The following is a 72089-nucleotide window of genomic DNA, read 5'->3' as shown; positions in this document are numbered from 1 at the left end:
TGTTTTGTTTTTGTTTTGGAGGGTCTCAGTATGTAAGGATGGCATCTTCCTGTCGTTGTAAGCATGATACAGACAGTTTTTGCTATGTGTCTGGCATCTTCCTTAGTTCAAAGGCACTAAACCATAGGATAAAGGAGGGCAACAACTTCTGCTCAGCGTTCAAATCTTATTTCGGTATGTATGTGGGAGACCAAGACAAAAAATGGTCACATGTTGTGTGGAGGTGCTGTAGATCCACTCTCAAAGCCTGGTCGAGAGGAGAAAACAGGAAAATGAAATTTGGCGTAAACCTACGGATCACCTATCCAACTACTATTTCTATGTTGTAGACTTGTCCCATCACAAGAGGGGTAAGAAAACCTGCGTTTTTGAATATCCTAACCTGCCATCATCTCTCCGTCACATTCCACACAGTGAGGAGCTTCCTGTTCCTTCTTGTCCCCCAGTATGGGATGAACGTGTAGATACCAGTATTGAATCGGATACAGACATCTACCACGAAGAAGGCCTCTCAGGGGATGCAAATGATACACCTCACTTCCCCACGCAAACTGAGTTAAATGACTTAATCAAGGATCTAGGACTAACAAAATCCAATGCAGAAATTTTAACATCGCGATTAAAGCAGTGGAACCTATTGGATAAAACCTGCAAGATATCCCTCCAGAGGAAGCATCATGAAACTTTCTCACAATACTTCACTCTCACAGAAACAATATGCTATTGCCACAGTGTGGATGGCCTTTTCAAAGAAATAGGGTTTGAATATAACCCAAGGGACTGGCGGCTCTTCATTGATAGCTCCTGCAAGAGTTTTAAAGGTGTCCTCCTTCACAATGGAAATGAGTGATCATTAATTCCAATCGCTCATTTGACTCATCTAAAGGAAGATTACTCCAGTATTCAACATCTTCTGCAGGTGGTAAGTCAGTGGGAGGTAATCGGTGACTTTAAAATTATTGCATTTTTGATGGTCTTACAAGGGGTAAACACAAAGTATCCTTGTTTTCTTTACCTTTGGGATAGCAAGGATACAGGTAGACATTTTGAGATTGTTGAGTAGCCATTAAGGATGGAGTTAGAGATTGGACAGAAAACCATGAAGTGGGAACCTCTTCTCAAGCAGGAAAAGATCCTAATGCCTCCCCTGCATATTAAGCTTGGTCTCATCAAGCAATTTGTGAAAAGATTATTACATACAAATGTGGAAGTTTTCAAGTACCTCCAGACTATTTTCCCCAAACTATCCGAGGCTAAGATAAAGGGTGGAATTTTTGTGAGCCCTCAAGTGAAGAAACTTCTTAACACTGACGACTTCATCTGAAAGCTTCGGCCTGTTGAAAGAAATGCCTGGAATAGCTTCAGGGACATAGTGATTAGTTTCCTGGATAGTACAGGGTCTTCTGAATAACTACAAAGCAATGGGATGCAGGATGTCTCTAAAGGTGCATGTACTCCACTCACATCTAGATGCACCATATGGGTGCATACTCAGAGGAACAGGGAGAAAATGTTCCATTAAGACTTACAATTGTTTGAAAGAAGGTACCAGAGACAGTATAATGAGCGGATGCTAGGCGATTAAATCTGGGGACTGATCAGAGAAGCTGATGGACATCTAAATAGGAAAAGTAGGAAAACAACACATTTTTAGAGACCTTATTATCTTTACATGGAATGTACAGGTCTTCATGTACTGTAGCCCTTTCTTTACATTTCTTCACTTCATTTGGACATGTGTTCAAACTTGTTTATCAATGTAAACCAGCTCTCATTGTCCCAAATACATGTATTTACTAAAAAATCAGAAAATCGTTGTCATTTCATTAAAAACAATTTCCCACATGTAAAATTGTGTTTTTCTAGTGTTTTGTAGTAAACGGCATCAGAAACAGGAAAAAATTTCACTTACACAAATTTTTGTTACATGGTGTTATCGTTTGGATGTTTACCGCATTACACATGGTTCCCATGTTGAATCTTTGTAATGTGACTAAAACTTCCAGTGTTTCTTCATGTTGATGTCTTGTCTGATTTTCTATCATAAATAATGTCATAATAACTGTGTAAAGTTGCACCGTTGCACCATTCATTTTGAATTACCCTGTATTCCACATACCTTACAGAGGATAAGGTAAAGAATAGCTGGAGTACGAAAATCATGCATTTTTAGAGAAAATCAAGCCATCTCGGTTCCGAAGCTCAAATCCCGCTGCACCATTGCAATAAAGGCTGCTGGGAACTCTGCAGCCTCTCATAAAAATCTCTGCCTATTAGCTGCAATCGTATGCCAGATAGGAGCGTCCACTTCATTTCATTTCTTACTCCAGTTATTCAATACCAGGGAATGGATTTATATGTAGTAACAGTGTTAGATATGTAAATAATACTAGTTATTTTATTCAAAATATGGAATTAAATATGGACTTACAATTGTGAAAAAGAGTAATTTTCATTTAGCAAGCGGCTCCCCTAGCATAAAAGGCATTAGGCTTACATGACATTAATTCTAATGCAAAATTTCAGTACATAATGTTTTATTTTTTAGAACCAAACTTTCTTTTACTGCTGATACATAAATGTCCTGTTGTTCAGGAAGTAATGGGAGGATATTTTGCAAAAAATCAATGGATTTCACCTTAAATGCTTGAGCTTGCATTCTCCATTGTTGACAAAATGTTAGAATGACATTTGCATTGTCAAGATTTAAAACAAACAAAGATTACTAATGAACAGAATGCAGGTAAATGGAAAACTTTTGGTATTTGAAACAAGAATGGAAAATGTACTAAGGGCATGAACACAGTTGCCCGGGCCCCCCTTTTTTATTGTAGGAAGGTGGAAATTAAGGGAACAAGGGGAGACAGTTGGGGAGAGGGGTGGCAGAGTGAAAAGTAGGGGAGGCACCAAAAATCCTCCTCGCCCAGGTGAAAATTTTATCTGAAGCCACCGTGAGCATGAATATTGAATACATGTCCAAAAATATGGAAATTATATGTAAAAATAACTAAAATATGTGCTAAAGTCAATATATGTAAAAATATGGAAAATAAAAATAGTATTTTTCAAGATTATCAAAGATAATACAAATAAACATTGATTTTGGCAATGTATTTACATATAAATTTGTTCTCTGTTCATTATCTTAACCCCTGTAAAATATGTGTAATATATCGAAAATATGATACTCACATTGATGCTTGATACACAAAACAGCTTTGCTCCATAACTGCTTTCATAATTTTAAAAGCTGCGTATTACAATGGAAAACCCAACGCCTTGTGACAAATTTGATGGACTCCATCATGCTCAGTTGTCTCCTCGTGACTCGACACTAATTTGGGTAATTAATACATGAACAATTCAAAGTGTGAAATGTTCTACTGTGTTCAACAAGGGATAAACGTTTGAATCTTCATGTTGTACACCTGGGATTTCAGATACCCCCAGAATGTAAAGTTCAATCAATTCAAATCAGGCATGTGTAGAGTTCAATCAACAAATCCTCTTCTAACCAATCCACTGTTCTAAAAGAATGTCCCCCAGATAGTCTTGTATAGGGCTGGCATGGTGTGGCAGGGCACGTCTAGCATGAGCCCTGCATGATTTTTCATCCTGCAGTCAGGATCACATTGTTGTTATTATTTTTAGTCATGGAAAATGTTGACGTTTCTGGGCTAACATGTGCAAAAGTGAACCAGCACCGTGGTCATGAAGTCTAAGGTGTCATGTTGATGGCTACGGGACGTGCGCAGGTTCGAGTCTCCTGGGGGAAGCGTAACAACGTTTCTTGTTCAATTCCTCCCAGTGTATGGGACTGGTGGCCACCTACTATCATGAGCAGTGTAACCATGTCAAGAAAACCTACAACCACTGGGGGTTCATAGTTTCGACCACACATCACTCCATAACTGGTTGGATGATTGCCCACCTGGGCAGGTGGGAACAAGGCTGGCAGTCGGTAGGTAGGCTGAAGCACTCACAGGCTGTCGCACTATGGCTTATTATTATTTTTATGTGCAAAAGTGGCAGTCATGAAGCACAAAGTTTCTTCATGCCCAGTCATGTCTGGTAGTCACTTCAGTTCGGCATCCACTAGGTTTGACCATGTTTAAACTGACAAAGTCATGAGTGAACAGTGTTAGATGAAATAGAACATTCCTCAAAAACAGGACATAGCTTATATTAGATTAATAATAGCACAAACTTCTCCTCTGTCCATTTTTTTTATTTTGAACAGCCAAATAAAAACTACACATCACAGAGCAAACATGACAAGATCTTCTGAAAGTGAAGCAAAATGGCAGCAGAATGTTTTCAAGTAAAGTGCTGCCATCTATTTGTCACCTTAGTTATCTAACAACCCTCGCACAATATTTTCATTTTTTCTTTTCAGGATCTGCAGGCAAAACTTAATTGAAACAAGTATATTATTTCCTTAAAAATTATTATTAATATATCGTTTCTTTACACAAGAACAAAATTCATATTATTGAGCTTTCTACATTATGTTCATTGTAAAGGCAACCAATTCCTTGCCCTTCTCGTTCACAAATGCAGGAAACTAAATCAGCAACGTATGTTCACAATGTGAGCGATGAGTGTTACTCTAGTCATGGAAGAAATGCAACATGCACTAGAAGGACACCCACCACCCACAGAGTGCTACCTCTGTTCGTCAAGTGTCCACACTGAACTACGCATCCTACACATAAACTACTAATAAACACAGATTAAACTGGATTCTCCTACTCTTCTTCTCCTATTATTCCAGTCTCCTTTCCTTGGATTATCCACAAGAAAATGCTGATGCAGTAACAAAGTAATTTGCTTATCATCGATGCAAAAGAAAAAATGCATTGCATGCTTCACAAGCATTGGTTTATCTGCACAAAAATCTTACAACATGAAAGGAATTCTTAACAACTGTTCTTCTAACCCAAAACAGTGAAGTTACAATGCAAATATTTTGGTCCTCATTATTAGTAAAAGGTGACCAGATTTTTTTAAAACAACGAAATGGGACATTTTTATATTTTCCTTAAGGAAAAATGTACACATTTGAACATAAAAACTGTTTTGCCATGAATACTTAGGTTTCGAAACTAATTAAATAAATAAACATCTAACATAAACCGCATTGTAGTCAGATGGGTCATTCCATGTGACTCGCGGTACAGTTAGAAGCATGATATTCTTAAAATTAAAATTAGTCTAGCACTCACATAAAAGTTATGAAACTCTTTCTTCCTTATAGGTTGTTACTCCCTTAAGGCTACGTAACCTGAGTACAATAGAATGCAGAAAATATGGCTTTAAAATTTAGTATGATTTTTTAAATTGTTGTGACATGTGTTACATTAAAATGGACATCCGAATTGTCAACATCTACATTTTACTAGAATTCTGCTCTTCTATTATAACTAGGAATTTTTTTTATATATAACATACAACAAACATCAATGTCTGTTACCATACAAACACATAAATAATAGATGCAAAAATAGGCCTTTCATGATAATAAATGTGATGTGACGCACGTTACAAAAAAATGTGACTTGTGTTACATTTAGGTCTGAAATTAGAAACGTTAAGTATAACTACTCATATATATACCTTGGTACAATAGAACTCCCAAAAATGTAGATTTTATATTTATTGTGATGTTAGATTAAAATAGACACCCGATTTGTCAACATCTACATTTCACTGGAAGTATGCTCTTCTACTAGAGTATGCAATAAACATCAATCACACAAATAAATATAAGTTTCAAGTTTCAGTTTGTCTAGTCCACTCAACAACATAATTACAGGGTAGTAGAGTTACTCTCTCACAAGTTACAAGAGTAGCAAGTCACATAGTAACAGTAATGAAATTATACTTATTTCAACAAGTGAGCAAAATTGAGAATTGCAATTTATATAATTAAAAAAGGAAAACGTTGCAAGATACTTCACAAAATACAAGAATGAAAGTAAAGAATTACAATTTATGCAATGAAAAGAAATATTTTGAATTACAGTAACAATACTGATAAGAATTATTTTCCTGTAGTTTACGGTTATTACAAGCATAAGAAAACAGTTTTTTCTTTGTGACGTTTCAGGAGAACACACGCTCCTTTCATCAGACATTTATTTTCATTTTGGGAAGCCTCGTTCATTGCAGAAGAACACTGGAATAAATTAAATAATGAAAATGGTAACATAGATCCAGTGTGGAGTTTTCTTTTTCACAAATGGAGTAAGCCACCATCTTTAAAATTTAATGTAACAGAAAACATCAAGAGACTTTGTGAAAACAATGATGAATTTGAATTACCTGATGATATTTGGGATTCATAATTTAAAAAAATAGACTGCTTTTTTCACAGTTAAGTTGCTATATTACAACAATGTAACATTGACAACATCCATTATATAACAGATTCTTTTTGTTTAAAAATTACTAACCATTGTTATAACTGTATCTTTAGTCAAAATGAAAATAAATGTCTGATGAAAGGAGCGTGTGTTCTCCTGAAACGTCACAAAGAAAAAACTGTTTTCTTATGCTTGTAATAACCGTAAACTACAGGAAAATAATTCTATCATGCAAGCAATGCGTACATACAAGAAAAACAATAATACTGATAAGAACATTAATTTCAAAGTACAGGAATCAAAACAAGTGCAACACGAATTATACAGTATAGGTGGTGAATGTTTGGTAAACCTAGACTAGTCAACCTTATAATGGCCAAGTGCATTGACAAGGGTGGGAATGTTTATCTTCTTTATGAGCTGTGAACGTGTAAAATATTTCGTCTGGTGAAGATGGCCAACAGAGTGTAATTTACACAAATTACTCAGTATTAGCTAACAAAAATAGTTGTTCTGTGAGTCATAAATGAGGGATGTAACAGTAATATTCCTTTTTGAAGCAGAAAGGCATGTCTTTGTGGATATTTTAGCCAACCTCATACACATCATGACTCGCGTTACAACTTCTCTTGCTGTATATTAAGCAATTCCAACAAAAGAAGAAAAACACATTGCTCTTTTTTCATTGTGGTACTGTTACAGAAACAAGTAAACTGTATATTTTGCAACAGAAGTAATTTGTTTTATAAATGCTAGAAAAAAATGTGTGTTTTTGTGCCTCGCGTTACCACTACGCACGTGTTTTAAAATATCATTTTCAAAGCTATAAAAGTTAATGCATTTAAATTGGTGCTCCTGAAAAATTAGTACCTGATTTAGTTCTTTCCAATGTTGCAAAAGTAGATAGTGTAGCAACTGAAATATACTTGTCATAAACTGCAATAATCACAAATTTCCTCCCTTGTTTTTCACCTAATTTTTATCGAACTTCACAAGGCAGTAGAATCAAAACTTGCAATTTATATTGATTTCTAACACTGAAATGTGATATTTTGGTCCTTTACAAACATGCCTGCAAAAAATCATGCCAAAATGAACAGTTTTCATTTTTCATTGCTATGTCCCACTTTTCATGGAATCACCCAGATGTGAATGACTGAATGGTACAGTGGGATCCATGAGTAGTACCGTGCAAATTGTCCATCACCATGTTCGAACACTTTATTTGATCCCATAAGAGCTTCAATAATTAAAAGGAAACTCAAAACAAGCAGTTGACAACTTCTGCACCAACATACATAAAAATCCATGGCTTAAAAACACATAGGATATAAGATAAAAATTAATGAAAATAGTCATGGACAATTTGCACGGTAATACTCATGGATCCCACTGTACAGTGGGATCCATGAGTATTACCGTGCAAATTGTCCATGACTATTTTCATTATTATTTTTTTTAAAACCTGTGTGTTTTTAAGCAATGGATTTTTATGTATGCTGGTGCAGAAGTTGTCAACAGCTTGTTTTGAGTTTTCTTTTAATTCTTGAAGCTGTTTTTGGGTCAAATAAAGTGCACGAACATGGTGATGGACAATTTGCAAGGTAATACTCATTGATCCCACTGTACCATACCATAGTTCATAGTAATAGGTGATAAAGTGTATTGTTGCAGTAAAACTATGCCAATAAGTCATTGTCAAAAACAAGTACATTTTGGCATACCATTTTATGTTCCAAAAAAATAGGGACAGAGAATAAAAAAAAAAAAGAGGACTGTCCAAGCTCGTACAGGACATCTGGTCACCTTATGTATCTTACATATGTAATACTATCATAATGCATATTTACATGTAACTAGGACATCTCGGACACAAAGCCCATTAAATATAGGCCTACACAATATTACACTTTGTCTAGAACCCAAAAAAGGTAATTTTAAAGTGCTTTTTTTTTTTGCCAGTTTTAGGTTTTTCCCAGATTTTTGTCATTTTTCCGCAATATTCAGTGTATTGTTTTGTCACTTCTTTCATTTTGGTAATATTCTTGAGTCTTTTCACCAAGGTGAACATAGGCCTATATAGCCTATATCTTGCAGGATTGCAATTTACGAGCAAAAGAAATGCTGAACTGGTGACAGTCTTTGTTGTGTCGGGGGAAACCACCAGGTGCCCGTCTGGGGCAAACTCAGATTTAAGACTAGATAAGTAGAGGCTGGAAATATGCAGGCCAGACAGTAAAAAAAAAATATTCAGTTGTTTCCATTGGAAATCCTTGTTGCATATTTCAATTGAATGTGCATGTCGTATCATTTGGTGACTTTTCTTGAAAGCAACATTGCATTTTGTTTAATTTCCTTTTCATTTCAATTTTTAACCTGAAACTAACAAATTTAATGGTCATTTTTTACGTAATTTTTTCCATTTTTTTGGGACATTCTATATGTCATATACCTATATTTTTTAGGTCATGAACTTCCGCTCCCTACATATAACATTTGAAATTTACAGGGTATCCCAACACACTATTACACTTCAGATTGGTGAAAAGGAACTTTTTGGTGTAATGGTTGCCAGCAATTAGCAAATGTCATGCTCCATTCTTAAGAGTTAAAATAAAAAGCAAAGTTTTAATTTTTTTATACTCAGGAAGAGTCAGAATGCCAAAACTGTGTTATGAACACCCAAAGATTACCACATTTATTACCTTACAGCATGCAAATCTGTTGCCGAAATCACAGAATCCAGAATAAATTATTTTTGGCCGTTGTTATCACCCGACTTCTGCTCAACTGTCAATAATTTTAATAATCACAATTATGCTAAAAGGGCAGAAAGGTGACAGAAAATAAACAAAATACAATACAGACGAAAGCTCGGCCACAGAAGAAATTACCAAGACGACCCAAGATCCTACATCAAATAGATTAAAGAAAATGTGGAAATTTTCTGCCATTATTAGAACCAAATTAAAAATTATATTTGTTAAATTATGTTTTATTCTATCAAAACATGCAATTTTACTTTTAATTTTGTGTTCAGTACGGGCAGTATAGCATTTATTGAGTGACAGTAATGTCCTATTGTAATTTTTGTACAAATAAAAATTCTCTGGGTCGCAGAGTTTAACTAATAAAAAAGGCAAGACACCGACTGCAGGTTAATAAAAATAATGTTGGTGAAAATAGTTCATTAGCTGAAACAGAATAAATTACAAATGTTTAATTCTGAACTAATCATGGTACACATGCATTTCTTACATTGTTTGATCTCTACTTATGCCTGTCAACACGTGTCGCAGTCTTAGTGATTACTTACCTTGTGTTTTCTGGAGATCGATTTTCCCTTCCATATACTGCTATATGATTCTTAGTTTGCGAGCAGCCATTCATTTCTTGGATGTGAACTGCTTCTATATATGCATCTCGTGTTACGAGGTATTACGTCCATAAATGCTTTCGTTGTTAGATTAGGCTTAACGTAAAGTTCCCCGTACATATAGCACCAGCCCCTTTGCATTAATGTAACAGTCCTAAATGCCTTTGATGTTAGGTGGATCAGGTTCTGGATTTAGCACTAAAATAATGTTCACCTTTTTTCCAACACCTGATCACATAGTACCTGGTCTCAACATTAAACTTGCACAAAAATATGCTGGAACTGCATGCCTGAGATGATCTTAATAATAATACTGTGTGAAGCTTCTAACTTTGCTAATTTATTTCTCAAAACTTCAAGCTTACTTTCACAATTGTTTCCAGGGGCCAATTACCTTGGTTTTATTGAGATTTCATCATTCTACAAATGCAATATTAACATGGTTCGATTTACTTCTGTTAATACATACTGGGGAGTTTTAGCAATTACTTAAGATTTTGTTCAATATTTGCTTTCGTAGTTCGGTTAGGCAGGCCAGGTTTGCTTCTCTTAGCATTAAAATAAGGCTGCGACTATTTTCACCAGGTGGTGACAATAGCATATGTGGGTATTTTCACCAGCATCACATCATCCATAACATTGTATTTTATCTTAATTATTATATTAATTGACAGTGTTACTGAATGTACTGCTAATAAGTTATTTTAAATTAAAAATTAGTATGACTCCTACCATCACCAGGTAGTGACAACAGAAAGTGCTAGACCTGAAACTACATCATCAGGTGTTTGGAACTATTGGCTAGACTGCTGTCTTTAATTTTACGCATTAGACGAGGAAGGTCTATGTGGTTAGGTTAAGTTATGTCAGGTTAGGTTCCAATAGCATAAATACACTAAAAATTTACTATTCATTTTAAGTAAACTAAAGTTTCCAACAATTTATAACATGTATTCCTTGTAGAGGGGTCTTGTTGGAAAGTCTTACCGAACTATTTGCCAAAGTAATTTTTATGCTAATAGACATAAACCTGACCTGCCAAACCTAACAATAAGGAAAATAATACTCCATCATACTTATGTCATGTGGCTTATTGGCAGCACCAGTCCATATCAGAACATCTTGCAGTATTTTTCAAAGCTGTGAGAGAAAAAGTACTAGTCTCCTGCACGAAAATATATGCACCCCTATAGGGCCATAGGCAGGATTTTATTTCAGGAGGAGCTCAGCCCTTGTAAAGAACGCAAACGGGCATCTAAGTGGGGTTGTGGGTTGAACTCTAATGAATTTCTCAGTAATTACAAATTAGGTTAAGACTTTCCAACAAGCACTTCCTACAAGGAATACATGTTATAAGTCATTGGAAAGCTTAGTATTCTTAAAATGGATAATACATTTTCAATGTAGTTATTCTATTAGAACCTAACCTAACCGGGCCTCCCTGATGGTACAGTGGTAACGTCGTCACCTTGTAATCAAGGGGTCCTGGGTTTGATACCCGGTGGAGGCACATAGTGGTTAGGATCCCACTTTAAACTGTAGGTCCAGTCCCGATTAGCCTTACCGTGCATAAAGTGGACTTCAAACATCGATACTACTTTCGTATAGCTGAAACACATATAAATCATTTATTTCACACTTTTTTACATTGCTTACATTGCTAACGTACTATTCTGCAGTGCGGAACATTTCTTTAGGTGTAATAATGAATTTCTAACGAAAATAAAGTCTATTTCTTACATTTGCGAGAACTTACTGTTCTTCGTTATTTTGATTCTGTAACACACATTATGGCGATAGAGTACCGGTTCATGCACGTTGTGCGAGCGTTTTGTCGATTTATGCAGTGTTGCAACCTTGTTCACCGAAATATACCTACTTTCGTGCCCGGATTTGACATTATGCTAATACCTCGCAAACTATTAACGTTAGCCCCACAAACCATTTCCCGTAAGGTTAGGCAAATATAGTTTAAAAAAATTTTAAAAATACTCAACACGTCATGTTATAGTGAAAACACGGCGAGTTTTGAAACACAGATAAACACATGATTTCGCTTTAAAATGGATCAAAACTACATTCCCGAACATCAACAACGCTAAAGAAAATAGTTTTTCTTGTATGTACGCATTGCTTGCATGATAGAATTATTTTCCTGTAGTTTACGGTTATTACAAGCATAAGAAAACAGTTTTTTCTTTGTGACGTTTCAGGAGAACACACGCTCCTTTCATCAGACATTTATTTTCATTTTGACTAAAGATACAGTTATAACAATGGTTAGTAATTTTTAAACAAAAAGAATCTGTTATATAATGGATGTTGTCAATGTTACATTGTTGTAATATAGCAACTTAACTGTGAAAAAAGCAGTCTATTTTATTTTTATTTTAGAATTTTTTAAATTATGAATCCCAAATATCATCAGGTAATTCAAATTCATCATTGTTTTCACAAAGTCTCTTGATGTTTTCTGTTACATTAAATTTTAAAGATGGTGGCTTACTCCATTTGTGAAAAAGAAAACTCCACACTGGATCTATGTTACCATTTTCATTATTTAATTTATTCCAGTGTTCTTCTGCAATGAAGGAGGCTTCCCAGACATTCAACTCTGTGTTTCCCGTTAATCTTTTTAAAACCCTTCTCTTTTTAATCAAATGCTTCTGTTAATGTTAATGTAACAGAAAACATCAAGAGACTTTGTGAAAACAATGATGAATTTGAATTACCTGATGATATTTGGGATTCATAATTTAAAAAATTCTAAAATAAAAATAAAATAGACTGCTTTTTTCACAGTTAAGCTGCTATATTACAACAATGTAACATTGACAACATCCATTATATAACAGATTCTTTTTGTTTAAAAATTACTAACCATTGTTATAACTGTATCTTTAGTCAAAATGAAAATAAATGTCTGATGAAAGGAGCGTGTGTTCTCCTGAAACGTCACAAAGAAAAAACTGTTTTCTTATGCTTGTAATAACCGTAAACTACAGGAAAATAAAGCTAAAGAAAATGATTTGCGTAAGTACTTTCTTATGTAAAAAGTAAGAAATCAGTTTCCGCTATACGAAAGTGCCACCCAACCATCACATCAACCAACCTAACCACATAGGCATTCATATCATCCAACATGTAAAATTCAAAACAACAGGTCTTGTTGCACTTCTAGCACGGCATTCCTCGCCTAATATGTGAAATTAAAAACAGCAGGACTATTTTTAAAGTTTGGGGATTTAGCCCCCTTAGCACTCCACCTGGTTACGAGCACATCAACTACTAAAGAATACACTGATTCATGTAGAAAGCCAGGCAGGTGTAAATTATGCACATGCAGTTTAAAATTTGGTGAAAATAGCTCAAATGCTAGATTCACCACCTGGTGAAAATAGTCACTCCATTAAGTCCCTAAATGTATTATAATAAGGTTGATTTACTTCTACACTAATTCCAACGGTAACAGTTTGTTATATCGGAGAGACATTTCTTCATTTTTACACAAGAAACTACTTACGGAAATGAGTTTCTCTAAGGTTCCTAACGTTCGTCGATGTATTTTCTTTCATCGTGGAATCTATTTGACAGGGAAATCATTCTTTTGCAAGAGAAATATCTAACCGATGCACAATTGCCATTGCTTTCCTACGTGAACCGGATGCTCCATACATTTGATGACGTAACCCCCTGTCAGTGTTTCCAACCCCCCTTTTTTTAACTAAGCTTGCCTAACCTTATTGGAAATGGTTCATGGGGCTATCAGTCAGCTACCCATGCATAATGTGCAATTTGCACACGTGACGAACACAATAGTAGGTATTTTTTGGTGAATAAGGTTGGAAACACTGCATACCGACAACGGTAGTCCATGTGGGTAAAAGTTTACTATCCGTTGGACACCTATAACTTCTGAGATTCGGCAATTTTTGACATTCGTACTTATCTATCTGTTTCGCGGAACATTCCGTTTGGGGGCTATCCATCCTGGAATCGGTGCAAAATTTAAACAAAAAAAATATTTTAGTTTGAAATTTTTGACTCAAATTTACCACCGATTCCGGGCTTCGCTCCTGGGGTAATTGACTTAGCGCCCCCAACCGCTAACGCGGCCCCGCCTCCGCTCCGGCTTTTTCTATAGACTCCCTGTTAAAGGCATGTTAGAAATTGGCCGGAGTCAGCTGCCCCCAACTTTTAAATTTGAAGAAATCAGTTTCCAGGATACGGAAAACTTACCTGAATTTCACACAAAACACCTTCCCGATGTTAGACAATACTACAGGAACTTATTACGGTAAGTAGTTTCGGTAAATGTCTGTTATATCGGAGACACTTTCCTTCAAATTTACAGGAGAAACTACTAACGCAAATGAGTCTCTGTTACATTTATCAAACTTCGTGGAGGTATTTTGTCACTATGGAATGCTGCACAACAGAAAATAAGCACTTTTGATGTATAAAAGTAGCCCTTTGTGCGAAGCGACAACATTATGCCATTGTTTCCATTATGAACCAGCAGATGGCACGAGTGTTGAAAGTCACGCGGTCTCGCGAGAGGAAGAAGTGTTTCCAAACGTGCCATTTTTTTACCAGAATTTTTTTTATTTTTATTTTTTTAACTATGCTTACCTTACCTAACCTAACCTTGCCGGAAATGGTTCGTGGGGCTAACGTGAATGGTTTTTGGGGCTATCGTGAATGGTTTTTGGGGTTATCGTGAATGGTTTTTGGGGCTATCCGTCAATGGTTTTTGGGGCTATCGTTAATGGTTTCTGGGGCTATCAGGAATGGTTTTTGGAGCTATCCGTCAATGGTTTGTGATGACATAATGAACACGAAAGTAGGTATTTTTCGGTTAAGAAGGTTGCAACACTGCATGCCCACTCCAAATCGACAAAACACAAGCACGACGCGTGATGATCCACAGCTGTGCGCGAAATATTCTATGCTCCGCAACGGAAGAAAGATCCCAAAAGAATTACTCGTAATGTGAAAAATCGAAGTTATTTTCATGTAAAAAGCATAATGGCACCTTCAACTATGTTCCGCAATACACAATTGGTAAGTACGAACCATTTAAAACTGAAAATTTCCGATAGAAATGTGTCTCCGATATAACAGACATTTACCGTTGTTTCTTCTGTAGGTAACAGTTTCATGCATCGGAAACACATTTCTTCAATTTTACACAAGAAACTACTTACGGAAATGAGTTTCTCCAAGGTTTATAACGTCCGTCGATATATATTCTTCCTAAAACTTCATCCTACAATGCAGCAGAACAATAAATAATCACTTTTCATGTAATAATATTGCGCATTTTGTGAAAATCGACAACATTATGCCGTTGTTTCCAAGATGTACCTGCAGATGGCTCTAGCGTCGGAAGTCACGCGATCTCGCTAGTGGAATCAGGGTTTCCAAACGCGCGATTTTTTTAGAGAAACGCGAGTTTTTTTTCCTTCGAGAAACGCGCGGTTTTTTGTCGAGAAAGGAAAATGGTTTTTCGATGAATTTAGGGGTGAAATGGGTGCTAATGGAACCTAACCTAACAGGCCTAACCTAACCTCGTGTGAATGGTTCGTGGGGCTACCCATGGATGGTTTTTGGGGCTAACGTCAATGGTTTGTGGGGCTACCCGTGGATGGTTTGTGGGGCTACCCGTGGATGGTTTGTGGGGCTACCCGTGGATGGTTTTTGGGGCTACCCGTGCATGGTTTGTGGGGCTACCCGTGGATGGTTTTTGGGGCTTTTTTACAACTTTCATGCACAATAGAGTTGGAAACATTGATATTCGAAAACAAAAGAAGCGTTACAATTCGCAAAGCAAGCGATATCGCACCGTGACGTGCTTTCCGTAGCATTAAGGAAAATGGTTTATTTTAGCAGAAAAAGTGTTTGTTTTCGTGCAAAAAGCATATTGGCACCTTCCACTATGTTCCGCAATACATAATTGGTAAGTACAAACCACGAGAAAGATAAAATATCGGATTTAAATGTGTCTCCGATGCATGAAACTGTTAATGAAGAAAATCTGCCCGACTGATAGTAAACAAGTACCGATATATGGTTACAGGAATGACAATTTACATGCATACTTTCGAATTCACTTTTTCGTACATAGCTACATGGTTTTCTTTACATTTGTAGCGGTAAACGAGTCTTCAATAAATGCCTCAATGCAATGAATGAAGAAAGTGTAGTTCAAGTAATAACTGAAGGCCACAAATAGGAAATAAACCAACTCAATACAATGTAATATAATCCTAGACGTGGGTGAAATAATATGGATTTCTGATTTACAGTAAACCAAGTAAAATGAGTTAAAAAGATATGAATCAAACAACTAACTGGGCAACGTGTCGCTATTTGTTCTGCTGGTTTCATTTATGTTCCACATTGCACGAACTTTGCACCGGCACTGCATCCTGGTAACTATGTAACAATTTTCTTTGTCTTCACCAAAAACACGCTTAGCAAAAAGGACAAAGAGTTAAATGAAAAATAAAAAACAAGCCCAACATTCCCGCGAAAACATCACGCATGGAATTCATCACAGATTATGGATGAAATAAGTTAATTAATCACGCACACAGATTATTGCAAGAGTGCCCATGCTTTGTGTTCTTTCCTCTTCTTGCTCCTGAGAGGGGAGCGGAGGGAATCTACTATTTCCAGAAATTTTTTTTTTAAAAAAAAACTTCAGGAAGAAATGGTCTGTATAATTCGATGTTTTCACAGTACCAGCAAACCCTGATTTTTTTTCCGTTCCCAAAATTTCATGTTTTGTAAGGGAAAGGCGAACACTTCTGGTTCTGAAGATCGGTTGTTGTTTCCATCTCCAATTCCGCCCCTGTGAACCCCTGGAAAAAGTCAATGCCATCCTAATATGGAGTCAAATAACTTTGCGCAGGCTGGCTACCAATGAACTCACTAATTCTGCCAGTGGCGTACCCAAAAAGGGGTTGGTGGAATTTTTAAAAGCCCCTTTGGCCAGGTTTTGTTTTTTTAAAAAAATGATACATAACCCCATCATTGATCATTCAGCAAACCAGAAGTTTCTCTTTATGGAAAAGAAAAAAAACTACATCGAAATTTGTTTTCTGTCCTACAATTGAAACCAACACTTAATGTATTTTAAACTTTACTATTAATAATTTTCTCATAAAAACTAAAATGGAAAATGAACGAAAAATTAATGTATCACAGCAGAGGGTCAGTATAAACAGTAAACAATCAGATCTCCTAAATATTGAAAGCGGAGTTCCCCAAGGTTCTGTTCTCGGTCTTTTTTTTTTTTTTTTTTTTAACATTCACAGTATGTAACATTGATATTCGTACACATAGAATTTCCGAGGAAAAAATGTCATATCTACAAGTAAATATAATATTTTAATATGTGCCTGGAAATTAATGTTAATGAAGGTTTCACCAACAAATGTCAATAAAAATGTATGTTCAAAGTGTATAAACAGACCATACAATTTGTGTGAAAAGAGAAAAACAGGCTGTTTCATGCAACATTGTTATTCGTACAGGCAAGAGTTTCAATCATCCTCGCATACAGCGCCACCGCTATTCGGGCGATTTCGTGCAGTTTGCAACTTCCTAACAAGTTTGAACATGCAGGCGCGCTCCCCATCAAGTGGCATGCTGGCGTATATGTATTGTTGTAGACCTATCGTCTATCTATCAGCGTGTTCGAAATGGGCAAGGTGAAGGAATTTAGTTCCAATCTGAAGAATGTTATTATAAATTTGGCCCTTAGAGGTTATTCGTTAAGAAAAATTGGAAAAACAATCAATAAATCACACTCCACAGTTCAATACATAGTAAACAAATTTAGAGTGGAAGGTTCAACACAGAATGTGCTGAGAAAACCAAAAGAGAGACGGTTGAATAAACGTGATGAACGCTTTATTTTAAAAAGAGTCCGAGAAAACCCTCGACTAAGTGTTCCTCAGTTACGACCGTTAGTAGGAAATGTTGCTGGCAAGATGATGTCCGATCAAACTGTCCGACGTGCCTTGTGGAAGCATGGATATCATGGTAGAAAACCACGAAAGAGGCCATATGTAAATAAGGTGAATCACAGGAATAGACTTTCATTCGCGAAAGAGTACATCCACAAGGACCAGGAATTTTGGAATAGTGTCATATGGTCCAAGATTAATATACACGGGTCAGTTGGGATAAATAGGGTCTGGAGAAAATCTATAAAGATAATGATCACATTAACACAGTTCCAACAGTTAAGCACGGTGGTGGGTCATTAATGATTTGGGGCTGTATGTCGTCCAAAGGTGTTGGTACTGTACCATCCAGTTTATTGATGGTATCATGGATGCATATGTCTATTTGAACATATTGAAGAACAATGTAAAGCAGAGTGCCCAAAAAATGGACATGCCACCTATCTACAGATTCCACAAGACAATGACAGTAAGCATAAGGCGCGAGTTAACATGAATTGGCTAATATGGAATGTGCCCAAGCTACTACAAACACCATCTCAAAATCCAGACTTAAATAACATTGAGCTTTATGGTCAATTTTGAAGAGGCAAGGAGTCCATAAAGCAGGCGTCAAGTCCAAACAGGAGTTGAAAACTGTTGTGCAAGCCGAGTGGAATAAAATAAGCTCTGAAACATGTCCAAAACTGGTTAATTCTATGAAAAACAGATGTCAAGCAGTAAGTAATTAAAGCCAGAGGATACGCATCAAAGTATTAGAACTGTCAGTGCGAGTTAACATGAATTGGCTAATATGGAATGTGCCCAAGCTACTACAAACACCATCTCAAAATCCAGACTTAAATAACATTGAGCTTTATTGTCAATTTTGAAGAGGCAAGGAGTCCATAAAGCAGGCGTCAAGTCCAAACAGGAGTTGAAAACTGTTGTGCAAGCCGAGTGGAATAAAATAAGCTCTGAAACATGTCCAAAACTGGTTAATTCTATGAAAAACAGATGTCAAGCAGTAAGTAATTAAAGCCAGAGGATACGCATCAAAGTATTAGAACTGTCAGTCAATTTGCTCTGAATATACTTTTTTTCTTTTATATTATTAAGTAGTTATGCTGTCTGATGTGTTTGTGTTCGGCTTGTGTAGTAATTGTGCTGTCTAATATGTTTGTGTTTGTCTTGTGTAGTAGTTCCTCCATTCATATTGGGGGTTAGGCGTAGAGCTGACAACTCTGCACTGTAAAAAGACATGTCAAGAATCAGCAATATAAGGCCATGGATGTTCCCAAGGTAAAATATTCCGGAGGTAAAATAGTCCCCCGTTCGGATCTCCGGGTGGGGACTACTTTGGGAGGTCCCTGGACTAAGGATAAGATCTTCATTAGGAATAAGGATATTAAATTAGGCACCTGGAATGTTCTGAGCCTTTACCGGCCTGGGGCATTTCAGTGTACAGTTAATGAGATAGTGAAGTACCTAAAGGAAATCGGTAGGGATGGAAAAGAGTATATAGAACTTGCTCAAGATAGGAACAGATGGAAGGCCTGTGTTGCTGCAGCCATGAACCTTCGGGTTTAAGAAGGCTAGAGAGAGAGAGAGAGAGAAGTATACGAATAGAAAAGTTGTACAAAAAATTGCATGTTTCTCTTTCAGTTTCATTTAATTTATTATTGTCATTGATTATAAAGAATTGGGTAAGATTTTATGTTCCTAATGATATTAGTTATTGAATTGTAAAGAAACAATTTCAAAAGAGTGTATTTCCTTTCAGATATTAAAGCATTTTCTTTGAAAATCCGTGTGTACGAATAAGAATGTTACATACTGTATGTAAATGATCTACTCAGCTTCATACCCCATAAAACAGTTTTGTATGCAGACGATACTACTTTCCTCACAATTGGTAATAATAAATGCATACCTGAAGAACTGGACAAAGAAGTAGAAGAGAAGTCCACTTTCTGGTTTGAAACTAATCAATTGACTATTAATCAAAACAAAACAGAGAAAATAATATTCACCCTAAATAACAACATTGAATGTACCTCAGTAAAGCTTCTTGGTCTATATCTATATTCAAAATTATCGTGGTATGTGCAAACAAACAAATTATGCTGCAAACTGGCCAGTCATCTTATTAAATAAACTTAGATCCTGCGTAAGTGAAAATTTATCGGTACAATCTTATTATGCCTTTTTTCATAGCCATTTAACATATGGGGTTTTATTATGGGGTAACTCATCAAATGCTGGTAATGTATTCATTTGGCAGAAAAAAGCAGTAAGAAATATGGCTGGAATATTCAACCAATCTGTTTCATGCAAACCTCTTTTCAAGCAATATAAAATAATGACTGTTCCATGCCTATATATATTTAGCCTAATGTTTATCAAAGAAAATATTCATAAATTCAACATAAGACACTCTATACACAGACACAACACAAGATTCAGTTATAAGTGGACACACCATCAACCAGGCTAAGCAAAGTACAAAATAATTACAAACACACAGGAATAAAACTCTTCAACCAGCTGCCAGGGACAGCTCACTGTGCATCTCTTGAAAAATTTAGAAGGGTGCTACAAGACTGGCTAAGAGAAAAGGTTTTCTACTAAATAGATGAATTTATTCTGCACTCAAATATGATTTAATTTTCTAGAACTCTTAATACTGTCCTCTTCATACTCACCCTATATATTTATTATTTATGTAGGCTTGTTTAAGCTATTCTGGTAGCCTTTTTTATATTTAGATATATATGCTATTCTTGTATCATGACTTATATTTCTATGTTTATACTATTCTTGTTTTATGTCTTATATTTGTATATTTATATTATTCTTGTATTATGTTTTATATTTGTACCAATGACATCTATTGCATTAATGTAATGCTGAATGATGAATAAACATATTGATATTGACTTTTGGCAATTTTTCCAATTAGTTCCGATAGCCAATATGAGTTTTTAGACACACTATTGGAATATATTGCTCATTAAAAATTCTTATCTATACAACAGTAAGGGCCAGTTGCACCATCTCCGCTTAACGTCTTATGCCCCACTTAACACCATTTTTCGGTTGTTCAATGTCCGCCTAACGTTACCTAGCACTTAAAGTCCTGTGTAACGCAAGTGGCGGTCAGGGCTTCGATTAACACGTTAAGTGCCGGATAAACATGGAAAAGCAGTACACTGTGCAGCCAACAGATACGTGCAGTACCTAGTATAATCTGTGTTTGAAAATGGCAAAGTTTCGATCAGTTGTAAATTGCGAAAGTTTGCTGCATGTTTTGCATTACCAAATAACAGCAAAAAATGCGAATTTGTTAATTATCCCAGGAACGGCAATAAATAAAGCAACGTTTATAAATATAGGTACAATTTCAGTAACCACCAAACATCTCGGTAAAATTTTCAAAGCCGGGAAACTTCTGTAACTAGTTTATTTTGTAATTGTTGACATTCATACTTACCAATTCTGCATTGCGAAAGATTGTTTAACAAGGGATTTAGCTTTTTTAACGAAAATAATTTCAATTTTCGAGATATCGAGTAATTAATCTTCCTTGTTTTCCCCCTTCCGTAGGTATATTTCTGTGAAAATGAGTGCTAATAGAACCTAACCTAACCTAACCTCGTAGGCATACCTCATCCCTGTGATTGTTCGTGGGGCTATCGTGAATTTTTGGGGCTAACGTCACTGGTTTGTGGGGCTACCCATGGATGGTTGACGTTAGCCCCAAAAACCATTTTACTAAAGGTAAAAACTAGAATCAAATTGCAAAGTACTTGCTCTTTTATTTTTTTTTATTCAGACAACAAAAAACATACAAAACATTTCAAAACAAGTGCCTTACAAAGAAAGTAAGCATAGGCAGTGTACAAGTGAAAAAAACTAGCAATACATTTTTAATATCTTGAATAACATTATTCACTTTAAATAATATGCTTTAAACAAAAAAATACATACTGCATCCATATTTAAATTATATGAAAAACTTCATAGCTTAGAAATATATAATATATAGTTAAATACATATTTTTTCGAGAATCAATCTCATGTCACTAATACAATATTTATACAAAGGCAGGGTATATATTTATATATTTTTTATTGCATGTATACAATTTTTGCTACAAAAAGGGCATCTTCCAAGATATGCTGCTATACACTAGATATGATTATCATCTTGGACTTACTTTGGAATGACTAATAAATTCTTGAGCTTATTTGAATTTTGCCATCTTCTGATGGCTAACAATATTTAAGAACAGATAGAAGAATACGAAAAGGCAAGCAACAGCCACATGCAAAAATATGCACATGCTGAGCATAGATAAATCTCAGTGAAAAATCACTATACAACACACAGGAGATGGAACACAATATAAAAGCTTAATTTGATATGTGTAAACACACTAGAATATATCTTGCTTGCCAATGCTACAAAAATACTCAAAAGGTTGCTTATTTAAAAGGAATTCTGACATACCTTTATCAACACAGCCAAACTCTTTCCCACGAACTAAGACATAACCTTACCAAAGGCATATATACTTCTTTTTCTCTTTTTTATTCAACAAATACACAATAGGAATGAAGTCTTGCATTATAAACTAAGTAATTTAGATATACAATACACAATGCAGTGAAACCTTAGAGCTAATGTAGCTATGCTGAACTGAATACAGTACAGTGCAGTACAAATCAATTGCCATGTTCTTTGTATTTAACTCAATCTAAAAAAAAGAATTCAACTTTGACTCAGATTTTTAAAAAAATCATGTTGCAGACAGCTCCCTAAATTCATGGTCATATAAAACAAAGTTTTATTCTTTAATTGATTTCAAGCATTTGCTTTTAGTATAATGACAGCTCATACAATAGATATGGGTTGTAGCAGAATTCATCGACGTCCAATGCAAATATACAATATTGTGTTGTACTGGAAGAGTACATAAATTAAAATATATATATATGAATGTTGGCATTAATTATTAATAGTTTAACTTTCATGAGTCAGAAAAGTTGATGAAATTTGTAACGACAATTTTCACAATGTTTTTAATGTTATTTATTCTCTGTCTACCATAAGTTATGCTAATTTGAATTTACGTTATTAATGTTCTTTCATCTCTATTACTTTACTTAGAATATATAGACAGGTCCTAAAATTCACTAATGATAAAAACTAGCAAATATGCATGAAATGCAGAAATTATAAAATGCTGTAATCAAAACTAACATAGCATTATGTATCGTTAGAGGCACATATTTTTGGTAAATGAAAAAGCAAAATTTCGGTACAAAAACTGAGTCAATTTCGGGTTCAAAAGCGGTAAATAAAATAAAATATCGGTGTTATAGCGGTGAAAAATTGGATGAAAAGTGGTATATAAACAGACATTTTGGTTTTAAAATTGTGAATATCATCCAAAATTTGATTTAAAAACTACACTTATTCCACAGAATTAACATTTCACTTGTAATACCACATTTATGTAGTTATCAGAGTAATAAGTTTATTTCTGCGTAAAGGAGTCCATTTTTGCTTCTCCAATATTAACAGCAGAATTAATCAATTTTCCGGGAATTGCATAACTCACAGGATAATTCAGACCTTGGAAGGTGCCGTGTCGGTGAATAAACCCTAAATTTCGTGTTTAAGAGTTAATTTCGCTTTTAGCAGTTCATTTCGCATTATTTCGTGACAAAACATGGTCACAAAATGCATCTCACACCTTTCAAAAACATGAAAAATTAACACTACAGTGTGTTTTTTCAAATTTCGTTTTTTCGTCAAAAACGAAATATGCATGCCCCTATGTATCGTGGTACAACGTGGTTGAAAGACTTTTCTTATTTCCGAAGTTCACTGACTGCACACTGTCACATTTTTTTTCAGTGGTGTTGTATTACATAATAATTACACCACTTAGCATCATTTCCAATAAAACAATAGCTACTGAAAATAACAGCTGTCTGTTTATCATATCATAACATTACATAGCCTGTGTCAGCCTTTTAACTGGCCATTTTATTTTGTAATAACCTTTCCGTAACTAGCTGTGACAATACTGTTTGACGTATAAAACCATAGACTTGTTTCTCAGAAGAAATATTGCTTGTATCTTGTTTCTGTAAGTAGGTGCCTTAATATAACTAATATTGTTTTTTTGGTTGAAACTGATCAACTAGCTGGTAATAAGAGGTGAATACATTACAAAATCACTTATTAAATGTTCATGTGTACGTTACAAAAGCTGCACTATTTATGAAAAATCAAATAAAAGACTAAGCATTAAGACTTGGACCATTCATGATTTTCAATAAAAAATTATCAAGAGCTGCATTTCTTATTAGAAGGGATCGGAAGTTAATGAAAAATCATATTATTTTCTGGGCCTTGAGGACAATGCTGGTCAGTTTCTCTTTAAGTTAGAACCATAAAATACCATTCATGCATTTTCCAGCCTTTCTGAGTCTTACGTCATTTTCAGTATTTCTTTGTTGCATTTTTTATCATTTTTAGTTTCTTTTCACTCCTTCCCTGTTGTTTCACGCATTTACTAGCGTAACTTAAGATATTCAATGCAAAATTATAATCTGATGTTGATCGACTACTGTATTGTGGAAAGCCCACTCTGAAAGGATGTGAATTACTTATACAGAAAACTTACTGTGTATTTTATGTAACCTTGATGTGAAATAAAAATACATTAACTTGTAATTGTTTTTTTTTCCCATTGCTTCGGGTAATTTAAACCACCGAACGAGTTTTATTGTATTATTCAACTATTCTCTTGTATTCATGATGGATACGATAAACGCAGTTTAAAATTACCTACATGTTGCAGACAGCTCCCTAAATTCATGGTCATATAGAACATTTCGCACTTCCGCATTTGCAGAAAAATGACCTAAGAATGTGGAAGCGGTAAATTTTCTAAATTTCAAGTAAGTAATTATTCTCTTGTAATTTATGAAAAATCAAGGTTTCATTTTAAGAGCAAAAATACTTTTCAGGGCATCAACTTCAGAGTCCTTCTTATTAGTGTTTCATGTAATTCAAGTTGTGTGCCTATTAAGAGACACCAATAGTGACTAATGTTAGCTAAACATGCAAGTTCCAAGACAAATTCTAAAAGAAAGCCTGCAAAAAAATAAAAAAAAAAAAAAACTGGAAAAATGTTCAGATCTCAAGGACACAGTTTTCATAACAATGTGCACATAAGTTTCTTTACAGCCAGTTTTGGAAATAATTTAAATGTTTCAATTTCCTGAAAATTTTCATTTAACATTTAGCTTCAAAATAACAGGCATACTAAAATACTGATTACACTTAGAACTTGTTTTTAACCAATGCAGGTTACAGGTGATATTAAAAATGTACATTATCAAACAAAGAAACGAGTCTTTCGACAATAGCCAGATGTAACAAATACATTAATTGCACACTAATTATGTTTGTCTCATTTCTTTATTTTCACATAAAAAAATGGCCTGTGAAACAAAGCAGGGTTATTGAAGGAATTGTAAGTAAATTCAATTCCTGCCAAGGTGAGAAAATAAGCAAGTCTAAATGGGTTCGAGACCATAAAGAACCTTTTTATGTTTAAAGGTTGTCACTTTAGTCCAGGAACCTTTTTTTCCCAAATGAATTTTAATATGGTCAAAGTTCTGTATTGAAATGAAACAATACGCAACTTGGACAGAATTTAAATTGTGCGAGAAAAAAGGTTCCGGTCCTGTTACGGAACCCATTAGAACTTGGTTCCTTTAACAGCCCTGAAACAAAGACATGCTTCTGAATAATACATACACTGGCAAAAGTTCTCATGGACAGAATTACCTTGTACTAAAAGGGTGAGTATTCCACTACTTGAGCCATTTGCGAGACACATTTTTACAGCTGATTCATCGAGTAATGCCTACTTGATTATAATATGCAAACCATGAGAGGATTACGCACAGTGGCTTGGCTTATAATGAACTAAGGGTGTGTCAACGAAGTTTCACAAATATGAAGGCTGTCATGGATGCGAGAATTGTGTCCAACGCTACTACCAATGAAAGCCAGTGCAAGATTTCTCGGAGACACACGAGAAGATGCTTGTATATCGTCCATTGGCTGTGGATTTTGTATTTTGCACCCATGCATCCCCACACGTTTTCCAGAGATACAGCAGACTTTGATGGTCGTATTGGCATCAACTCCAAAAAGGAATAAAAAGGTTGGTGCTATGTAACTACATTGAGGAAGTACTCGTAATGTAAATAACTTTCTTTAAAAACTGGCCAGTAGTTTGCATTTTATTGTACATATTTGTCCCAAAATCTAGTGTAATACTGTTCATTTTAATACAGAACGATTTCCACAATATTTTAAGCAATGCCTTGTAAATGCATGACTGCAGATCTTAGAGAGATTATTTAGGCAAGACAATCATTCATGACATATGTCATTGAAAAAAAAAAAAAGAACATTCTGTTCCCTTTGGCAAGAATATGATCTTTCAATATAATTACTTTAAATCAGCTGGATACAATTATGAAAGGGCTTAATAACATTTTGTTTTGTCTGCTTTGTATCAACATGTTTAGAACATGTCCAACAATAAAAATATGGAAAAGATTTAGTAAGCAATCAAGAAGCACATTAGTTGTTCATTCACATAAAATATATGGAAATTCACAAACAAATTGCAACTAGCATACATGAAATTTGAAGTGAAAAAATTACTACTTGTTGATTACAAGAAAACCAAGCATTTATGTCTTTTTTCATGTAGTTAGCCACACTGAGTTATTTTCTCCATCCCTCTGTTCTACAATGTCAAAATATTTTCATGCCATTTTTACAATTTCATGTTAAAAATTGTCACCTCATATATTGAGCAACATTAATACTGTATGACTGTTCCAAAAAATTCAAAAATGATTTCAACCTTATGTAAAAAAAAAAGAGCAAAGAATCAGGGGCAGCTTGGTGGGTCTGAATTATGTGAAGGGCTAGTAGGAAAAAATAGAGTTTAAGTACGTGTAACTATTGATCTAGTTTTCTATAATATCCAATTTTCTTCCTACTAGCCCTTCACCTAACTTGGACCCACCAGCCACCATTGCAAAGAATATTTCTGGAATGTACAAAAATTTCTACAATAATATTTATAAATATCTCAATAGCCTTCACAAAGGATCAAAATTAAGGCAGGTAGTTACACTTCTGCATCTGTAAATATGCTGCCCACCATATTGTCCAAGGTATTACATGTATAAACGAAAAAAGATGCATTTTTATGAACTAAAATGAAGTAACCAATTTGCTATCCTTACTCTCTTCAATAAGAATTCCTGAAATTACATTGTTCTCGTAAATCTACATGCACTTGAAGTAACTACTGAATTTAGATCTTTACTATCCTTATGAACTAACTACATTTTGGCCAAGTATATGCTAGCTGTTACATTACTACCCCCTCCCACCCTATTTCAAACGGCAACATCCAAAAGATTAAGTACAACAACCTAGACAAACTAAATTATCCTTCCCTTTACCTAATTTACAATTTGGAAACGTCTACCCAATTAATATCCGAAAATGCATTTTTTCCTACCACGTTGTCAAATGTGCAAAGAATGTATATATATAGATTTCAATAAAGCTACTGTTATGTTATTGAACACACACATTTTTTTAAAAAAATAGTAATTTGTGATTTGTGATTTCATACGAGGCTTTTCATAAACCAGAATCTTGTGATAAAATAATCACAAGCAACTTTAAAGCATATTGATAACAAATAGTGAAAAATATGTTATATTTTTTGAAAAGCAAGTACATGCGAACTAAAATATGACTATCTAGTAATTCACATTGGCTAATGTCTAAATAATAATAATAATGTGCCATGATCACAGACCCAAAGAGCGAATGTCAAAAACTAATTTAATAATCAAAATATATATTTTACTTCCTATTCCTTGTTTAGTCTGTAGTGTTAATATTATGCAAGCATGTGTAACTTTCTTCTCATTTATACACATGACTACTACTGCCATTACATAAAATATATATCTGCTACCAACTTGTGGATTCTGCAAAAAGCTTAGCTACAATTAAATTGAGAATTATCCCTCCTTAATTCCACTTAGTGTCATATCACATCGGTCCAAATTTCCGAAACACGCTCAAGTACCCACCCACTATCCCGAAAGAGTGCTGGACTTCCGAGAAAGTCAATAATACCAAGTCATGAACTGCCCCATTTTACGTTGCCACTGTCCCCACTTAACATTTGTATTTCTGTCTAGACTTAATGAGATTCAAATTCTTCGAGCTAATTCCACGGCAAGATATACAAAAATTACACTGTTAGATTATAAAAATATATTGTCAATTCGCTCATCTCTAACTGAATTACTCTATGGACAGCAGGTTATCACCTAGTAAAATCATCTTCAAACTACAATAGATAACATTACATATTCTTACAAGAATAATATATATATATATGTATATTTACGTCCACTACTTTCAGGCATGTAAAACTAAGGAACGGTTGTACAGCAACATGATAAGAATGCAATCAAATATGCCATTCTTGTTTCTTTCCTCCAAAAGGTTGAATAATACTTGTCTTTACAAGTGTAATCTGATATAAACCACCCTTCACAAAATAATATAATACATACATATATACATACAAAACCACACTATATAAATACAAAATGTATATGCACATTATATACTTATGAAATAGAGAAAAAAGTATAAAAAAAAGTATATGGGAACTGTACTGAAACAGTTTCTCACAACTTAAATAGCTACCAAGCAATATATTCAGCTTCGGTATACAATATTTCTTACAAATAGATGTTTGTTCAAATACTACCACTGGATATGGAGATTTCTGGCTACAAACATCCAACTTGTAGAGTATTAAGTTATATATATCCGTACTGGTTTGTACTACTGATGATAATGATATTGCGAGATCATACACATTACCGTAATGCATACTATTGTAATCGTATGCATTCCCACAATACGAGTACTGGTTCTTAAAACATTGTTAAGTTCGGTAATGATCTGAGTGGAGTTTCAAATTTGAAGATATAGTTAGATTAGTAAGCATAAAGGTAATACCTGCTGTGAGGATAGATTCCAGAAGAATTTACATAACTTGTATACAAAAGGTTATTTTTCCATTATGGTACGAAACAAATACCATAATGGAAAAACATGTTATATAGCACACCGTATGGAAATTCTGCTACAACGGAAATCTTCCACTCGTCACTGTTGTTTACAGCCATCTTTCCCCTCCTTCTTTTGTTTCCCTTTTTTGGCCTTTTTCTCCAGAGATGATGTTCGACGCTGTCCTTGAATAGGCATGTATGGTGGTGCTGGATTGTCATCATCTTCATCATCAAAATCTACAAATATACAAAATAATAATTATTAATTCGGGGAAGGAAATTAGTTAAAGGGTCAAAATTATTAATTTAACTGACCAAAATACTAATGTACTTACAAAGATTAGTCGAGGCACGGTGGTCCGATTGCCATGCAGGAGATCCAGGATGGGTGATCTAAGGTAAGAATTTTTCCAGCCTTCTCCCTGCATAAAGCAGCTCTGGGAATCACCCAGCTTCAAATCAACAGGTACCTAGGGGCAAGCATTGGGGAGGGGGGGGGGTAAAGATGACCAGAGCCTGGTGCTGATCACAGCACCTCCAAAATGACTGTGCCTCCATGGCATGGTGCTATATGCACAGGAAACTTTGTCTTATCTTAACCGGTAACACCATGAATAACTATGCATTACATTCTAATATATGGCAGACTACCATATTGCTGTGAATTTTAAAATTCTGCTAGCAACAGTGCAAACATTTATAATGGCATGCTTACTACCAGGGAACGGATTTATATGTAGTAAAAATGTGCTAAATATGTAAAAACATATTTCGTTATTTTCACCAAAATATGGAATTTAATATGGACTTAACATCGTAAAAAATTACCTTTTTCAATATAAGACACTCCATGAGCTACATACAATACAGTATGCTTACTTTGACATTAATTGTAAAACAACACAAATTGTGTTTTCAACTTGTAGCGAGGGTGGGGTTAGTTAGCAATGCGCTGCTTGACTTGGGGCTATCGCTAGGGTGGGGTGAGCAATGGGCTGCTTGACTTGGGGCTATCACGAGGGTGGGGTGAGCAATGGGCTGCTTGACTTGGGGCTATCGCCAGGGTGGGGTGAGCAATGGGCTGCTTGACTTGGGGCTGTCGCTAGGGTGGGGTGAGCAATGGGCTGCTGGACTTGGGGCTATCACGAGGGTGGGGTGAGCAATGGGCTGCTTGACTTGGGGCTATCGCTTGGGTAGGGTGAGCAATGGGTGGCTGGACTTGGGGCTATCGCTAGGGTGGGGTGAGCAATGGACTGTTTGACTTGGGACTGTCGCTAGGGTGGAGTGAACAATGAGCTGCTGGACTTGGGGCTATCATGAGGGTGGGGTGAGCAATGGGCTGCTTGACTTGGGGCTATCGCTTGGGTGGGGTGTGCAATGGGCTGCTTGACTTGGGGCTATCGCTTGGGTGGGGTGAGCAATGGGCTGCTTGACTTGGGGCTATCGCTTGGGTAGGGTGAGCAATGGGTGGCTGGACTTGGGGCTATCGCTAGGGTGCGGTGAGCAATGGACTGTTTGACTTGGGACTGTCGCTAGGGTGGAGTGAGCAATGGACTGTTTGACTTGGGGCTATCGCTAGGGTAGGGTGAGCAATGGGCGGCTGGACTTGGGGCTATCGCTAGGGTGGGGTGAGCAATGGACTGTTTGACTTGGGACTGTCGCTAGGGTGGAGTGAACAATGAGCTGCTTGACTTGGGGCTATCGCTTGGGTGGGGTGCGCAATGGGCTGCTTGACTTGGGGCTATTGCTACGGTGGGGTGAGCAATGGGCTGCTTGACTTGGGACTGTCGCTAGGGTGGAGTGAACAATGAGCTGCTGGACTTGGGGCTATCACGAGGGTGGGGTGAGCAATGGGCTGCTTGACTTGGGGCTATCGCTTGGGTGGGGTGCACAATGGGCTGCTTGACTTGGGGCTATCGCTTGGGTGGGGTGCGCAATGGGCTGCTTGACTTGGGGCTATTGCTACGGTGGGGTGAGCAATGGGCTGCTTGACTTGGGGCTATCGCTAGGGTGGAGTGAGCAATGGGCTGTTTGACTTGGGGCTATCGCTTGTGTAGGGTGAGCAATGGATGGCTGGACTTGGGGCTATCGCTAGGGTGGGGTGAGCAAAGGACTGTTTGACTTGGGACTGTCGCTAGGGTGGGGTGAACAATCGACTGTTTGACTTGGGACTGTTGCTAGGGTGGAGTGAACAATGGGCTGCTGGACTTGGGGCTATCATGAGGGTGGGGTGAGCAATGGGCTGCTTGACTTGGGGCTATCGCTTGGGTGGGGTGCGCAATGGGCTGCTTGACTTGGGGCTATCGCTTGGGTGGGGTGCACAATGGGCTGCTTGACTTGGGGCTATCACTAGGCTGGGGTGAGCAATGGGCTGCTTGACTTGGGGCTATCGCTAGGGTGGGGTGAGCAATGGGCTGCTTGACTTGGGGCTATCGCTTGTGTAGGGTGAGCAATGGATGGCTGGACTTGGGGCTATCGCTAGGGTGGGGTGAGCAATGAGCTGCTGGACTTGGGGCTATCAAGAGGGTGGGGTGAGCAATGGGCAGCTGGACTTGGGGCTATTGCTAGGGTGGGGTGAGCAATGTACTGTTTGACTTGGGACTGTCGCTAGGGTGGAGTGAACAATGAGCTGCTGGACTTGGGGCTATCACGAGGGTGGGGTGAGCAATGGGCTGCTTGACTTGGGGCTATCGCTTGGGTGGGGTGCACAATGGGCTGCTTGACTTGGGGCTATCGCTTGGGTGGGGTGCGCAATGGGCTGCTTGACTTGGGGCTATCGCTTGTGTGGGGTGAGCAATGGGCTGCTTGACTTGGGGCTATCGCTATGGTGGGGTGAGCAATGGGCTGCTTGACTTGGGGCTATCGCTTGTGTAGGGTGAGCAATGGATGGCTTGACTTGGGGCTATCGCTTGTGTAGGGTGAGCAATGGATGGCTGGACTTGGGGCTATCGCTAGGGTGGGGTGAGCAATGGGCGGCTCGACTTGGGGCTATCGCTAGGGTGGGGTGAGCAATGGACTGTTTGACTTGGGACTGTCGCTAGGGTGGAGTGAACAATGGGCTGCTGGACTTGGGGCTATCATGAGGGTGGGGTGAGCAATGGGCTGCTTGACTTGGGGCTATCGCTTGGGTGGGGTGTGCAATGGGCTGCTTGACTTGGGGCTATCGCTTGGGTGGGGTGAGCAATGGGCTGCTTGACTTGGGGCTATCCCTAGGGTAGGGTGAGCAATGGGTGGCTGGACTTGGGGCTGTCGCTAGGGTGGGGTGAGCAATGGGCTGCTGGACTTGGGGCTATCAAGAGGGTGGGGTGAGCAATGGGCTGCTTGACTTGGGGCTATCGCTAGGGTAGGGTGAGCAATGGGCGGCTGGACTTGTGGCTATCGCTAGGGTGGGGTAAGCAATGGACTGTTTGACTTGGGGCTGTCGCTAGGGTGGGGTGAACAATGGGCTGCTTGACTTGGGACTGTCGCTAGGGTGGGGTGAGCAATGGGCTGCTGGACTTGGGGCTATCACGAGGGTGGGGTGAGCAATGGACTGTTTGACTTGGGGTTGTCGCTAGGGTGGGGTGAACAATGGGCTGCTTGACTTGGGGCTATCGCTAGGGTGGGGTAAGCAATGGACTGTTTGACTTGGGGCTATCACGAGGGTGGGGTGAACAATGGGCTGCTTGACTTGGGACTGTCGCTAGGGTGGGGTGAGCAATGGGCTGCTTGACTTGGGGCTATCGCTAGGGTGGGGTGAGCAATGGGCTGCTGGACTTGGGGTATCGCGAGAGTGGGGTGAGCAATGGGCTGCTTTACTTTAGGCTCTCTTCCAATGTTGACAAAAATAACGTTTGTAACAACCAGGAGCCGATGCTTGACCCATCATTCTCTATTGTTGACAACAACTTTAAATGAACAAGGATTCTGAGTGTTTTACAATCGCAAAAGCATAAATGTTAGGTGTAAAATTGAAAAAAAAAATCATTATTGTTTGGATGACAGAAAACTTGTAATTAACGCAATTGGAGGGTACACATATGTTGTAAACTTTCATTTGTTTAACTTCTCTTCCGACTTCATCAGTTATTCGCAAGAAATTCACCCAACTCTATTGGTCACACGGGGACCTGTAGTTGTTGTGCAAATATGGAATATATGTTGAGAAATGTTGTGAAATATGGGAATAATATGTAAAAATAACATATATATATTTTAGCTGAAACCTATATGTACAAATATGGGATTTAAAAACTGAATTTTTCGAGTCTACATGTCATGATATGCAAAGATAATACAAAATATAACTGATTTCAGCTTCATACATAAATACGTATTTACATATAAATCCGTTTCTTGCTTATTATTCTGATTCAATGATACATATGATAGAGAAAACACAGAAACATTAAAAAAACACTTACTGTACTTGCTATTTTAAAAAAATAATAAAAATTGGAAATTGATTTTAGAATTCAGTCAGCAAGTGAAAATTTTTCACCTGGCACCCTGCATGTTTTTACCCCTGGTCTAGCCATGTAACCAGAACGGAGAAGAAAAGGAGTATACAAAGGAAGTCTTAAGAGGACATGACGGGGTAGAGAAAAAAGACAAACTAGAGAACAGTTGTCTTTCTTCACAGTTATTACCTGGAGGTGGTAGTGACATCGCAGGACTTGACACGTTGCTGTTGGGGGTGTCCACAGCAGAGGTTCTCAGCTCTCCACTCTGCATACGGCGAGGGTAAGTGGGATCTATGGCCATCGCAATGTTAGGAAGACCCTGAGACGTGCTTGGCTCAGGAGAAGCAGAAGGAAGAACTTCTATTGCCTCCGGATCGGGATACCTGTAAAATAATAATCATTTCAAATCCTCAACTTACACTACAGAAAATATTAAGCCCAACATTTACTGCTGTTAACAGCAAAGAGGGTAATAAAAAAGTCCAGCCCCACGAGACAACTCTTATTGCACAAAGCAAAAAATGGAAAGTTGTTGGAAATATGTAGGTCTCAATCTAAAGTGCTTGAAATTTTAATGCGGTATGCACCACTGTTTTGACACTGTACTCTTGTACAAGCCTCAATGGTAGGCAAAAATATCATGTTGGCACAGGAATAGCATACTGTACTGGGTAAATTACAAATTGGTGACGATAATTACAGGCAAAGTAAAAAAAAAAGTGAACATGTGACATGCACAGCCTCCTCCCTCCAGAACAGTAAGGTATTGCGAAAAAGTATTCAGGTCAAAGCCTGTGGCAAAATGGCATTTTTCACTACCCTTGAGGCTAGTATAAGTGTACAGTCTCATTGGTGCAAGCTACGTTGCAAATTCAAGCACATTAAGAGTGAAACCCATATATTTACTACTTTTCGTTTTGTGCACTAATAATGGAGTTGTCCTGTACACTGGACTTTTCAATCACCCTGTATAATTGAAAAAGACTGTTAAGCACTCATTAATATTGATTAGTGAATACAATGCTATCCATCCAACAATAGCACTACAACGGTAGGAGGGGACAAAATGACATGTACCTGTTTTTTTTTTTTTTTTTTAAATAACTATCCTGATTTTCTCATTTTTTTACTAGAAATTTTGTGACCTTTCATAATTCTTTGTTCTTTTTAAGATAGATTTAAAACTACAAAATATAAATTATTTGTAAAATTTCATGTTATATCCCTAGAACAATGGGAGGGGTCAAACTGACCCCTGCAAAGTTTCATTTATATATGCTGCAATATCAGCATCAGGTTGCAGTGACTGTATCGTCCTGTCTTGAGCATTTTCCCACTTGTCACAGTTTACATGCACATAGTCATTTAAGTAGTGTTCTTGGACTGGGAAGGAAGAATGTTTTCGAACATGTTGCGTCAAGTAGCAAGTTTCTCGTGATGAAATTGTTGCGTTATCTGGAGTGTTCAGTTGTTGATGATCATTAGAGACCAGATGTTAGGCAAAATGCCTATTCTTTCCTGTTCGAGATATGATGAAAACGAATGTTGCGAAGGCCAGGGGGGAGGGATTAGCTTCATTTAAAGGCAATTTAATTTTGCCTATTTCATACGATATTGCCTATATTATTTCATAAATGCCAGATATTGCCTATTTTAGGCATTTTCTTTAAAATTGGGACATGACTGAACTCTGTGCATACAATTTCCTGTTCCCAGGATTAGTTTCCGATGCTTCCAAGAAATTAAAAATAACAGTTAGCAAGTTATTGCAGCTAATAAGGACTTGGACAAATTAAGGGCAATTCAACACGTTCTGAATATACAAATTGAGTTAGATCCACATGTTCTCGCGTGCTTTAAGTATGCTCCGGTAACATCTGTGGAAGTTGAAAGATCTTTTTCAATTCTAAAAAATGTGTTGTCCGATCGCAGACATAACTTGTCTGTTGATCACCTGAAGAAATACCTTGTGATGTGCAACCACAATTAGTGCTTCTTATTCAGAGACTGCCAAACCGTACAGTACAAACTTGAAATGCATTTAAACATATGCTTAGTTCGAACTGCTGTGGAATATATAGTGTAAATTTTTTAACTGAAATAACCCTGTGTGCAGTGATAAAGTGTATATTTAAATAATTTGCGTACTGGTTGGAATTAGCCAACAATTTCTTGTCAGACTATTGTGTGTAGCCATTATACAATGGAAAATTTTTGCCTGACGTGACTCCTGTTTGTAGTGATTTATTAAGTACAATATTGGACTGCTATCTCTAATGATGAGCTCCTGGTTTATTTTAAGCAACTATAAAGAGTGTACAGATATGTTTCTATATTTTTTAAACACCTATTTCTTTTTGTATGTCTATCTTCATTATTTTGAGTTAAATTTAACTGCCTTTTTATTGCCTATTTGTATTTTAATGCCTATTTTGAAAATTATAAGTGCTTATTTGCCTGCCGATTTTATGTTTTTAGTGCCTAAACATCCGGTCTCTAATGATCATAATTTGTAATCAAAATGTTTCACAAGTACCTACACACTTTGATTATAATACATAAAACACAGAAAATAATCTATATATATGAAAATGGATGTGTGTGTATATATGTATGTTTGTTCCGGCATAACTCTCGAATGCCTGGAGCAATTTCAGGAAAGACATACTCTGGGGGTAAGACACCCCTGGCACCCCTAGGGGTGGGGGTGGGAAGGGGGTGACATGTAAAAATAATCGAAAATGACTGATATTAGTTTTTAGAGTTGCTAAGCTAATTGGTGACATTCATGATCCGATATTTGCTGTAAAAACGGAAAGGTGAAACTTTGAGTAAAATTAATATTATAGTGAAATTATAAAATATTTTACTTTATAATTTGTATACTGTACTTATACTTTTAAATAGTTGTAAATAAAATTACTTACATTTTACACTATAGTTAGAATTCTTTATTTTCCGGTCTAATAGAAGATTGGGATAAATAAATACCTGGGCATCACCGGTTAATCAGCTAGTGTAAAATAAAGTTCCCATTTCAAAATAACTTGGAATTTTTAAATGTATTTCATATGAGGGGTCAATATTACCCCTTTCCACTGTACTACGGGTATCGGATCCTCCACTGTTCAAGTGTTAAATGGCACACATCCCATGAAGAAAGTGAATGGTGAATGGTTCAATCAGCTCTTCAATTAATGATAAGACAAGAACTGAACATTCAAAAATTTACTTTCAAAAGTATACAAGACAGTGAAAGCACAGGTCAACCTTTTCCCATCCAAATTTAGGTAACTGCCTACCTTGGCTTCAACTTTCCAGTGGTGTGGTTATTGTTCCTTGCATTTAAAGCCCCTGACAGGTCAAGGTCCATGGGTCTCACGGCAGGGCAGTGCGCCGCTTCCTGCTCCGGCTCGGCACCCTCCACTGCATTCTGCTGCTGCTGCTTCCTCAGCAAGGCCTTCTGCTTCGCTCTCTCTTTTGCACGTTTCGCTTTGGCTCTTTCCTGAACATGACAAAATTAATAATGTAGACTTACAATCACGCTAATAACATATACAGCTTACATTTTGAGCCCATATATTGATAATTTATAATGTAATGATGGTCGCAATTATTATTTGCCAATATGGTACACACACAAAAACTTACCATTGCAAAATGACAACTGTTACGCGAGGGACCAGAATGGTTAGCATCTAAACCAGGTGACTGTATGCAGTCCAGTGTTATTAGTATTGGAAAGTATTGGCTTTGCGATTAAATACTTATGTGAAATTATGAATATTTTATTTATTTACTTACAGTTTCATATACATTACTGAAATACCATTTTATACCGAAACTGTAGCAACAAGAAAAATAAATAAAACTAACAACAAAATAAGATAATACAAAATGGCAGAGGAAAAAAAATGTTACACGTACATTCCTAGCATTTGTTGGAAACTGCACTCTGACAAGAAAATATCAATAAATATCAATATTTAGAGGCAGGTTATTATGTAAGTGGGGGAACCTATAGTAGACACTGTAATAGAAGGGAGAGCCTTGCAGCGGGAATGTGAAAGAGTTTTACGTTGCAGGTTGGCCGTGTGGGTACTCATAGATGAAATTTGTTGACTAGGAATTTGGTTCTAATTTTTCCATTAATGATTTTATGCAAAAATATCATGTCCGCTAGTTCATGATGTGTGTGTGTGGTGACTCGATATTCAAAATAGACAATGTCTGTTTTAAATAAAGACTTGGTATAGTTACAATTAAAAACTATATTTTTCAATTTATATACATTGCGTCAATTTCCAAGAATTAACATGACTATTGGTAAGAGTATCAGCTGACCTAGGTTTCACTGAAGAAGAAAAAACCTGAAAACAACAGATAAAATCGCAATACGTACACCCCTGTTCAGATTGATTGATAAGAAAACAGTTATATTGTTTCAGATAAAGTTTCAACTGTTAAAACACTATATATTGTGCCACTTTATGTGAACATAGTGTACCTTGTCTTGTCTTTTGAATTTTCGAATCAGCAAGGACTGTTCTTCAAGGACTTACACTTTTTCCATACTTTGAACTTATCTCCATGAAAAGGATTGGATTGATGTCCATCCGAACATTACGAAGGTAAAACAATGGACCTGTTGGATTTTGTTTCTTTTCCCTCAGTATGTTTTCTACACAGGGATGAAATATTAAGTTTTCTTTAAAAAAAAATCTATTTAGGTAATTAATTTACAAAACTCAGTTATGGGGTGATGTGGGGCCAAAATGACGAACCCCCTTCAATGTCGTAGGTAAAAACCTTCATTAATTATAAAATGGAAGAATTTAACACTAAATTGTAGGCTATTCTTATAACCAATGCATCTGTAAAATTATCACAATTTTTGCAACGAACCAATGCCCCTCTATTTGTTGATATCAATAGTGTTATTAATTAATCTCTCATTCATGGTCAACGGCTTCAGTCGTTCTCAGGATATTAAATACGAATGCACTATCAGAGGCCACAAGTGTCTCAACAGGTATTAAGTTCAGTTACAAGCCATCATTTTTCACTCACCTTTATTAGAACTAATTTTGTCAACTCTAATTTGTATATGTAAAAGTTCTCTTTATTCACAGCATTGTGATGTTACAGTTATTTTTTAAGGGATAAATTAGTAATAACTTTGAACAATGTATATGGGTTTAACAAAGCTTGATTAGAAAACAGATATATTGTTACATTTAATTGTTAATTCAATTATATTTTTAACAAACTGATTACAAAAAAAATTTATCTTGTTATCCTCATAATATTTTTTCAGTTTTTCTGAAAAATACACACACTTATAGCCAGTGGGGATTTACCACTAAGCTACCCTAGTGGCTGCAAATACAAGGGGACTGAATGTGCAGAAGCGACCAAGACCACCGACTATTAAAATTCCTTAATATTGCGATAATAGCAAAATAAAACAGCATGCTTATTTCATCAAAGAAGGTAAAAGGAAGGAGTTCTAGCATTGTAATAACCTCCTACATCCTAACCTTATTTGCGATTGTAGGACCAGTTATGCGACTATCTGCCTTTGCAGTATGTATTGTTTTATTGAAGTTTAATAATAATAATAATAATAATAATAATAGCAGGTGCCAAAACAAAGGATAGCCTAAGGCCATGAATTTTATAAATCCTGCCCCATTTGTACAAAGGCCGTTGCAGAGAAGGTGAGATTAATTCCTGTATACGAAAACAGCGACCTCCATTGGCTAGCAAATGTACTAGGGTGAAAATTTGGTTCATTAGCTGCCGATTGAGACCAAAATGAGCGCAATAGGTCAAAAAGTCGTGACTGCGTAGCAGTTAAAAGACAAGCATGTACATGGACCCCTCCAAGAATCATTAAAATGAAACAAAAAAATTAGAAACCACAAAATTTTTATTCAGAATCAGCCATATCGAATAGACGTACATCTTTTACAAAATCGGCACCATTGACAGCTAAGCAAGCATCCATACGTTCCTGCCACTTTATGAATGTCTTTGAAAATTCATCGTCAGGTAGCGGTGATCACTTCTTTCTTCGTCATGAAATGACGACCACGTAAAGCAGTCTTTAAAAGTGGAAATAGCCAAAAGTCACAGGGTGCAAGGTCCGGGCTGTAAGCTGGATACGGGAAAATTTCTATTTTTCTCTTCGTCGCGTAATCCTGAAAAGCCCGCGAGGTATGTGGGCGTGAGTTATCGTGGTGCAATATGAAGGAGTTCTTCAAATGCAGCCTCTTTTTTGCTACGTGCTGGCGCAGAGTCTCAATGACTCCTTGGTAATACTGTGGCTCTACTCAGTCTGTCTGATCGGCATATGCCTGTTGAAACATTGCATATGTTTCCGCAGCACTTTTCCCTAAACGCCAACAAAATTTTATGGCATGTCGCTGTTCATCTTGAATACTCATTGCGGAAAGCAATGTTATAAACGAAACACGTTCCACGTTAATCAATACAGCTGCTCACTAACGTGGTTTCGCAACATGTGACAACTTGCTACGGAAACAGAATGAGTCATCCTACACGACGCGACTAGTGCCGAAACCATAGGCAGTGTTGCCAAGCCAGGAAAAAATCTGTCACACCTTCTCTGCGACAGCCTTTGTAGCATCGAATTATTGAGAATATAGGAAAGCTATAAGATGGGAGGAAGTATGTGTTTATACAAAGTAAAGTCCTTGAAATGAACACTGTGGTGACTAGATAACTGCAAAGAATCTTACTGTAGCTTCAAATACTACTACTTACTCGTTCCTGAAGCATTTTGGCAAGTTCTCTGTCCTGAGCCTCAACAGCCAATAAACGATCTCTGTCAAGCATATCACCCCTCCGTTTACCCTCCTGCTCTTGCAGCAATCTTGCCAATTCCTAAAAAAGTAACAAATAATTTTGCATAGTAAAACATTGTATCACTGCATGATGAAATCTATTTTAATACAAGACAGGCTATAATACAAATACAGTAAAACCTCTTTAATCCAGACTAATGGGGGGGGGATAAGTTGACTGGTTTAACGAAAGTCCGGATTAACTGAAATAACCTAAAAGAACAGTAGAAAGTGCATTAAAACTCTGTTTATAGCAACAAAACACATTTATTATGGTGTATTTAAAGGGCATAGGCCTAAGTACACTATACAGTACAGTAAAATGTAAAGTAATACAATGCAATACAATGGAGTCCGTTACGGAGCAATATGACGAATGCAATTGTTGACTTCTAGCCACATTTGAAACCTTGCTTTAAGCGAAGTCCGGATTAATGAGGTTTTACTGTACATGTAATATTATGAAAATGTATGTATGTGTGTATTACAGTTGTGTAAACTCTGGAACTAAATCGTCCATAAAGCTTGTAAAATAATGAGAAAGATATTACATTCTAGTACAACTTAGATAATTCAGAAGATTGATAGTAAACAGACTAGTAGAATTTAATTTTTTATTTTGGAAATGCTGCTTCAAATAACAAATCACCATTCTAAGGTATAGGAGTGTGTCACCTCACCTCTAACTGTTGCATTGTGGAGCTGACCATCTACTGTTCAGAGTGAGCATTTTGTAAAGAAATGTCTTAGGGAAGAGACTAGGAGATTTCAATTTTAATTCAAAATAGTATATTATTCAGTGTTCAGCTGTTCAACTAGATGCTAAAGTCTGGCCTGATTTTTCTACAAACAAGCCATTATGATATACAAGGATCAAAAGACTGTCAATCAGAAAACCATACTGCCTTGCATGTGCATTCAATACTTCACAGTCAGTACAGATACCACATGTTTCTGTGAAACTGAGTAACATCCAAGTGACGTCATAAATACAAGCATATTCCAGTGCCGTATTCTGAAAATTTTACCTGGCGTAATGCAACATTCTTATTAATTGCATATATTTATTATACATTAATTAAGAAATAGAAATAAAACAAATTTAGGCACGCAAGTAAAACAAAAGTTACGACAACTTCAAATTTTCCCGCAATTTCCAACTATGTCAAAAAAGTTTGTATCCAGCGGTAAACCAGATAACATGAGAGAATACGCCACTGGCATATCTCTTAATGTCTTACCTTAGTAAGATTTCAAAATGCAATATTGAAAACTAAATATCCCTTACTTTAAAGACACCAACAAACCACACACACTTGTCATGCCTATAGATGAGTACAGATATCCCCAGACATCAATACAGTGGAACCTTGATTTTGTTTTTCAGAGGACCAAGTTGAAATAACTTAAAATGTGAGAAAATGTGAAATTGAAAAAAAATTTACAACAATTTGCTAAGTTAGGACCATCAGGATTAAATGTATAATGCAAGAAAATGTAAAATCTGGATTCCACTGTACATAAACATACAGAGTATGGATAAATATTTACTGACACGGTCGTGCCAGAGTGAACCATATGATATTATTAATAGTCATACAAATATATTTGTCTCAATACAAATTGAGAATGAGCAACATGAGACTATATATTGGTATACACGTGATACCTCCCAGGGCACGGGAAAACATTAAGATTTGCAGTAAATACACAAAAACACAGAACTTACGTTTTAACTTATGAATTCGGAATCTATTTATCTTGATTATGCAATTTAAAAAGAACCAAAGTTGTACATCATAACGAAACTCACAAATAAAAATCACAGTAACAGCACAATATTTCTCTCATGCACTTCCATTAATCTCGTCCCTTCCCTCCAAGATTCATATCTATCAGGCGGGATGGTGTACTTCAACAGTCTGTTCATACGTCCGGGAAGGACATGTCATTACAAAGAGGAAACTTGAGGTTGTAAAGTATGTTAAGTCTAGTAATGTTTGAAACTTCGAACTATGTTCATATGATTGACTGAATTACAGTTTTGTGTGTGGTTAATAAAAGATTAAAACCTATATCTTCATTTCTTGTTGCAATGCTATACACACTACTAATCCTACATAAAATATACTGCCTGAACTTTTCAATTTTTGAAACCCTACACAATAAAAGATTTCGCTTGATTGATGAGGTTTATTTTACTCTGAATTTCTGCCACTTTTATCTAATCACAAAAATGAGGATCAGGGATGATGTGATGAAATTTGATGAAAGGATACAAAGAACACCCATGGTGGGACTTCTGGCATTGTAGTGCAGTGTGCTGACCACTGCGCTACGGAGGCCAGCTAAAGATTTCTGCCTTGCAAGTTACAGACGGTAGCAGTGAAGTGAAACTGGTCAAGAACTGTTACATTACTGAGCATTCCAGTTATTATTTTGGATAGAAATAACTGCCGTTCCAGCTCTTCTAACAGAAAGGCAAATTTATTCAGTAGGTCAACACATAAAAACCTGTTTGAGAATTCAGAGCAATGACGTTTACTGTAATATAGATACCTATGAAATCTTCTTTGCACTTGTTGAATTTGATCACCTTATAGATGAGTGACAAACCATGCAGATAGATTTTATGTTTTGTCACTAGATGTTATGGTGTTCATTTCCTTACAGTCGGTACCAAGCAAATACAGATACAGTAACTGCTATGCCAAAGTAGGTCATTGTCCAATGTTCTGTATGAAGTTCCTTCAGTCATCTTGCTTGCAAATGCACAGTGTGAGTGATGAGTGTTACTCTAGTCATGGAAGAAATGCAACATGCACTAGAAGTACACCCACCAACCACAAAGTACCACTCACTTTGGCTTTAATCATGAATCATCTCACAAATACTGTCCACTAGCAGATCTCATCTTATACATCGTTTCTTCCTCTTCAAGCATTATAGCTTCTACTTAGCACTGTTCTTCAATTCAATACACAACAGTTATTTGGATACTCCAATATACAGGGTGAGTCAAAAGTCAGGTTACATAGTGTCGAATGTTCAGTTTCCTGGTGCATGGATCGGACGCCGTGGTCCTGTTGAGTGGCCACTGCGGACTCCAAACATGACACCAACGGATTTTTTCTTTGGGGTCATTTAAAGGTGCTCGGCTACTCAGTTAAGATTCAGAACATCCAATATCTGAAGAAACGCATTGTGGAATGTACAGATTGATTATGCTGGACGTTCTGCAAAAGGTTCTGGAGAACTGGAAATGTTTGCACAAATGCATTGATGTTCAAGGTGCACACATTGAAAATATACTATAAATCCGTATGTAACCTGACTTTTGACTCATCCTGTACAACATTGGCATTAACTAGGGTTGAGTTGATGCATCAGTATTGGAAAGTATTGGTTGGTTTCTATTTACAGATACTGCCAGATACTTCATTTTGATCGTTCAGACTGTCCACAAAAATTCCATATGGCACTTTCACAGTCTAATTATCATGGGAATTGTGCAAAATGGAAGTTTCCATTCACTTTCCAATCAATACTGCCTTAAAATACTATATTTTGTGATTACAAAATGGGTACTTTACTATTTTCATGAAATTCTTAAATATTTTTAAGAAAACTCTGGTCAAGTGATGCTTACAACTGGAGAGTAATACTCACACACTAATATTAATAAATATTTTGAACATCTTTTAATTGCTGGAACATTCAAATACAGTATTAGTATAGGTATCGATGGGGATCGTACAAAACTAGCATAAACCAAATGCAATCATATTGCATTTTTAACTGTTGTTACATCAATGCAAGGTGGTTACAAAACATGAGATTACACACCTTTAATGCTGATTGTAAAGGAAACTATTTTCAAAAGTTATACATAAAGAACATTTATATTTGGAATATTTTTCTGGAATACACAAATATAATTTTCAATGAAAAATTAACATCAATGGACAAGAATGCAAAAAAATGTTTATTCTAAACAAATAAAAATTACTTATGAAATACATTATCCGTACTGAACTACCAAATACCATTTCAACCACACAACACTCAATCATACACAACCAAATACCAATTTAATGAACTCTTGGCTACAATTCAATCTCAGGTCTGAGTTACAATTTTGATATCAACTCTTATATTATATTAAACTTCTAACAAACACAATGAATTTCTACTTTTTTTAAGCCTAAGTACTTGAAATCTGTTCATGTGATTAACCTTCAGCAACCGGACCCCTTAATGCTGGATGGTCAATACTTCGACCAGCAATTAACGTGCAATTTCTTAAAAACTACACACAATAATTCAGTTCTATTTTTTTTATCTCTTGTATATATATGAAGGTATGACATACTCAAATTACAAAACAATTCAGAATTGAGGGCCTGGCGGAACGAGCTTGAATTCCAGAATTTCCTAAAATTACAGATTTCTTCAAAAAATTTACTTTTGGTGGATTTGTTTTTCAAAATATTGAGATGGAGTGACATTACATCGAAGGTGGGTCTCTCGTGGTAATTCCCTGCAAATCTCAAGCAATTAGCACCCACAGGGGCAACGCAACAACCAACTTTCAGGACAATGTTTCTCAGACAGAGTCTGTTCACTTTTTTATTTTCTTAATTACTAACAAATTTATTTTATTACTGCCACCTTATTATGCAAGGGTAAGTGTTTAGTGGTTTGTAGGTACATTCCCCCCACATGTTCCTATTAGGGGTCTGGCAAGATAGGCTTGAATTCCAAAAATTCTAAAAAATTAATTTTTTAATTTTAAATTGCCTTCTTCAGCTTTTTTTTTTTTTTAATATTGGGACAAGAGCCACATGACATCAAAGGTGGGTCTTCTGTGATGATTCCCTGCATATTTCAAGCAATTAGCATCCATACAAGTGGTACAACAACTGAAACTCTGCAAGGCTTTTCTAGGATACACAAAGTGATGTAGATTCTAAAAAATCAATTTGGGGTTCTAGTTTGGCGTACAAAAAATAGTAGAGCAGCATTAATGGGATCTGAAGAGCAGTTTTAAATGGGGCATTTTAAGAGTTAAAATTCTATACCATTTAGGTTCAATATTGTGGATCTTAGTGTCGTGAATTTATATAGATAATTCCAAGCGTTTGCACAATATTTTCAATAGAAATTATATAATTTTATACAGGTATTTAGTTCCCATGCCTTCTGAAAGTTCGAGGATCTTCCGCTTGCAGTGCTGCTGTAGTTTTTCAACATGCAACTCTCCTCGTGCGTTTCTCGCATCTGTGCATCTTGGATCATGGGGGGGGGGGGAAGTTCACCCATCAGTTCCTAAACTTATCTTTTCTTGCCATCTGGGTTTGTGTTGTTCAGGCAGAGACAGATGTTTATGAAATCAAGGAATTGCATTACTTCAGTGGCTCCTTTCAAAAAAACAAGACAGACAGTTTTGGAAGTCAAAGCAGTGAATCGTCAAGATTATTAGTCACACAAAAATAGGGGGAGGGTATTTGGTTTTAATTATCTCTCCATTATCAATTTCTAAATATAGCAATATGTTAAGCCTATTTACTGTTAACGTAAACCACCTCAGTGTGCGCTGAGTAACAGATTCATATTCTCACTATACGAAGAGTCCGACATAATGTAAGTTTGGTTTAGGAATGAATGAATTGATTTATTTCGCATTTCTGCCACATTTGGCTAATTGTGAAGATGGTAAAGAATGATGAAATAGATGAAACGACAAACACATATGGACAGCACACAATTCCCACAGAGGATTACACTGGCTATGATTCCAGCCGACAGAGTCCCGTTAGTCTATAAAATGCAAATGTACAGTCACGGACACTTCTGGGTTATAACAATTCCATTAACTTTCAATGGAATCGTTGCAATCCAGAAGTGTCCATGAGTGTACTACGTGGAAAACAGGTGGACATTTGGATGTCCTCACAAAGGGCCATCTCTTTGGGGATGAGCATTTGGAAAGGTAACAGTATGACACAGAAAAGAAATTAGAAGTAATCATGTTACTAAAGTGCAGTAATATCAGTTAATTTTCTTATACACTATTTAAAAGTCCCTGCTCTACTGTTTTTACATTATATTTTGCATTCATTCCCTCCACCTTTCCTTGCTCCCGAGTTGCAATAACTGAAAATTCTTTTTCCAATGTCTTGTTATGAGTCCATATTTTACTCGGGACTCTTTAGAATGGAATTTGAACCACTCCAGAATGTTGTCCTCGGTGGAAATTGAACCCCGGGAGCCTTTCATTACAAGATGTTTAAAAAGCTGAATGGTTACGTTCAAGATTATGTTTGTAAGGTGAAGTGGGGAATTCTGGTTTCTACACATCTCCTTTTTGTTGTCTAAATTTTTACTGCTGTACAACTATTAAATGTCAATTCTTTACGGGCAGTTGCTTATCACCCTCCCCTAGAAATGTTCTATATACCACACTGTTTACGTGCGTCCGTCCATACTGGACACTTATCGATATATCAAACTACTGGAACGATACAAAAATACGAATAATAGTGAACTGATATCACAAAGTGAGTAGCATTTTGCACGAGGATAGTTGGGGTCTATTTTTTGGGAGGGGAGGGGGTGGGCATAATCCAACTTGGGACTTACATTGGAGGGGGAAGGGAATCGAAAAATTGTTCATCTCATTGAAAAAACATTTAGAACTATTTTACTAAATAACTGTAAAGTTTCATAAATTATAAAAACTACTGTTATTTTTCCTCTGTTCCTTACGTCGCGGGAGATTATGAAAAATATTCTTAACTTGTAAATTTCTAATTTTTAATAGCCTGAAAATTTGGGGGGAAATTAATCCCCCAACCCCTTGCCAAGTTACACCTGTGACCTTCAACCCTAAAACAGGCGACTTCACAACGCAAAGGGGCTGGTGATCTCAAAACTCAAAGCAAGTTGGAAAAACTTTCGAGACTATGGTTCAGCTAAAGAAAACATGCTTCAAGCACATCTGGCGGTGACCACAAGCATTCCCTTATCTTGGTCATGCACCATATTTCATCTTCTGACTTAAGCGTGGAATGCTTTCGTGGTTAGGGAGGCTTGTTAGTTTAAATCTCTCAGCATAAGTACACTCTAACAAGGAAAACATTTAACCTACACTGGCCTCAGAAGACGAAATACACAGCTAGACCAAGAAGGGGTTTGAATTTGGTGCGATAATGAGACCAGTTGCAAAAAACCAGCAGCGAAGACGGGAGCCGTCTAATAGGGACAGAGGGAAATTCATAGACAGCGATGCCAACGCCTCCCTCGCATTATTGTTAGGAAAGAGACTAACAACACACTCGAAATCGCGATTCCTTTCAACATCCAGCTGAGGCTTAAACACGAAATTTAGGGTTTATTTACAGAAGCGACACCTTCCGAGGTCTGAATTATCCTGCGAGTTATGAAATTCATGGAAAATTGATTAATTTTGCTGTTAATATTGGAGAAGCACAAATGGGCTCCTCTACACAGAAATAAACTTAATACCCCGATAACTACATAAATGTGTTATTACAAGTGAAATGTTAATTTTGTGTAATAAGTGTAGTTTTTAAATCAAATTTAAGATTATTTCACAATTTTAAAACCAAAATGCCTTTTTATATAGCACTTTTCATCCGATTTTTCACCGCTATAACACCGATTTTATTTTATTTACCGCTTTTGAATCTGAAATTGACTGTTTTTGTACCGAAATTATGTGCCTCCAGTCATACCTTTATATGCATACAAACTAATAAAAGTAAACCATGAAACTCTTGATTAGTTCCAGAGAAATAATGTGTTAAACGATGTCATGTGTTAATGGGAGAACTGGTTAGGCTGTTCCAGCCTTCTTGAAGTGGGTTAAAGACGTTGGGAGAGTGTTTGTTCCTGCAGGCCTCTACAAGTTAATAGTGAATGTATATCACCTACCGCATCCTGTTCCTCCTGTAGCCGGCGTGCATCTTCCTCTGACATGCCTGGAGAAGGCTGAAGGCAAAAGTCGGACAGGTCACTAAGCGAGTTTGACTCGGCTGGCTGTGAATTGTGTTCCGAGGAATCACTGGGTATCCTTGGGCTCACCTCCGAGAGACTTGCTGCCCTGAAATGAATAGAAAGGATAATACCAAGTGAAATATCATCATGTAATGAAGAGCTAATGGAAAAAAAGTGAGCTGGTACCAACATATTTGTTCAAATTAACCAGTGATACTAGTGGATAATTTACTGGGATCTTGATGTAAAGTAAGAATGGACCAATAAGAAATTCTTATCGATGCAGATACAGATGGAAATATCCCATGAAGAACATAAATTATACATTACCAATGTTAGGAACTAGGTGACTGCAATGAGTTTAAGGAAACTGTACACTGCAGCATTTACTTTACAAAACCAGGGCACATTTATATCTATAAAAAATAACAAAATACCATAAATGCACAAAATTGCATACTATTTATAAATCTATCAGCTTCTAGACTTTCGGCTGTAATAAGACCATTTGCACTAACAACATACTTCTTACCAAATGCAATTGCTCCCCCTCCTCCACAAATATACCCAGCCGCAAATTAAAATGTACTAATTGTTAATAGGATGCCTTAAGACTTTTGTAGCACTATAAAATAAACATGTATCTCCAAACCAGGCCCATAGCCAAGAAGCCCAGGATGAATGTCGCAATATATTACAACTAATTATACACGATGTTTAATCCTGCTAAGAAAGTAAAATTAATTATCATAGGCTACACTATTTAAATTAGATATCTGTAGGATTTCAGAGTAGGCATCAGTGCATGCTCCCCCTGACAACAAACATTACCTGACTTATAGTATGCTCCGAAACCCAAACCTGATGTATGTGTCATGTCCCATCATTGAAGGATTAAAAACAACCCCCCCCCCCCCCCACCCCAAATCACAAACTAACCCCTGCAACAGGACATCCAAGCAGTGGCGGCAAGTATGATGGGTAGTGCCAACGTGATCGGGAAATCGAAAAAAAAAAAAATACTTCGCAATGCCCCTGCCCCCTCCTTGAGGTTGCCCCACTGGCCAAGATGTTCATCCTCGCTTGGTAATGTGCAAAACAGTGTGTGTTTAAGTAATAACACACTAATACGATTCATCTTCACTCACTAACCTATCTTTATACACTACAGGACACTTCACTAAAACCCAATTACAAGAGGAAGGGAAAACAAATTTTCTCACCTTCTCCTTCCCCCTGGACACGTATTCCAACTGGATGTTGAAAATATTCTAGACATTTGATGTAAAAAGAAATTGTCGAAATGCCAAAGAAAACTCGCATCACCATAGGATTTTTTACTTTTATATTTTTAAAAAGTCTGGATGGCCCTCTAGGAGCATCTATCTATTATCAAAATGTTCATTTAACTTTGGAAAAATACTAGGTTCGTTTCTCCAAAAGTTGGCAGAAAAGTAGATAGTACCTTTTCACGAATTACTTCCCCAAAGGGTCTTACAAATCCGTCATATTTAGCAACTTATCTCTGAAGATGGCAACTGTGTCAACACTGAGAAAGTTCCCTCGCTGTGCCAAGCGAAAATGGGCACGGCTGGTGTCTTATGGGCGAACCACACCCCCTGCCACCTTCTTCCCGGCTCATGGTGGAAATGTTACTCGCTGAGACTTCTCCAACCCTCTGCACGTGTTTCAACTTGGTTAGGCCAGCTCTTGGGTGGCGCGGACCGATTCCTCGCAGAGGGTACGAAACAGCTGGCGATGCAGTGAGGAGGTTGGGGCGGTTCATATCTAGTCTGTGGTTGGGGTGGTCGTCACGTCAGCTTGACCGATTGCAAGATTCGAATCTTCTTGTCTGTAAACTATCTATGTATTAATTTAACAATACTTGGGCTATGTATGCATTTCTTCTGAGGCCTTGAGCCGCCGCTGCATCCAAGTAACAAATTGTTCATCATGGGAAACAGCAATAGTCCATCCTTTGTTGTCCAAAATAAAATGAACCTGACTGGAATAAGTACCAAAGTAAAAACACGAAACCTTAAATAAAGCTAGAGATCCAAGAGCTAAAAATTAAGGCTCCAGAAAGCACAAAAGTGCAAATTCCACCAAATATGATCATGCGTCAAGACAATTCTTCAAACTGGGCAGTCAAAGTGTTAAGGAGAGTGAATAATTCTTAACATACCTGAGATCATGCGACAGAGATTCTACATAATGTGGAGAGCATGGTTGACTTTGGGTTCTGAGTTGCGGCATCTCTTCTGAACTTGGTGTCTGCTGTGCCACTGCATCTAAAGCCTGTTCTCTCTTAAGCGCCCTCTCCCTTTCTAATCTCTTCTTCTCAAGCTCCTACAAACAAAGTTCAAGTCATGAGGCAAACCTGTAAGTTGTGCAATCTTCCAACATCCAGCAGACAATTAACAAGCTTTTTGCTACTGCATGATTCTGAAAGTTACTTTTAAATGTAAATGAATTACCTTGACAACAACGAAACTCTCTCAGTCACTTTGACCAAAATATAACTTACAGTTACTTTGCCCAAAATATAACTTGTTTACCATTACTTTAAAAAGTAACTAATTTACTCTAGCCAAAATATAACTCATGAAAGAATTGAATGCAAGTTGTTCTTTAACTGAACACTTTAAACATTAATTTTCATGAATCCCACATTTTTAAATATAAAACCTACACCTGAAAATTATAATTATATTTCTTTAAAAAGTTGATATTTTATGCCATTGTCTTCAACATATTAAAACAAGATAACATCACATGTACCTAGTTTTGTATACTGAATTTTTAGACCACATTGGTCCATGTTCAAGGATGGTAGAAAGACTAAGTTGTGGAAGGGTTAAGTATTCAACCATGTTCTAACCCTTTCATGGCGCAATTCTTTTCTCCTGTCGCCGATGAAGGATACTGGCCTGTCCAAAAATTCTGAAGAAAAAACTAGGTACATGTAGCAATTTTATCTCTTTTTTAATTAATTCTTTCTTAGCAAACCAATTTTGTTAAATACTGCTGAACATGGAAGATGTGGCATGTGCAAGATGATTGCCAGATTATATAAGGTTACTCTAAGGCCCTACGTCGCCTATTCAGCACCAGAGAAGATTTACTGCATTCATTGTTCTTGAAAGGCATGAGGTGTATTTTTCTACCATATTCTCTTATGAAATGGTGCAAAATAATATTTGAAATTATCCCTTCAATATGAAATTTAGACTTTATTTACAGACAATATTTTCCAAAAGTCAGAATTATTCTGTGAATTATGGAAAATCCCTCCATAAATAAAATTCTGCTAAAAGATGTTAACTATATAATGTGTTATTGTAATGGAAACTTTTTAATCTATAAGTACAAGGGTCATTCGGAAAGTAACCGCCGTTGTGGAGTGGCGCTAGTAGTAGTTGGCAGAGTGCAACCGTTGTTACATCACACAATCTGTGACTCAGTTTCCAGCTGTGCAAGTGAGAGCATCGTAGTGCCGCGCGTGTGCTGGTTATAACATCACAAAATGTGTGCTGGCATCGAAAATTTCGCCAAATCAAATGCTTTGGGCAAAAATCTGTCAAAAGGTGTTTAGCGTCAGTGGATCAGATCTTTCAAAGAAGGAAGAACAAACATTCATGACGAACCGAGTGGTAGGCCTTCTGTAGTGAGTGATGATCTCTTCAAGAAAATTGACGACAAAGTTCGCGAGAACTGTCAATTCACAATCTCGGAACTTTCTGAAAACTTTCCAAACATTTCTCGGACTGTTTTGTACAAGGTTGTCACTGGACAATTAGTCTACCGGAAGTTCTGTGCTTGGCTTGGAGCACAGCACTTCGCTAATGATGAGGATCTTCAAAGTGCTTTGACAGGTTGGTTGAATTCCCAGGCAGCCAAGTTTTATGCAGAAGGGATTGGTAAGTTCGTGAAATGCCATGACAAGTGCTTGAATTTACACGGCGACAATGTTGAAAAATAGATGACAGTTGTACCTTTCAGATGTAAAGTAAAAATTTGTTGTATCTATACGGGTTTCTTATTTACAGGCATTTAGTCACATTTTTAACATCAAAATGCCATTTTATGTACTACTTTTGATCCTGGTATCTTGATCATATATGTAACGTAAGTATATTCCACTAGCTATAACAGTCCTTATTCCACCAGAGTTCGTGATAATTGTATGGAGAAGGGCACATATGAAAGAGTAACATTTTCACCTAGCTCATATATGCAAGACATTCTTAAGAAAATTCAATATGGCTGGAAATACATATATTTCCACTTATATTCCATGCGCTCCGCTCCATTCAAACAATTAGTTTTATGTTAACAAAACCAACAAGTAAACACACAACAGTTCAAAATGCAGGAAGTCACAAGCAATCAACTTAATATCGTCCGGCCCATGCCAAACCACATAAAAGAATGCTGTAAGATTAAAAAATAACATACCTTATAATTAATAATACATATTGTGAACAAATTAACAATAATTTGCAATGAAAAAAACACAGGCTTCATACACATAAAAAGCTAATTAAGCAAACACCATTTTTTATTACTCAATCTTAACATCTGCAAGCCTTTGCTAAGCTTAACATGCAATTCCCCTTGCATACTTACCACAAATGGTAATTACATTCAGGCCAACAATTAAGACATTCACGCTACATATACTGTTTCATAGGCAGAGCATAGACTATCTCTATACATAAAGGACATAATTTCATTACAAAACTTTTTTTATATATCTCACCTCACTCTGTTCTGATTCGTGATCGGAACAACTATCTCCATTTCGGACAATCTGAACGAGAAAACAATAAAAACCTGTTAACGGCTGCAAGTAAAATATAATTATGAACGGAATGAACTGACCAATGGAAGTGCTTTTGCTGCTACAGACTAAAATAATAATATAACTTGGCTCTCACATATTCGAAGTAACTAATGTTGGGCGATATATCATCACAATATTTGGCGATATGCAGAGTGAACCAAAAGTAGGTGGACAGTCAATGATAACATTTATTTGAGATTACATATACAATTATATATAGAAAAAAAAGATTCAATTTAAATAACCTTAGTTTAATATATTATAACACAAACATCATAGTTATAATAATAGTTATAAAGAACACCATTGTTATACAGAGTGTCCCACTCGTAAGGGGCCCCGGAAAAAGTCTTATAAAAATCTTAATAAATGAGGATATGAAACCAAATTTGTACATGACATACCTTTATGGTTGAGAAATGAAGGTACATTACAAGAAGTGCTGGAAGTGACCTTCCCCCACCTGTATACACAGTTCAACACGGCGCTGCATGTTCGTGAATGTTGCTGCCAGAGTATCAGCGTGACTGCCTGTATTTCACGGCAGATATTCTCATGTAAATCCAGGCAGTCATGCTGAATACTCTGGAAGCAACGTGTTGAACCATGTATACAGGTGGGGTACCTTCATTTCTCAACCATAAAGGTATGTCATGTACAAATTTGGTTTCATATCCACTTTTATTAAGATTTTTATAACACTTTTTCCGGGGCCCCTTACGAGTTAGACACCCTGTAGTATAACCCTTTTCCATCTACTTTTGGTTCACTCTGTGTATCGTGGAGATGATATATTGGCAATATCACGATATACAAAAAATATCATATCGTATCGTCTGTGACTATATTTTCTTGACGATATATTGTGATATCAAATTTCCGATAACGTCGATCCCTGGTAGTAACTTGATATGATTTATTAGGTATACAGAAAACCTTCAGGATTCCATTTTAGTTATGTCCAATTTAGCATTTCCAATTTCCCCCTTTATAAATACATGTAAGCGAAATACTAACTTTATCTGCGAGACTTACTTTTATTGGTTCTATTAATTTCAGTGGCCCTTGCCACCATACAATTGGGAACGCGTTGCTTCACCTCATCTTTTAATCTCCAAACATGAATTCTCCCTTTATTTATAATAAATCGCATCACTATTCTATCCATAAAATTTAACAGCAACATTGTTAACACTGTTAAGCCTTGTTTCCATGATTTGAAACAACACTGAAAATGATGGTCATAGCAGTCTATGCAAATAACGTTTCAGATTTTTTTTATTTTATTTATTTAGTTTGAATGTTTGTCTGAAGAAAAGACTGTTTGAGAGTGGAAATATTACGTTTATAGTGTTTTATTATACAGGGTTGTGGATGCACATGTCAACATTAGTTACCTAAAACTAACTGGACGTCAATGCGTTTTACTTTACCTGAGAGAAAAGAACAGTGAGTGTGTTATGTGCTGGTTTGAAAAAAAAAGTTTAAAAATAAAAAATAAAAAACCCATCTGGTTCAGGTTTAATTGGGTATTGTCGAGCTTTTATAAATAAAATGTGAATACATGTAATATAATTCACATTTGTAATTGCCGCTCAACCTACCCACTGCACTTCGCCGCCCGGCACACCAAACTAGCAGACCACAACCAACTGGTAAACCTTCATTATGGCCGTATCTAATCGGCACAACAGTTCCGCAACTGTTGGGACGCTACCACAGTGGATGCACTTGTAGCTCAACTTTTGCTACTCAACTCCCTTTCCCTACACTACACTTTTCTTCAACTCTGTTGTTTCAAAATGTTAGAATGGAGCAGACGAAATTTCACCGTGCCCGAGCAGCATTGCTAACTGTACATGTACGGAAATTTCATGAGGTCAGTTTAAGCCCTCTTGAAAATTTGGTTAGGTCTAATTATAAAGTTATTGTTACTATCATTTATGTATTGTAACGTATTATTATTATTTATTAAAGTAAGAATCTCATAAATGATACATACAATAAAATGAAATATGATCTCCTGTTGTCAAAAGAATTATAATCCCGGTATAACAGGACCCTTCTGACCAGCATTTTATGTTTGCGCTATACTGAAGTTGAGAAATGTCAGAACGTGGAGCAGTGAATGAGAACAGCTTTATACTTCACCGTCCGTTCATAAAACTCCCCAAAAAATCTGACACAAAGCAAGATATGTCTTTGGAGTTTGTTTCAAGATGCATTAATTTACATTATTGTTGCAAATCCATATTGAAACTGCATGTTCGCTTCTTGGCCATACGTATGCACTGCTATATGAATAACGGAACACCCACAAAATAATACAACTCTTTTTTTTTTAGTGCGAAATGTCACAGTACAGGAAATGTTTCAAATTTATACTTGGTTTTCAAGCTAACTCCTAGACTTAAAAAAACGGGACAAATAGTGCTTTTAAATAATACCGACAGGACGACCGAGACACGACTCTGAAACCAGGACTGCCCCGGTCAAAACATTACGTATGGTATCCTTAACTCTTATCAAGAAAGGGCCTCTCCGAAGGCACAGTGGTAGCGTCACCTTGTAATAAAGAGGTCCCGGGTTCGATACCCAGTGGAGGCACGTAGTGGTTCGGAACCCACTTTAAAATGTAGGTCCAGTCCCTATTAGCCTATCTGTACATAAAGTGGACTTAAAACAGCATTTTAATCAATAATAATCAATCTTGTCAGAACGAGGCATTGTCAGGACTTCAAAACATTCAAAGGCTTTGCCGCACGGAGTGTAAACATGAACGTCAACAATCCAATCGACATAGAACAAAAGACTTCCCCCTTCTGTCCCCAAAGAAATTTGTTTTTTTTTTCCCGCTCAACTGTGGGGGCCGAAAAGCTTGTGTTTCGGGCATTCCGTAACATTTGTTCCTCCTAAAGAAAAGACAGTTATTGTGTACTGTCCTGAGAATCTTGCTTTCTCGTGTGTATTTTGTACTAGTACAAATGGGTTCAGATTCATAGGACAGTGATTCTCGCCCGTCATCTTCCAGAAAGGTAAGAACAACAAATGCAGCGAGACAGCAGAAATACGGGAAATCCTGGGAAGATATTCCAGAATTGTTGTGTTCGGATGCTATCAATTCGGCAAGCGTAAAATGTAGAATTTGTATTTTTTTAAAAAAAAGTTCTAGATGCAGTTTGTCAACATTTTGGATCATATGACATGTTTCATTTGCGATTAACTAGCATAAAAGCCATTAATTTAATGCTAACATGTACAACCAACCTAGAAAACTATTGCGTGCATGCGTGTGTGTATGTGGGATATTTCCCTAAAAAATTCTTAAACTTAGCGTACGGACCTGGAGACAATAATACGGTCCGTATGCCATGTACGTATGGTCTTATCGTGTACAAAGGTTGGCAACACTGGGGAAGTTATTTGTTTCAGTCCACTGCAGCAAACAAAGATGCTACTTCTCAACTGGTCATCCACCGCAACATGGTGAAGTTACCCCTACCCAGCACTCAACTCAGTTGGGATGTTTATTTTCTATCCTTTATTCTCTTACGATTTAACAATTCACGCTAGTGTGAATATTAGAAGTGTTGTGCATTATAGATAGCAAAATTAATCTCGAGTTATAATGACAATCGTGATCGCATTCTAAGAATCAAAAATGCAATCTTCATTAGTATACTCCTATATTGACGTTCCTTCATTTCAGAAATCATTGAAATACCAAAGTTAATGAAAAAACCCAGCAGCTTTTTTCAGGCGAACCCTGGCTATGTATGGCAACTTCTGAATCACCCTGTATAATAAAGACTGCTTTGGTCAGGAAATTTATTTTTTATTTTTAACAACATTGTGAGCAAGGGCAAAGAATAAATGATCAGTCTTGTATTCAAATCCAAGGCCTCCGACTATGCAACACATTACACTAATTAGTATGCTTATAAAACTGGGTAAATCCTAATCATAGTGAATCCAATCCATTTACGTACCTGCAGTTCAAGGGCAATTTCACAGTCTTTTTCCTCGGCTGCTCGTTTCTTTTCGATCTCCTCTCTGTCCAGTTTCTCTGCAATTTTCTGGGCTAGGTGAGCATCGATCTGTTCCCTGCACAAACACAAGAAGCAGTTAACCCACATAAAGAAATGAGGAACATTTATTTTCCGCTATATACCTTACATATTGAAAATAAATCTACACAAAGCAGACTTTGTATTGGAGTCAAACAGCAAGAAAAGTAGGTTGTAATTTCGCACACACATGTACCATGCAGAAATTTCATGTACTCGTAGAATTTTATCAGTAAAAAATGCAGTACTCTCCTTTGTGTGCCTAATTTAAAGAAATAACATCTCTACGCTGGGAGGATGCAGGCAACGTCGACGTCTACATTGTTTCAAAGGCAACAGATCCCGTTGCAGTAGTGCTGACAGAGACGATTCCACGCAGGTAAAACAGCGATGGAGAAAAATCAGGCGAGGCCAGGCCACCTCGGTGGCTCAGTGGTAGAGCAATGTGAGAGAGACCAGTGTTCAAGTCCTGCATTTTTCGCTGAAAAATTCTACGAGTACAAGGGGTATTCAAAAAGCTCGTGCAATCTCCTGGAAGGAGACAAACTAGACACCCCCTCAGATATGTGCATTGTACAATGGCCCTTCTAGGTTAAGCACACAAATTTATGTCTATTTTGGACGTTTATTGCTATCCTTTTTTAACAGGTGAATAAAGGAAGGTGTCATGATTGACAAAATTGAGGCACGGAGAGCAATCAAATTCCTGCATCTCCAGGGGAAAGCAGCGAAGCAAATTCACGATGAGATGAAAGCAGTGTACGGGGAGGAAAGTCCATCCTATGAGATGGTTTCCAAGTGGAAACTGTAGTTCCAAACTGGTCACATGGTAATTTCCGATGCTCCAAGGACAGCGAGACCGTCCTTCACAAATGATGCCACATTGATGACGAAAGTGGAGAAGATGATAATGAGGATCACCATTTAAAGTGTGATGGTTGTAATCGGTGTTAGTTATGGATCCATCTGGAATATCATCCATCACCAGCTGCACCTTTATAAAGTGTCAGCATGGTGGGTGCCACCACGATTGCTTACCCCTTTCCAGAAGAGGAAGCAGCACTAGAGATGTTGGCCGCTGTGAGCTGGATGAAGAGGACTTTTTCAGCAGACTGGTTACAATGGACGAAAGCTGGATCTACCTTTATGACCCAGAAAACAAGAAACGCAGCTCCTCACCGCCCCCCAAAAAGGCAAGAGTGTAAAGGTCAGCTAATAAGGTGATGCTGTCCATTTTCTTGGACTGTGAGGGAGTCATCCTGACGGACTACCTGCCACAGGGTCCCACAATCACAAGTGACTATTATTGTGATCTCCTAGCTCGGTTACATGAAGAATTGAAAGTGAAAAGGAAAGGAAAGCTCACAAAAGGAGTGCTGCTATTGGCAGACAACGCACCAGCCCATTCTGCCCATGCATCCATTTCAAAAACAGTTCAATTAGGATACAAAATTTTGCCCCACCCTCCATATTCCCCGGACTTGGCACCGAGTGACTTCTACTTCTTTCCGAAAAAATGAAGCGTCCACTCAAAGGATGCCACTTTGACACGAGGGTTGTCCAAAGTTGTTTTCTTTCCAGGTGATTGCACGAACTGTTTGATACCCCCTCGTACATCTCCTGTGTGTGTGCCTAATCTTAAAAAAAACATTATTGTTGTTTGAAACACTGATGACGTTGACAACACGGAGCTGCATATTACCTTATAAGGCACACACAGAATACAGGAGATCTAGTATGTACATTTAAGAAACCAAATACAATTACAATTCCACACAAGTAAAACAGGGGAAAATAAAACTCAGGTGAAACCAAGGCAGACTTACAGATTGCATTTTTTTTGCTTAAAAATTACTACAAAGGAAAAAAAGTATGATCTTTATTTTTAATATGGGAAGGACACACTTGAAATATTCCTCTGTTATATATCCTTATATATCTCAATTGTCACACATTACTTGTACTTGAGGTTTCAACTATGAATAATTAACACTTTCCAAAGTGGTCTAAAAACATAGCGTTTTCCCACAAAGACTGGGCGTTCTGCTGCTTATGTTCTTAAAGGAACATTTGCAATTTCAATGGATATCCTGTCATTGGTAAATTCTCTATTGTTACTCTTCAGACATCAGCATATCCGTTCAATCACTAGTTTATACATAGTAAAGGCAAACACACAAATGAGTCAAATAAATAACCTTGCTGCTCAATAAATGAATATTAGCGACACAATATTCTACAAAAACAAAGAGTGCATTTCTACTTCTCAATATTCTTTCGCCATTCAGGACAATGACTAGAGTGCAAGATTAAGGCAAAATCTTTAACGTGAACTACCACAAAAGAAACTTACTGTTCGCGAACCATCTTTTCATACAGAGCGTGCATGGTGGCAGCTTCCTCCTCCTCTTTTCGCTGTTCATCCTTCGCCTTCGGGAAATCTTCCCTCACTGTGGCATTCCTGAATTTGTTTCCAGAATAGTGTTGCTTGACTGAATGGGGGAAAATAAGTATGCCAAATGAAAACAAATAATGCACTTTATGTAAGTACCTGTGTACATAAAATAGTACATCTCCCTTAAGAAATGAGACTGTCATGTTCTCGTATTAACCACCACCTACAATTATGATGCAGATGTTATTTGATCCACAAAATAGCACTAGATGATATGTGGGTTGGAGATTTAATAGTGGCAACATTGCCGTTTATACAGCATGAAACTGAACCAGTGCATCTCGCTTATACCGCATGTTAGTTGACACCTAACCTATTTCCCAGTAAATGGACTCTTCCTTCCGACACATGCACAGTGACGAGAGAAATAGAGTATCATTGGAACTGGCGGTCTAAAGTTGTGTAGTCAGACCACCACCAATGTGAAAGTTATGGTGCTTCTCGTGTACGACTGTGATGGTGTTAATACATACCATACCTCAAGGACAGACCGTCAATGCACAATACTACTGTTCATTTTTGGAAAATAACCTGCGTAGCGAAAGAAGAGGTGACTTTCTACTGAATTCGCTCATCATATTGGAGGACAATGCATGGGCACACGTAGCTGTGTTAGCTCAGTGGGGCTGGCAGGTGCTCTACCAGCCTCTGTGACTTTGATTTGGTCCCTAAGATGAAGGAACCACTTCATGGCAATCGCTTCCAAACCATTCCAGAGATTCTTCGGGCAATATACCACATGATTGCAACAGAACAGGCACTGCTACATTTATACTATGATTTCCACATTGCTGGCAACATGATGTACACAATGCCAGGGCTGTAAAAGTTTCACAGACGTAAATAAATGTTAAATCTCCAACCCACGTAATATTAATCTGTGAATTAACTTCCACACTTTAATTGTCTGATCCTGTGGCAGACTCCAATCCCAAAGGCTGAAACTAGAACTGAACTGATGCATCTGTATTGGTAGATTTTAGAATTTTAGTGTGAGAAAATAATAAGCCAAATTTAGTGTGAAAAGATGACAATCATAGACCTGTAAGTAATAAGAAAATGCATTTTAAAAAAGTTCTGTAATTAGATAGGTAGGTGGGCACATACACAACATCCTTAACGATATTATTATGCCAACAACACAATTCAAATTGACTTCTACCATGCAGGCCACAACACAGAGCAAGCATAAAACAAATTAAACAACATGGACAAACACTTACTTTCTTCATTCTGTAGCCTGTATGCCAAGGCTCCATCTTCATGTACTAGCCATTCACGACATACTGAAAATCAATTAGTAATCATGTTAGAAATATCATATTATGGCCTTAACAACTACAGTTAAGTACAAAACATGTAAGTAACATTTCTTTTCAATTTGCTGCCAGCTTTACACAGTATTTATTTGAGGAGATGACTTGTTAATTTGAAAGAAATTATAAGCAAAACTGTAACATATGAACAATATATTCAAGATTTAACAAACTGTTAACAAATACTAGTTCTCTGTATCTTTTAATGCCATTACAGTTCATAACTGCCCTTTACACAGTCCCCTTGTAATATCTCTTACTACTTTCTTTCAGCAAAAACAATAAATGGTACTATTATCGTATGAGGGAAACAGCTACGAATCATATATTTCGGACTTCTTTACATTGCTAACGTGTTATTTTCGAATCTGGAACATTTCCTAAAGTGAAATAATGCATATCAATGTCTATTTCTTAGATTTACGAGTACTTACTGTTACTTGTTGTTTCGAATCTGTAACACATTATGGCCGTGATAGCGTACTGGTTTAGGGGGCGTTCTGAGAGTGTTTTGTCGATTTATGCAGCCTCGTTCACCGGAAAATATCTACTCTCGTGCCCGGATTTGAAATTATACTAATACGTTGCAAACCATTGACGTTAGCCCCAAAAACCATTTTCCGTAAGGTTAGGTTAAGTTAGGCAAGCATAGTTAAAAAAAAAAATACTCGACATGCCATGTTCTAGTGAAAACACGGCGAGGCTGAATCACTGGCTATGGGGTTGCATCATCTTAACACACAGAACATTGCACTCTCGTGCAGAAAGCAAATGGCGGGAGCAGAAACAGCATGTCGGACAGAGATTTTCGCACAAAACAACACGCATTCACATTAAAATGGATCAAATCTACATTCAGGAACTTCCACAATGCTAAAGAAAATGATTTCCGTAAGTACTTTCTCCTGTAAATTTGAAGGAATCCGTTTCCCTCATACGATAATGTTACCCAATAAATGACTTTCATTTACACACACAATAACCTAACTTCTTTGTACTGTACAAATATATATATAATATTGTGACTGAAGTCTATTCACTTATCCCTTTCTTTTCTATATAATTTAACACTTTACTAGATATTTCACTTTAATCTTCTCAATAGTCATTACAAACTTTCATTATTGGAAATTTTAGTCCTTTGTGAGCCTGAACTGATAAAAATACCTTCTTTCACATCTACGTACTATGCTGCAATCTTGATAATGACAAATCTGTACATGAAGATCTTATAAACACGTAGAGTGCCAGGGGAAAATTAAATTAGTCGTGGACAATTTGCTGAGCAATTCTTGTGCATGCCACTGTACATGAAATTATGTAGGATGGAAGTTATTCTGCAAGAAATATGCCTTAATCCATAACAAATTCACATGATGTAGATTAGCTGTATGCATATCAGAATCCAGCAGTCTGCAGCTGGACCATGAATAACATGTATGCTGGACATGGAATTTGGGGCAATACACCTTTTGCTGGACGAAGATATTTGCACTCAATTTTTATTTGTACTTTTTGTATGAATGTACATTATAGAGAATGTCTCCAATTTCTTTCCTACTTCTTATACTCACTAAATATGCATTCCTGGTAACGTACCTGGAGTTAAGATTTGGGGGTGACGTGTAAAAATTGTACACTTACGTCTACATATGTTGCAAAATTACATTTTTTATTACTGCGATCATTCTCCATACAGAAACATAGGAACAATGTTTGATATGAACAAGTGATGTTCGGCATTCGTTGCGCTGTCTACAGCATTGCAACACTGTTGCTTCGTTGCCGGAATGCTAAAGCATGTGGAAGGCGGGCTTTGATTACAGTTTGGCAACTGTGTTTGAGCGTTGTTCTAGAAAAATGGTGTGTTGCGTAGTAAGGAAGCTAGTGCTACAAACCTTGGAGTGAATTTACAATACCAGATCACTACCCGATTTTCGTAATATTTCGCATACTCACTAATTGAGGCCTCCTAATCACGAATACAAAAATTTCCAGTAAATAATGAGCAATCGTGCTGATCGCTCAATTAGTGAGTATGCGAACTTCAAACCACCCGTACCGATCGATGTATGTCGAAGTCTGTCTTTCATGGCTGTACCCCAAGAAATGTCATGAAAATTGCTGTCAAAATTTCCCGCCGATTCCGGGCTCCGTGGCTTCGCTCCGGCTACCCGCCTGTATAGATACGTTGGTAAGGAATTTAAACATTAAAAAATGTAAGTTTCGTAGCACATGAACCTAACTCACAGTAAAAATCTCAATATTTAGATTCAACTCATTTTGGTCAATATGAGGTAATGTATGTCACCTAATTTCTGACATTGCAGAGTAAGGTTAAACTACATTCCATACTTTGAATAATGAAGTCTTTCCTTTTTCTTTTTTAAATTTGGTTTAAATTAGCCTCAGAACATATAGTAACATAAGGTTTTAATACTTGACTTACCAGAAATTGAAATTACAAGGTATGATAATTGGAAATCTGCGAAATCTCATTGCAAAAGGTTTGATTTATTAGGTACCCATGACCAGTTGGTGCTGTCAGCTCCAGCTTCCTATTCATTCTCTTTGTTCTTTCACTAAGTTCCTAAGTAAATTATCAGAAACCTTCAGTTCATCACATATATTTTTTCTTGACCAAGTGGTAGCAATCAAACTGATGATTCCAACCTTTTCAACATTAGTTTTTGATAATTTAAATTTTTCTTCTTACAATTTCCATTGTATGATGTACTGGCCATGCAAAGGATTGTCACACTTGCCTTCCTCTTCTTTAGTTCTAATACTTTGTGAAAAGCAACTTTCCAGTTTCCTTTACACTCCTTGTAAGATGTGAATAGTTTTTCCGAGCAAGAGCACTTTATTGTTTTTCTGCAATCAGCCTCCTCAGTTTTGAAACAGAGATACATCAAAACAGAACAGACTTCATCCATTTCCTTTAGTTTTTCTTGGGTTAGCTCAAAGACATCATTTCCATTCTGCCATTTAAGTGAGTCACTTTCTCCAGATATGAAAATTTTACTCCAACATGCCAGACATATTGATTTAACTGGTATAAGGCTTAGTTGACACCTTTTTGCCTTACCATATGATGCAAATTGATTTTAAAAAATCCCTTAACTTTTTCTTTAAGTGGTACTTCTGAAGATCAGAACATACTTTACCATATAAGGAACTATTTATTTTCAATGGTTTTTGCATATTGTCTCTAAGAGACCCACCTGTAGTCTTGACCTAAGAAGTGTTTTATCATTTTCACTGAGTTCGTTAGGGTTAATTAGGTCTGTGGGAACCTTACCAAAAGAGTATTTATGACAGTCCTCTCCAGTTAAAAATTCTATATAACACTTTATTTCCAGTCACAGATAATGAACATTCACAAGTCACTACTCTCAGCACATTAGGCAGAGGAAGAATGACAGCAGAGATTGTCCATACACTTTTCTTGAAGAAAAGGAAAAAAAACGTGGAAAATAAAGGAAACAAAAAATAATATATTCTACCAGCTTTGACCATCCAAAATAAATAGCCTACTTTCGGTGGAGTGCCCAAGGAGGGGTTGGTGTGGGTCATAACCCAATACATTTGGCCTAGTACTCCATAAACAATTACGTCAAAGGCAGGATAATGTGGCAAAAACAGGGCTGTATACTAAAAAAGTATATGTAATCCCCTCCCCTCCCTTTCGAAATTCCTGGGCATGCCACTGCCTATCTTAAGCTGCATGTACTGCTACATTTAAAAAATGCGGGGAAAGCTCAGTTTTGGAGCTGACCACACCAACTGTTCGTGGGTACCTAATAAATCAAACCTTTTCCAATGAAATTTTGCAGATTTTTAATTGTCATACTTTGTAATTTCAATTTCTGGTAAGTCAAGTATTAAAACCTTATGTTACTATATTTTCTGAGGCTAATTTAACCCAAATTGAAAAAAGAAAAGACTTCATTATTCTAAGTATGGGATGTAGTTTAACCATACTTTGCAACGTCACAAATTAGGAGACATATGTTACCTCATATTGACCAAAATAAGTTGAATCTAAAAGTTTAGATTTTTACTGTGAGTTAGGTTCATGCAGGGCTTCCTTTCTGCCAAATTTCAGAATTTTTCAAGAGGACCCATCTGAGATATTTAACCCCAAAAACTGTCACAATTCTAAGCACTGATACTTTATTTACAGACACCCTGCAGGCAGGTCTACACATGAAAAGAAAATCAAGTGTTAGACTAAACCCCTTCATTGAAAAAATCGGACTTAAAAATTCAATTTTTTAACTATTGCTACCCCAATTTCGACCATAATTTTCGTACTTACGATGCAATTTTAAGCAAAGCATTCTTGATTATCATAGAAAGTATACTTCATTAGCTACAAAATGAATTTTGTTTCAGGTCTCTAGCTCTAATGGTTTTTGAGATACTAAGGTTTCTGAAAAGTGCTACATGAGCAAAAAAAGCCATGTGCCATGTTGGAAAAATGGCTGCCCCAGGAGAACTAAAGACAATAAATTTTCTTGAACATTGGTTTTGATATCTAGAAACATGTACAAATTATATACAAAAAATTATTTTCTTCTAAATGTTCCTGCAACCAATTTTTTTCTAAATTTGGTTCATTTGGCATGGAATGACCCAAAAGGGTACAGTATTGTAAATTTTCTGGTAAAGAGCGGTATTTGCTATTATAGCGGGACAACTACACTGATTCCCACTGTTTACAGGACATGAGCAATCGTGCCGATTGCAGACCACTCAATTTCGCTTATTTTGCAATTTCAAGACATGACCCCAAATTTTAACTTCAATTTCGTGAGTGAGGCCTCAATTAGTGAGTATGTTAAATATTACAAACATCAGATAGGGGTCCGGTATCGTAAACTCTTACCGAAAACTTGTAATTTGTTACAATATGTGCTCATTGGCAAAACATTTAACTGATATCCCCACGAACCATTTCTGGTAAGTTTAGGGTAAGAAATTATCTCGAATTTAGTTAATATTGTCCTTCTAATCAGTAAAATATGCACGGGCAGCCCCACGAACCATTTCCGGTAAGGTTAGGTTAGGCAAGCACAGTTAAAAGTTTGTTCGTAAAAAAATGGGATTCAGGTCTAAGAAAAAAAATCCACTTACATCGGCTTTTTTCGCGATTTCCAGACGTGATCCCTGCATTTTAACAACCGATTCGGGTAACGGTTCTGATTGTTTTCTGATTTCTCTTAGCACAAAGACTAATTATCACAGAATTATGGAAACCAATGTCACATGAAGCAATGAGCGCTGTCTGGACTCGGGGGGGGGGGGGGGGAGTTATTTATGTTGACAAAAAAACAACTTGAAAATTACATTACGCACTTCTCATGGACAGGATATTCTCAGTCGACAAGCGACAGCAAATATCGTAGAAGCATGGGAATGAATGTAGATGTAAATCGGAACCTTAGTAGAAAGCATTTAGAGACTTTATTTTACGCTAAGGGAACCGGTACAGGTTTCATAGATCAGACACACATTAAAATAGGATATTTTGTGTTTCGCATGGTTCATACTTACCAACTGTGTATTGCAGAACATAGTTCAACGTGCCATTATGCTTTTCACACGAAAACAAACACTTTTTCTACTAAAATAATGTATTTTTCTAAGTACTACCAAACGCACGTAATAGTGCAATATCGCTTACTTTGCGAATGATCTATCTTCTTTTGTTTTCGAAGATCAGTGTTTCCAACCTTCTTCACCGAAAAATACATACTATCGTGTTTGTCACGTGTGCAAATTGTACATTATGCAGGGTAGCTGACAGATAGCCCCACAAACCATTCTGATAAGGATAGGTTAGGTTAGGCAAGCATAGTTAAAAAAAAAGGGGGGTTGGACACACTGACTTGATTTCCAGGTCAAATAGATACCACGATGAAAGAAAATACCTCGACTAACGTTGGAAACCTTAGAGAAACTCATTTCCGTAAGTAGTTTATTCTGTAAAAATGAAGAAATGTGTCTCCGATGTATGAAACTGTTACCAGGGAACCAAACCTAACCACAAAAGCATATATTGAACAAAAACTTTAAGTAATCGCTAAACCTCTGCAGTATGTGTGAACAAACATACATCGAAATCAAACCATGTAAAAATTGCATTCGTAGCATGATGAAATCGCAATAAAACAAAAGGAACTTGGGCCCAGATTCGTGATTAGAAGGCCAAATTTAGTTAGTATACCACATATTAACAAAATTGGAGACATTCTCTATATTGTTCATTCGCTCCATACTTTTATTAATTACAGCCCCTTTTCTTCCTCTTTTGGCTAATCGCAACAATGAAGGTAACTGGTGAATACATAAAATTTATGAAGAGATATTCACAATATACAGGTAATGGACAAAATAATATGAACACCAATGCAATTGCAGAAAACTTGTATTAGTAGGGGGTTGGGTCCCCCCTTGCCTGAATGACAGCTTGTATCCTACGTGGGATAGACAAATAAAGGTCCTGTAAAGTGTGAACTGGAATACGTAGCCACTCCTCGCACAAAACAGTCTCAAGTTCCGAAAGTGTCATTGAAGGTGGAAACCGATTACGCACTTTGGCCTCCAAAATACTCCACAAAGGCTCAATGATGTTAAGATCGGGGGACTGTGGACACCAGATGAGATGTTCTACCTCATCACTGTGCTCATCAAACCATGCATCAACGCACCTAGCAGTGTGAATAGGGGCGTTATCATCTTGGAAGATGGGGCATGCATCGGGAAACAAAGTCTGAACCATGGGATGGAGGTGGTCACCCAGGATGGTGCAGTACTTCTCTGCTTTGATTCTCCCACGCAGGACGACAAGTGGGACAACACCATTCCAAGATATAGCCCCCCCAAACCATCACAGACCCCCACCATGTTTCACGGTAGGCACTAAGCAGTCAATATCAAATGCTTCAGCAGGAGTTCTCCACACATAAACACGTCCTGTGGTCTGAAATAATGTGAAAGACGATTCGTCTGACCATATCACATGTTCCCATTGCTGCTGTGTCCAATTCTTGTGCTCTTGGCAGCACCTTCATCGTGTCACTGCATTACGTGGAGTCACCAACGGTTTGGGGATGGCAACTCTGCCATGAAGGTTCACAGAATGCAGCTCCCTTTGAATGGTTTTCGTTGATACAGGGTCCTGGAGGTGATTGTTCATCTCTGCGGTTATCTGGGACAGTGTTGTCTTGTGCTTTCGAATCACTATTCGCTTCAACACACGTCGATCCCTGTTGGATAACTTTGATTTTCGCCCACTATTCTCCTTTGCGGACGTTGTCTTTCCATGTTGTCTGTAGGCTGTCAGAACAGTTGACACTGTCCTCCGTGCTACACCAACAAGTGTAGCTGTTTTTGTCACAGATGCTCCAGCCAGGCGGGCTCCTCTGATCATGCCTCTTTTGAAGTCTGAAAGGTCGGACATACCTGCATTTGACGGATAGCTGACTGCTCGTATGCAACTCTCACACCAGCTTCTGATAGACTGATCTGTTTGCTTTCATCGCCACTAGATGGTTGAAATCTCTGCTGAGTGTTGTTCCTTTTCCACGACGACGTATATAGGCCTTTGCAAACCAAGATGTTCATATTATTTTGTCCATTACCTGTAAATCGAGGCCAAAGTTCCTTTTGTTTTATTGCGATTTCATCATGCTACAAATGCAATTTTTACATGGTTCGATTTCGATTTACGTCTGTTAACACACACTGCAGAGTTTCAGCGATTACTTAAGATTTTGTTCAATATATGCTCTCGTGGTTAGGTTAGGTTCCCTTAGCATTAAAATAAAGTCCCTAAATGCATTATACTAAGATTCCGATTTACTTCTACATTCATTCCCACACTTCTACGATATTTACTGTAGCTTGTTGACTGAGAATATCTTGTCCATGAGAAGTGCGTAAGGTAATTTTAAAGTTGTTTTTTCAACATAAATAACTTTTTTCGAGTCCAAACAGTGCTCATTACTTTAAGGAAGGTTCAAATTTCGTGTGACAATGATTTCCAAAATTCTACAATAATTAATCTTTGTGCTAGGAGAAATCATAAAACAATCGGAACAATTACCAAAATCTATGCAAGGCCAGGACTCAAACCCAGGAATTCTGTGGTGAGATCGAAAGGTGATTACTTAATACAGGCCGATATTTGCTTCGTGAAAATTACTTACAAATAGAACAAATCATTGAGAACAATAAAAAAGGTAAAGGTAAAGTGTTCCCCTGTGCTTAGCACCATGCCATGAAGTCGTATAGGGGGTGTGGGGGTAACGCCCCACACTTTCTTGATCCGGTCGTGAGTAGGGGTGATGTGATCAGCATCACGCCCCTGACCGCCTTTACCCCCCAGGGTTTCCCCCAGGTACCCATGTTATTCGACGCTGGGTGGGCGCCGGGACCGCTTCCAACGTTAGAAAAGTTCCCGGATTTGAACCGGCCGGGGATCGAACCCGGGACCTTGAGCATGGTAGTCAGACGCGTCTCATTGCACGGGTACATTATTATTACCACGCAAGTGCATTCTAAATTTATATTTTGAGAGTAGGTTTACATTTTGATACAGGGTTATCATATTTGCTTGCTTTCGTAAACAAAGCTCAGATACTGGTAGTCATGATCGCTTAACAAAATTTATAGTGTTTACCTATTTATGGAATGATATTGGCTCGGCAGTCGCCTAAATAAAATGAGAGAAATTCAAACACATGATGAAAGTAGAATGATAGGTTACATACTTAATGTCTGTAGATTACATTCTTGTTTATATACATATTGCAACACCGTTGTTTTGTTATTTGTGGCTTATGCTAATGCGGTTGGGTTCACGGACGTCATACTTAATACTTTCAAATTCCTCCTATGGAATTTTCATGATCTACTTTCAACAAATCAAAGTAAACAAATTTTCCGAGAAAGCCTACATGGGCTCAAGAATCCATGACGTGACGCCTTTGTTTTGACTGCCAAGGCTACTACAGAGAATAATAAGCACAAATTCTCCAACTAAGTTGGAAAGTTAAAATGACGTACTGTGTATGTACCCTCCCACCAACATTACGATTCATGTCACCGTAAAAAATAGTTTGCAACAAGTTCTTTTCACTCGAACGCCAAACCACACAAATCGTTCGTTTGAATCACAGGGATCTCCTTAATATGAACATAAAAGTTACAAAAACAAACTTACCTTCTGTAACACGACCAGGTTTTGGCAACGTGTCGCTGCTTTTCCTACTTGCTTCATTCATATCCACCATTCCACGAATTTCGCACTGCATAATGGATGAAGAACGATTTGTTTCTTTTCAGCAAATTATACCTTTAAAAGAAGTTGAAATGGAGAATTGCACAAAGACTTTTGAACATAGTTTCGCTTGCTACCATCATCGATGCATACTTTCCCTCATAACCCCACCACATACAACCACTATCTCCTCACAACACCAACTAGACAAGGAATCCATTCATCCTACTTCTTCTTGTACCCTGCAGCAATGCCTTGCCCACATCTACATAACCCAACTTCCTGTACGATTGTAATCTTTGCAGCTGCCGAGTAATCAACAGTGTGGGACAAACAGAGCAACAGAAATTCCCATCAAATGAGTAAATATTCCCTCTTTAGAGAACAGCATATTTTCATCCCGTCTCGTGTCAAAGTAGATTATCTTTCAACAAGAACGAGTTATCTTGTTCATTAAATTTTTCACTCAGTATTGTATCACGTTACATATTATACATCATCACAGTTCAGCTGAAAATAATTGTGACTCTGATTCATGACGGGTATTTTCCCTCTAGAATGGGTATTTTTTTTGAAGAACATTGAACACATGGGGGAAAAAAGGGAAATTCCATCAAAATTTCTAGGACGGGCGCGGTGCTAATAAAAAGCTAGAGCTGCGTTCACACAAACCCCGATATTAGGGGAAATTTGGGAGCGATAAAGCAGCAGGCATTTACTGGGGAAAAATTGCTTTGAAAAGGGAAGAATTTTAAAATAAGATGTTGGAATTGTAGTAAATATATAAAACACTTTCTGACATGTATTTGTTATACTATATCATCAATCCTCAAGTATTTTTTATTCTTTTTGTCACTTTCTTATAACGTTGGTTGAGACATGCCTCCTTTAATAAAGACGATTATCATTATTATTATTTCCGGGGTAGGTGATCTAAAAGGTTGGAATTTTTCCGACCTTGTCCCTTCATAATGCAGCTCACCCAGCATTGTCAATGGGTACCTGGGAGTAGGCAAGAGCGTCGTGGTGATCACATCACCTCCAAAATGGCCGAGATCGAGAATGTGTGGGGCCCTAGGCCCCCACATCCTCTAAATGTGCCTTCACTTCATGGCAAAGAAAATGAAGTTTGGATTTAAAATACAGGGTGTTCAACAAATAATTGAGGGGTTACAAAAAATATTGCAAGTATTGAACTTTCTTTAATGAAACAAGAACGAATGAGGAACTCAAAGTTTTTTTTCTTTTTACACCTACAAATGTCCACAATGTGTGCACCACACGTGACACGACACACATCAACACGATAGTCTATTTCTTGCAGGGACGTCGTTAGGGGGCCACGCGGGGGCACTGGCCCAGGGAAACTGTTCTGTATTTGCTTGAAATTTTACTTTGATGACAAATATTGCCAAATCATTCTTCAGTAAATTTTGCTTGCAGTTTGAAACGCTTCTTCAATTTTCAGTAGCACGAACCCAAGCAAGGCATTTCTTTCTTATTTCCCTGTTTCTTGCTTGTTGAACACAAACAGATGTATTGGGAGGGGATGCAGTTAGGGCCAGTTTTTCAATGTCCTGTTAATCTTTCTGTTAACTAACTGCCAGTTGGAGATAACAGCCAGTCTTAACCAGCACCGGGTTTTTCAATGTGAAAGTAACTGCCAGTTAACTAAACCATAGTTCGTTCTCCGAAACAGTGTGTTGGCAATTCTGAAGCACGGAAATTACAGGAAATCGATCTGCGCACCATCGGTTAGTATAGTTTCAAACCGCGTCGACTGGCACACAGCCTGGCGTTTAAATATAGAACTACAAGCACGCCGCGCTCGAAAGCACGTTATTGCATTGTGAAACGATAGGAACAA

The 72089-nt window shown here is 37.1% G+C and overlaps 1 protein-coding gene across 2 annotated transcripts; it reads right to left on the bottom strand.

The window, feature by feature from the left end:
- Positions 1-23546: 23546 nt before the first annotated feature.
- On the bottom strand, positions 23547-70501 carry LOC145996148 (uncharacterized). 2 transcript variants are annotated; one of them, XM_083132488.1, is made up of 11 exons: positions 70166-70501; positions 60841-60903; positions 59516-59654; positions 57085-57199; positions 53012-53062; positions 50435-50598; positions 48187-48355; positions 40151-40270; positions 36664-36866; positions 33548-33744; positions 23547-29156 (listed from the first exon to the last, which is right to left on the bottom strand). In XM_083132488.1, the coding sequence occupies exons 1-11, from the start codon at positions 70254-70256 to the stop codon at positions 29017-29019; spliced, it is 1452 nt and encodes a 483-aa protein (XP_082988614.1). In that variant the 5' UTR covers positions 70257-70501; the 3' UTR covers positions 23547-29016. The 2 variants fall into 2 exon arrangements, with proteins under 2 accessions (XP_082988614.1, XP_082988615.1); XM_083132489.1 differs by lacking the exon at positions 53012-53062.
- Positions 70502-72089: the final 1588 nt, after the last annotated feature.

The sequence above is a fragment of the Lepisma saccharinum genome, chromosome 12 (genome assembly GCF_977018435.1).
Source record: "Lepisma saccharinum chromosome 12, izLepSacc3.1, whole genome shotgun sequence".
In the NCBI taxonomy this organism is placed as follows: Eukaryota; Metazoa; Arthropoda; class Insecta; order Zygentoma; family Lepismatidae; genus Lepisma; species Lepisma saccharinum.
Note: the sequence above shows the minus strand (reverse complement) of the source record. Positions and strands in the feature narration are given on the sequence as shown.

What these genes read in the sequence shown, in the direction of transcription:
- LOC145996148 (XM_083132488.1), bottom strand. Translation starts at nt 70,256, where the DNA reads ATGCAGTGCGAAATTCGTGGAATGGTGGATATGAATGAAGCAAGTAGG. An exon ending in CAGGCTACAGAATGAAGAAA is followed by an intron (nt 59,655 to 60,840) that starts GTAAGTGTTTGT and finishes TCCCCCATTCAG; the next exon opens with TCAAGCAACACTATTCTGGA. An exon ending in TCTCTGTCGCATGATCTCAG is followed by an intron (nt 48,356 to 50,434) that starts GTATGTTAAGAA and finishes TATTCATTTCAG; the next exon opens with GGCAGCAAGTCTCTCGGAGG.